This window comes from Urtica dioica, chromosome 8, assembly GCF_054948205.1.
Source record: "Urtica dioica subsp. dioica isolate 48M chromosome 8, U.dioica_male_clone48M_v1_H2, whole genome shotgun sequence".
NCBI classification, from domain to species: Eukaryota; Viridiplantae; Streptophyta; class Magnoliopsida; order Rosales; family Urticaceae; genus Urtica; species Urtica dioica.
In genome coordinates, this window is record NC_142763.1 from 32764198 (window position 1) to 32835590 (window position 71393).

General features: G+C 38.9%; 6 protein-coding genes across 6 annotated transcripts in view; 4 read left to right on the forward strand and 2 right to left on the reverse strand.

The window, feature by feature from the left end:
* Positions 1 to 12746: 12746 nt before the first annotated feature.
* On the reverse strand, positions 12747 to 19502 carry LOC149389303 (presequence protease 1, chloroplastic/mitochondrial-like). Its single transcript, XM_089622836.1, has 19 exons — positions 19140 to 19502; positions 18832 to 19015; positions 18379 to 18553; positions 18102 to 18234; positions 17859 to 17929; positions 17681 to 17764; positions 17329 to 17419; positions 16597 to 17114; positions 16327 to 16491; positions 16024 to 16242; positions 15805 to 15932; positions 15257 to 15446; positions 14577 to 14660; positions 14386 to 14483; positions 13886 to 14150; positions 13622 to 13784; positions 13344 to 13524; positions 13168 to 13239; positions 12747 to 13092 (listed from the first exon to the last, which is right to left on the reverse strand). Exons 1-19 carry the CDS (start codon positions 19441 to 19443, stop codon positions 12951 to 12953), a joined length of 3267 nt encoding a protein of 1088 aa, XP_089478962.1. The 5' UTR covers positions 19444 to 19502; the 3' UTR covers positions 12747 to 12950.
* Positions 19503 to 24935: 5433 nt separating this feature from the next.
* Positions 24936 to 26226, forward strand: LOC149389304 (uncharacterized). The gene is made up of 2 exons (XM_089624175.1): positions 24936 to 25346; positions 25625 to 26226. The coding sequence occupies exons 1-2, from the start codon at positions 25058 to 25060 to the stop codon at positions 25894 to 25896; spliced, it is 561 nt and encodes a 186-aa protein (XP_089480301.1). The 5' UTR covers positions 24936 to 25057; the 3' UTR covers positions 25897 to 26226.
* Positions 26227 to 27050: 824 nt separating this feature from the next.
* On the reverse strand, positions 27051 to 27520 carry LOC149389305 (uncharacterized). The gene is made up of 2 exons (XM_089622605.1): positions 27250 to 27520; positions 27051 to 27157 (listed from the first exon to the last, which is right to left on the reverse strand). The coding sequence occupies exons 1-2, from the start codon at positions 27518 to 27520 to the stop codon at positions 27051 to 27053; spliced, it is 378 nt and encodes a 125-aa protein (XP_089478731.1).
* A 14947-nt stretch (positions 27521 to 42467) lies between these two features.
* LOC149389306 (uncharacterized) lies at positions 42468 to 43658 on the forward strand. Its single transcript, XM_089624229.1, has 2 exons — positions 42468 to 42816; positions 43098 to 43658. Exons 1-2 carry the CDS (start codon positions 42528 to 42530, stop codon positions 43367 to 43369), a joined length of 561 nt encoding a protein of 186 aa, XP_089480355.1. The 5' UTR covers positions 42468 to 42527; the 3' UTR covers positions 43370 to 43658.
* Positions 43659 to 54272: 10614 nt separating this feature from the next.
* Positions 54273 to 55303, forward strand: LOC149389307 (uncharacterized). Its single transcript, XM_089624357.1, has 2 exons — positions 54273 to 54683; positions 54962 to 55303. Exons 1-2 carry the CDS (start codon positions 54395 to 54397, stop codon positions 55231 to 55233), a joined length of 561 nt encoding a protein of 186 aa, XP_089480483.1. The 5' UTR covers positions 54273 to 54394; the 3' UTR covers positions 55234 to 55303.
* A 15262-nt stretch (positions 55304 to 70565) lies between these two features.
* The window catches only part of LOC149389308 (uncharacterized), a 1518-nt gene continuing 690 nt past the window's right edge, over positions 70566 to 71393 (forward strand). The window contains exon 1 of the mRNA XM_089624119.1: positions 70566 to 70900. Coding sequence (XP_089480245.1) covers positions 70612 to 70900 — 289 coding nt within the window. The 5' untranslated portion in view covers positions 70566 to 70611. The remainder of the gene's footprint in view (positions 70901 to 71393) is intronic.

Below are 71393 nucleotides of genomic sequence, written 5' to 3' on the forward strand. Positions count from 1 at the left end.
TTATACCATTCGAGACATTAAAATACTCAAACATCCTCTTTCTGAGGAATAATCCATAAGAGAAATTAAATATCAGAAAATGTAATGACGACAAGAAAACGAGACCAGAAGAGCTAAACAATCTTTCTTATACACGGCAGGCTCATGACTTTTAAAAAGTAATTTTGAACTACAGGAATTGGATTTTTCATTCAGATATAAGGTATCCTTTTCCAGCATTGAATCCTGGAAGGAACGTCGAAGAGGCCGTACGTAATGACCACACCATAAAACTCGAGCATTCCATAATATCATATATAAAAAATAAAATGAAATAAAAGTGAGGATAAGTCTTTTAACGGGAAGAATTTCACAATGAAAGTAGTTTTTTTTTTTTTTTTGCTCGTTTTAGAGAGCCTACAAGATTGTTTATTTTAATATAATTCACAACTTTTGCCTTGCTTTATTTATTTATTTTTTCATAATTATTTCATCAAAGATAACTAAACAGTTTTAACTAATTATGTTATTTTGTCTTGACAGTTTCAGAAATTAGTGGACAAGGACAAAATAATGGAAAGTCCGAGATTCATTTGTTTTGGCCAATGGTCAAGATTTCCATCTTCTGTATGTGGTCCACGTGGATGGTAAATGGGCACCATACTTATTATCCTCTCCTCACTTCAGCATGGACATCTTTCAACTTGGTGAACCTTTTGTTTTTTTTTTTGGTTAACCTCATTACCTCGTAATATTTATTATTTAGTCAGAATTTGAGCAAACTGCTAATGACCAACAAAGTTTACAAGCCTGTAAGTTGGTTAAAGTAAAACAAAGCTAGTGCCATATATATAATATTACCCATCTGAATACGGAAAAGGTCAAATCATTACCTGGGATTCGTTGAGAAAAAAAAAGCAGCAGCTTTATGACTCGAGATAATAACAATAAATCAAGAATAAGCTTATGTCTAAAAGGTCAAAATTTTGAAAGCAATAATAAATAGTTGAATGTTGAAAAGTAATGTGCAAATAATCACTGATCAGAGAATGGGAATGGTGGCTCTGTTATTCAATTCAGTATCTATAGACTTGAATAAATAACTTTTTTTTTTCTTCATCTAAAGTGTAAGCAATAGTAGGGCATGTCCTACGGCAATGATAGAAAAATAGCGTGTTACCAAATATGCCACGCTTTAATCTGTAGCAGAACCTTTGGAATTTTTTAAAGCGCTTTATTTATTTGACAGAAATTAATTCGCTCTCCACCGACATGAACCACCATATCTGGAAAAAACGCACAACGAAGTTGGCAAACTCGGATATCAAGCAAAACGAGGCCATGCACAACTTCACGGGAAACACGCACGCCCTTTGGTATCTGTTTATATGATAGACTGTATGTATCTACCAGCTATATATGGCTATATATTGAACCATTCTTAATTCAAATTGGCACGCGCGCCTAATAAGGTGATTTGAGTATCAAGGATAAAAAAGTTCGTTACCAGAGGAAGAAGATGCTGCTTGAGACGAGCTCAATCATCTCAATTGCTCGTCGAATTCAGGCTTAAGAGGGTGTTGTATTGATGGAAAACTGTTGGAACGACTTGATAAGCTGCCATTTTTTTTTATATAGATTAAATTTCTCAAGGATGTATGATAGAAGAGAGAAGATTAGTTGGAATGGTTTGAATGTTGTACTTGGTAGAAGCTGTGTTGGTATCATATATAAATAGTTATCAGAGCGGAAGAATGAGACAAGAGAGATCTTAACCTCATTAACACACATGATCGATTACAAGGCTAACGTGATTGAGGTTTGAATCTGATCACCAAAGATGTTATTAAGCTTTGTCCCCCAACCACATTGCCTGGATCAAACTATCTGACATGCATACATGAATATTGCAATAATGTCATAAACATTTTATAATAACGTCAATATTAAGAATAATGCGGGATATATATCTGTAACTTTTTTTCTCTCTGTTTTAGAAACCCTAGTTTTTTTCTGAAAAATTTCAGCCGCCTCTCTTCTTCTCCCCCATGGGTCAAGTGCGACGGCGGCTCCTTGTCGCTGTCGTGAAAGGATGCGGCGATGTGGGTTAGATGATGGAAAAAGAAAGGATGTGAGGGTTGGTGGTTCACTTATTAGGGTTGTGGGCTTGCTCTCGTGGTGTGGAAAACTGGCCTGTTGGTTGCGTGTGCTTGGACTGCCTCACGCTCAGGTTTCTCGAATGAAGGATGCCTCTATTCTCTGGACAAGACCCATTTTATCTTTCGAAGGAAGAGAAGGCTTCCATTGCTCAGAGTTTGTGGCGGCTTCAATCGACGTAGACGGCGTTTCAGCGGCGGGGTTAGAGCCACTAAAGCAAGATTCGGGATTGGCGAAACACATTTTTTCAGCGGGTGGTGTGGCTATGGTTTCACGGCCCTTCACCACTTTTTTGGTGGTGGCTCTGGCGAAGTCTGCTCGTCTTTATCTGCAATTGCTCGTAGGAGACGATACTTTCGTTATTCACACTCTTCCAACTACCATTGTCGTCCATGGTCTACCTTCGTGTTAGCTTTTTATTTTTAAAATAATGTTTTCTTTGTTTTCTTTTTTCTTTTTCTCATTGTATTTTGTTTTGTATTGGAGGCAGAATTATTGTTGTCCACTTTCCCGTTATGGGACTACTGTTAGAGTGATCTCTATACAAATTGAAAACGTGTCTTCTTCATCGTCGACGGACCGCAGTTGAATGAGTCTCTCCATCGACCAATGAGGGTAACTTGAAAGTGCCAGATATGTGCTCGAGTTTTAGCGTGCCTTTGTTTCTTCCTCTTGTCGAAAGTGTGCACGATATGAGCGATTACTTGTACTTAGTGTTTGACAGTTCAACCTAGGTTTTTGTTGTGCCTTGTATTTAGATGCTCTTGGGAGATTTCTTCTGACTTTCTATTAGGATGCTTCGTGATATTAAAAAGAAAAGTTACCTCAAGTACTACCATTCGATAACATTTTTCTTATTTTCCAACAAAACCATAATTTAGACAAAAATACTAGTGAGTCCAATGCACAAATAATATTTTGCCCTCTCTCTATTTTTTTCTTTCTTTCTCTCTTTTTCCCTTTCTCTCATTCTCTTTGTTCTCTCGTTCTCTCTCCTCTTTTAGACTCTACTTTCTTTCTTATCCAAGAGGAAAAATAAACACCTAAAATCTACAACATTCGACGCCGAGGCGAAATCGGAGATCAATTGCGCTTGCCGGTCGTTCGAGTTGAAGGACGAGCTTTGTCAGCAAGCCGTGATTCTGGCGGAGGAAGGTTTTGCTTTCGTCGGAGAGCTACGAGGTTGCTATGCGTATCGTCAGGGAGGCGTTGAGGCGGTGCGGAGACGAGAAGAGCTTCCTCGTGGTGACCCGAGGCTCCACGACTCTGGCCTCAACCGCGAATTCTGCATCGGCGGCCACCTCGGATCACCATTCCACCGCGTCTTTGTCTCGTTGTACCTCCGCAGCGTCCAGACCATGATTGGGATCTCCAGCGACGATGCGATGATGGATTGTTCTCCGTCGGATTCATAGGGGTATGATTCTGGCGGTTGGAAAGCAATGAATTGTTCTTCTTCTTCGTTGAAGTGACTGTCCCTAACTGGAGAGCTCAATTACGACGGTGACAAAGACGAGGACGAGATTTTTGATGGCCTGGCCGAGAAATGGGTTGTTCTTTTGTTGAAGACAGAGAAATCAACTTCAGTCATTGCGCGAACTCAATCGTCTCAGCTCAAATATCTTCGAATTCAGGTACTTTTCTTTTGCTTCTCTGATTTCAATTTTCTGCTGTATTATTATCCGGATGAATTAGGAACTAGATGAACAAAATAATTTTTTTTTCTTTTTTGAGCGATAAATGTTTACCTATCATCATTTTGGAAATTTAATTAGACAAATGAATAAAAATGTTGAATAAGACAAATGAATTAAAATCCTCATTGCATTGTGTTTACCTATCATCATTTTGGCATGGTTTTTTTTTTAACATAAGGAGAAATGAGAAAGAGGACGATAACAATCCTGAACCCGAGCCAGAACCAGACGAGGGGTCGAGAGCCTCGTCTCCTCGGTAAGGTTTTGCGGAGACAAATGAGAACAAAAGAAAGAGGCTCTGGAAGAAGATGAAGTACTAGCTAGTGGAGTGTCAATATGTTGCTTAATGTTATTTGATTTTTGTTGCCTATTTCCGAATGTCTAGTGATTGATTGATTTGAGAGCAAATTTGTCCTTTTTTACATTCTAAAGAATTTGTATCTGTGTAATGGTGATTGAATTTGAAGAACATAAAGAAGAATAAATTCATATATCAGTGATGGTGATTGAATTGAAAGGACATAAAGAAAACACTAAAAAAAAGGTTAGATGATCCAAAGTCGTAATACAATGTCTCGTTTAGTGAGTTGCCTTTGTAAATAATCCACACTCAAGCTTATTATTCTATTAATGCTATTTATGTTTGAGAAAGAAAAAATGAGTTAGCATCTATTTTTGAAATGGGACAAGTTTCGGTGGTCGTATGTTAATGGGACAACCTTCAATAATTTTTATGAAGTAAGAATATTTCTCATTAACGATCAGTTGATGATTGTCAACAAATCATCGCAATTGTTGACATATATGTGTCAATTGTTGACATCTATGTCAATAAATTTAGTCAATTATTGACATTTATGTCAACAAATCAACTAATTTTTATGTGTTGTCAATTGTTGACACACACGCACATATATATATATATATATATATATATATATATATATATATATATATATATATATATATATATATATATATATATATCAACCAAAAGCTTATACAAGCGAATTTATAAGAGAGCGAATTTTCAAGAATTTTTCAGGCTTCCAAGAGAGCAAAATACGGGTCTGATCCATGAGATAATGGCTTTTAGTGCATCTTCAAGAAATGGGTACTTGAAAGAGAAACCCAACTCTTTGGCCTTGGCTGGAACCACCTTTTGTCCTTCAAGAATCTGATAAACCTTCAAAAAAATAGTAAAACCAGTTATTGTTCATTGGAATCTTACAATCAAGGTAAGAATAATATAAAGTATGGTAAAAAATTAGCAAAATAATAACCCCATATTCTAGTTGGTAATAGAGCATCTAAAAATATGGGAGGAAATCAAACAAACGAAAGAATATATTAATATTCTTACGATGGTTCGAGGCGGAGAGCGACAGTATAGAGAACACGAACTCCTCTCCGGCAGAAAGATCGACAACAACCTCGCAACACGTGGCGGCCAGAAAGAGGTCGGCTAGGGTTAGGGTTTCAGGTGTTTTTGAACGGAATCAGGGCTTCTTCGTCGTCGGAGTCGGAGGAATCAATGAGGCAGATCCGGAGATTGGTGATGGAGTCAAAGAGGAACACGGCGTAGCTTTCTCCGTCTTGTCATCCATTTTGTTGTCTTCTCCTTCGTCGCTGTCAGAAAGTTCGGCAGCATAGCTCTTCTCGTCGTTTCGCTAGAGCTCGGTGAGACAGTGGAGCTCAATTTTTGCCGGTTCCATTTGGGTTCACTTCACATACACACAGTAGCGAGGGATAGAAATGAGGTAAAGAGAGAAGAAAATAAAAAGAATGAGGGAAGGGAAGGAAAAGCAAGCTGAGAGAAAAAGAGAAGAAAAAAAACAAAAGTAAAGAAGAGGGTATTTTGGTTATTTGCACACTAGAGCTACTAGTATTTTTGCCAAAAGCAAGTTATGAGATGATAATAGCTTAGACAATTTCTCTACAAAAAAACTAACTAGGAATTACGTTGAGTGTTTTTTGTCACTTCTGGCATAAACGACGGCTAAAAGTTTTACATTAAATGTGAATAGTTGTCTTTAACTTATATATGCTAAACTCATAACTGTGCGTCGTTGTTGCAGACCATTGGACGGAAGCGATTCCGAATCCAATCTCGACGAAGACGAAGAATATCTCGCTACGCTCCAGAGTTCAGCCACCTTTTCCATCGTCACCATCTCGTTCGCCGGTCATCGCGTTCGCTGCCATTTCAATCTGCTCGCGGTCGGAGGAGAAGAACAGCTTTGCTTGGAGGATCCATAGCTCCGGATTATCACCGTTGAAAGATGGAATCTCAGTCGGCATGGACTTACAAAGATAGTACGACACTGATACCAGTTAATTAATACGTGCCTAAAGGCTAGAGGCTGTGAGTTCCCAGGACCCGGGCGACTCAGACCCTTCGTTGGCGAACCAGGTCGATTCTTCGCCGTCAAGCTGGGCTCAGATTATCGGCGAAGACAATGTTGAGTCCGGTTCGATTCCTTGTTGTCGCATTCGTCTCGAAATCGACGCCGAGCAAGGTGATCGTGACTCAATTGGAGGCGAGCGAGGTGATTGTTACTTTGCAGAAATTCAATTTGGTTTTGCATCGTTTTTGTTGCTGTTATTGGAAAGCGTGTTTGACCTGTGACTCTTCTTGTTTGTGATCTACAGAGGACGAATTGATGTAATTCTGATTTTCGAAACACGTTGAATTTTATTAGGATATAAAATGTACAGTCAACATAGTTAATTATATTATTGGTTAGTCTGTTAACCAAAGTCTGTTAACCAATCAGTTAGAGTCCCTCATGTAATAACTGATTGGCTAATCTCTCTTGTAATATATATGCGTTCAAAACGCTCGGTCAATAATCAAGTCAAGTTCATCCAAACAGAATTCCCTTTTCTTGATTTGGTATCAGAGCTCAGTTTCTCTTTTTCATACCCATTTTTTTTCTTCGCTCTCAAGATCGAAGCCCTATCAATGGCGTCTTCTCTACCAGCTGGTTTCTCCTCATCTCCGATCTCTGCTCCCACCTCCGTCTTCATCTCCGCTTCTTAGTCTCAACAGTACCAGCAAGTCACACTTCACATCAATCCACTGCAGCTCAAACTCGATCGGAATAATTTTCAATTCTGGACGACACAAGTCCTCTCCACAGCGAGAGCTCACGAACTCGATGGCTTTCTTCTCGGAAATGTCTCGTGTCCAGAGTCAACAATGGCGTCAATTGGAAGCAACGGCGAAGTAATTCAGATTCCGAATCCGGAGTTCATTCTCTGGATGCGATTGGATCAATTCCTGCTTTCGTGGTTATTCTCCTCAATCTCTGAAGCCATGCTAGGTCATGTTAATCGATGCACAAGCTCCGCAGCTGTCTGGTCAACTCTTCAAGCTGCGTTTCAGACGAATTCAAGAGCTAGAGTCATGTAATTGAGGTTCTCACTTCAGACACAGAAGAAAGGAAATCTCTCGATTGACGAGTACGTTCTCAAAATGAAGAACATCGGTGATAATCTCAACTCCGTCGGCTCTGTCATCTCCGACGATGAGTTAATCCTCTATATTCTTGGTGGTCTAGGCCACGAATATGAGTCTTTCGTAGTCAATTTGATGACTGGTCTGACAAAGTCTCATTCAAGAAGTTCAATTCGCGTTACAGTCTCAAGAAATGAGGATCGAGTCACAATCGTTGACGTTCAACTCCGATCCGTTGACGACTCCAATGGCGAATGCAGCGTACCGTCGTGGCGGTCACAACAACTCTTCTCAAAACACAAGTGGTGTTGGATCTGGCTCAAATGGAGGTCGACGTGGTCGCGGCCGCGGCGTACGGTACTCCGATCGAGGAAACAGACCTCAATGTCAGCTCTGTGGTCGCATTGGTCACGTTGCTGTCAAATGTTTTCACCGGTTCGATGTTACCTTCCAGGGAGCTCAAGCCAGTCAACGCTCTCCTCAGCCAAACAACAACAACAATCCTCAAGCCTACACATGAGAGGTCAACGAGTCCAATGGCGGTCAAGAATGGTATCTCGACAGCGGTGCGACAAATCACATCACGTCTGAGATCAACAACCTGTCCGTGAGCAATGACTACACTGGTAAGGAAAAACTGGTTGTAGGTAATGGTTCCAAATTGTCTACTTCACGTATTGGCAACACTACCTTTAATCTTGACAATCACACTGAAAACCTCAAACTCAAAAATGTTCTACATGTCCCTCAAATCACCAAAAACCTCTTAAGTATTTCACAATTCACTTGTGACAATAAAATACTAATCGAGTTCTTTGATGATAAATGTCTTATCAAGGACAAGGCAACTTAGAAGGTGCTTCTGGAAGCCATCCTTAAAGACGGTTTGTATCATCTCGATTTGAACAGTTTGTCAACTCATCTCAATGGTTTGAAGCCTCAAATTCATGCTTTTGTGTCAAGTCTACAAAATCCCCTGTTTTCTGTCTATTGAAGTGTAATTTTTGTTGTTCGAGTCAAAAGTCTTGTACATGTAATCAGTCTAGTATTGAGTGTCTAGTTTGTACCACAGCTAGCAATTTGTCCTCTACAACAGATGTAAATCTTTGGCATAACAGACTAGGACATCCCTCAAAAGCTTTTCTGAATCATGTACTCAAGTCTGTAAACAGCAATCTTTCAATAAATAAACTCAATTTTTGTTCTGCTTGTGTCTCTGGCAAATTACATCAATTCCATTTCTCTCCAACTGATTTGAAAACCACATCACCTTTTCATGTTGTTCATTCAGACTTATGGGGACCATCCCTTGAACTTTCCAAGTGATGGTTTCAAATACTATGTTCACTTTGTTGATGACTTTACCCGATATACTTGGGTTTTTCCTTTAAAACTAAAATCAGGCACTTGTAAAACCTTTCTTAGATTTTTTAACTTTGTCCAAACATAGTTCAACACCAAAATCATGTGCCTTCAGTCAGATTGGGGTGGAGAATTCAGACCTCTAACTCCTATTCTCAACAAACTAGGTGTGCAATTCAGGCATCCTTGTCCAAAAAATCACCAACAAAATGGTAAGGCAGAAAGAAAGCATCAACATATTATTGATCTTGCCTTAACTTTACTTGCCCAAGCCAACTTACCTTTGAAATTCTGGTGGGATTCTGTAGTATCATCTGTCTTTCTTATAAACAGAACTCCAACCACATGTCTCAATCTCAAATCCCCTTTTGAAGTTCTTTTCACAAGAAAACCAGATTACAAGTTTATGAAAGTTTTTGGTTGTTCATGTTTTCCCTTCCTACGTCCATATCAGAGTCATAAATTCAGCTTCAGGTCCTCTAAATGTGTGTTTTTGGGATATAGTCCATCTCATCTTGGGTACAAGTGTTTACACAATTCTGGTAGAGTTTACATTGCCAGAACAGTTGTCTTTGATGAGTACTCTTTTCCTTATGATGAACTGTTCAAACCAAAAGAAACAAGTAATGTACAATCAGCATCTCTACCCATCCCTTTTCCTTTTACCCAACAAATTACTCACTTGCCTCCACAATCACACATCCTTAGACCACATACACCTTCAAGTGACCAACAGCCTGACACACAACCTGTCTCATCATCATCACTTCCCACAACCACAAATTCCTCTCAGCAAAATAACTCACAAATGTCCATTGTACCTTATCAAGATCCAAACCCTGAATCAACTTTAACCCTCAGCAGACCACAAAATGCCCATCTCATGATCACTAGAGAAAAATTAGGTATCCACAAACCTAAAGCTTTATTGGTAGAGGCTGCTTTGTGTGATTTAGAACAGGAACCAGGTACAGCCAGGGAAGCACTGCTTGATCCAGCGTGGAAAGAAGCCATGGACTTGGAGTACAAAGCGCTGCTCATGAACAATACGTGGGAACTGGTGCCTTATGATGACAGCATGAACATTGTGACAAATCGGTGGGTTTTTCGAGTTAAGCACAATGTTGATGGATCAGTAGAGAGATTTAAAGCACGACTCGTGGCTCGAGGGTTTCAACAAAACACAGGCATAGATTACTTTGAGACTTTCAGTCCTGTAGTTAAGTCATCTACAATCAAAGTTGTGTTCACGTTAACCATCACCTTTGGTTGGGACATCCAGAAAATCAACATAAATAATGCCTTTCTCAACGGAGAACTGAAAGAGAAAGTCTTTATGAGCCAGCCGGAAGGATATGTTGATAGTCAAAAACCTGGCTTTGTGTGCAAATTGAATAAAGCGCTCTATGGGCTTCGTCAAGCACCACGTGCCTGGTACGATCAGCTACACTAAGCTCTTGTCAAGTATGGCTTGAAAAGTTCCACCGTAGACACATCTCTCTTCATCTATCATCGAAACTCCATCACCATCTATCTTCTAGTGTACGTCGATGACATACTTGTCACTGGCAACAACTCCAAGTTCATTTCCCAAGTCATCATAGACCTTGACAAATCGTTTACATTAAAGAGTCTTGGTCAAGTAAGATTTTTTCTGGGGTTTGAAGTTACGCGTGATAGTTCGTGCATCTGTGTGACTCATCAAAAGTTCGTCCGCGACCTGCTGAAGAAAGCTAACATGGCCGATGTCAAGCCATGTCCAACACCAATGTGCACTGGCGTTAAGCGCAGTAAGCACGACCCAGAACTCTTTGATCAACCCACAACGTATCAAAGTATTGTTGGGTCTTTGCAATACTTGACCATGACCTGGCCTGACATAGCTTTTGCTGTAAATAAGCTAAGTCAATATCTTTAAGAACCAGCAATGCTCATTGGAATGCTTGTAAAAGAGTTCTTCGTTACTTAGTTGGTACCTCGACACAAGGACTGAAGTTTAATGCTGCTCCGAGACTCAAGCTGGTTGCCTACACTGATGCTGATTATGCCAGAAGTGTTGATGATCGCCGGTCAACAACTGGTTACTGTGTGTATCTAGGTACAAGCCTCATCAGCTGGTCCTCCAAGAAGCAGGACGTGGTCTCCAGAAGTAGTACAGAGTCCGAGTATCGTGCTTTGTCTTCCACAGCCTCAAAGGTCATTTGGCTCCAATCGTTATTCAAAGAACTTGGTGTTGCTCTTGACTCCGATCCCTCAATAGTTTGGTGCGATAACATGGGTGCGAGTGCTCTGGCGTCAAACTTAGTGTTTCATGCTCGAACCAAACATATAGAGGTTGATGTTCACTTTATCCTTGAGAAGATAGCTGCCAAGCTTATTGAAGTTAGACATGTGCCCACAGAGGAACAAATTGCTGATTTGTTTACAAAACCCCTGACCATACCTCGCTTCGTTTATCTGTGTTCCAAGCTCAACCTGGCTCAGCCGGTTTAGCTTGTAGAGGGCTATTAGGATATAAAATGTACAGTTAGCATAGTTAGTTATATTATTGGTTAGTCTGTTAACCAATCAGTTAGAGTCCTTCATGTAATAACTGATTGGCTAATCTCTCTTGTAATATATATGCGTTGAAAACGCTCAGTCAATAATCAATTCAAGTTCATCCAAACAGAATTCCCTTTTCTTGATTAATTTAATGGCTTTTTTTGTAGGAAGGGTTTGCTTCTCTCATTACACAACTTGTGAAGCTCAGTTTCTCTGTTTTCGAGTAAGAAGTATTTTGTTAAGAACGTGGAACTATTTGGAGGTTCAAATGACTGAAGAATGTAACGTTTTACGACTCTTATATTGAGGATGGAATTTTCTAATAGGAAAACATACTGTCTTGTGAGGGGTTCTCTATAAAATATATTTTTCAATCTTCATGATGTTCAACCTTCAAAGTGTACCCAAAAAAAAAAAAAAAATAGAAGTAACCCACAATTGGAACAAAATGTACATCATCAATAATTTTTTTTTTTTCAATTAATGTTATTTGCTTTGTAGCAAAGTATCATTGGAACCTGATGGTTGGGCAATCGCGTACGGGAATCAGAGAGCTTCATTTATACCATCGAGACATTATAATACTCAAACATCCTCTATGTCTGAGGAATAATCCATAAGAGAAATTAAATATCAGAAAATGTAATGACGACAAGAAAACAAGACCAGAACAGCTAAACAATCTTTCTTAAACACTGCAAGCTCGTGACTTTTAAAAAGTAATTTTGAACTACACGAATTGGATTTTCATTCAGATATAAGGTATCCTTTTCCAGCATTGAATCCTGGAAGGAAGGTCGAAGAGGCCGAACGTAATGACCACACCATAAAACTCGAGCATTCCATAATCATATATAAAAAATAAAATGAAATAAAAGTGAGGATAAATCTTTTAACGGGAAGAATTTCACAATTAAAGTGGTTTTTTTTTTTTTTGGCTCGTTTTAGAGAGCCCAAAAGATTGTTTGTTTTAATATAATTCACAACTTTTGCCTTGCTTTATTTATTTCTTTATTTTTCATAATTATTTCATCAAAGATAACTAACAGTTTTAACTAATTATGTTATTTTGCCCTTACAGTTTCGGAAATTAGTGGACAAGGACAAAGTAATGGAAAGTCCGAGATTCATGTTTTGGCCAAAGGTCAAGATTTCCATTTTCTGTATGTGGTCCACGTGGATGGCAAATGAGCACCATACTTATTATCCTCTCCTCACTTCAGCATGGACGTCTTTTAACTTGGTGAACCTTTTTTTGTTAAACCTCATTAACTCGTAATATTTAGTCAGAACTTGAGCAAACTGCTAATGACCAAGACCAACAAAGTTTACAAGCCTGTAAGTTGGTAAATCAAAGCTAGTGCCATATACCCTGATAAAAAAAAAGCTAGTGCCATGTATATATATATATATATATTATTACCAATCTGAGTACGGAAAAGGTCAAATCATTACCTGGGATTCGTTGAGAAAAAAGCAGCAGCTTTATGACTCAAGATAATAAAAATAAATCAAGAATAAGCCCATGTATAAATAGTTGAATATGGAAAAGTAAGGTGCAAATAATCATTGGTCAGAGAATGGGAATGGTGGCTCTGTTATTCAATTCAGTATCTATAAACTAAAATAAATAACTTTTTTTTTTCTTCATCTAAAGAGTAAGCAATAGTAGGGCATGTCCAACGGCAATGATAGAAAATAGTGTTACCAAAAATGCCTCGCTTTAATCTCTAGCAGAATATTTGGAATTTTTAAAGCGCCTTCTTTATTTGAAAGAAATTATTGCATTGCTTATTTGCCGCTTCAACATCGTCCGGTGATGCCACAGCGACCACGACCCCTTTTTCCTTCACCGACTCGAGTGCCTCTGCAAACTCCTTGAAGTTCTTCAAGCTGTGCCCAAAAAAAAAAACATGAATGTTACATGGGAACGGAGGAGCGTTGAGGATTTCATTTGAATTTATTTACCTAGTTGATAATATTTCTTCGCGTCTCATTTGCCTTTCCTCGTCTGTGACTCCCAATAAATGTCGCAATAAACTACGTGGGGGAAAAGTTAAATGCGTTATCATATGACGATTTAGTTCCTAGAACTTACCGATCAAGGAACGGTGGTGGAGAAGAAAATCTGCCATTTTTCTTACCTACTGTAACCTTTGGCATCTGGAAGCTGGTATGAATCAACATCCCCGATGGTGCCGATAATAGCTTTTGTAAGGGTATCATTGTCCATTTCCATTTGACGTAGAAAATCCGCAGTTCCATCGTACACGTCAAGCGTCTTCAATAAATTTGGATCGCGGTAAGACAAGAATGAAAACACGCCTAGAGTAAAAAAAAAAGGTGAAATTATGTCAAGACTCAAACATATCAAGCAGCTTATGATATTTTCATTTATTATTTAATACCCATTATGTGTCACCTGAGTGAGTGTCGAAATCACAGAAACCACCATAAGCTCCACCACTAACTCGAACACGATCCCACAACCATGTGTTGCTGATGTGTTTCGAAATAACATATGCACTTCCATTCAGCTGATATCCGGTGTCGTAGATATTAGCTGCTTTTCCAACATAGTTGACCTGTAGAAGCAAATTTCCCAAAAGAGAAAACGGACAAGTACAAATTAGTAACAGGAAGCAGAGGAGATTTACTGGTGCAGTGAGAATGATAGTAAATCCACCTGGGTCGGTATCACAATTGCTTCGTTTTCGGAGGAAAGCTTAGCGTTCCAAGTTGTTGCTCCATAAGGTGATCTGGTCGGAAGCAAATCGAGAAATTTGCTGACATGCTTTTCTGCGCTGGTCAGATTATTCCCTTCTGCGGTCATGTTTACCAGACATCCATTCTTAGCCAATAAGCTTTTGCGTATCTCTTCGAGGGACGACGAAATCCCCTCCCAGTCTTGATCAACTTTCTCTTCGAGAGTTTGAAGGAATTCCAAGTAGCTGCAAGAAGATGAACTTAATGACTATCCATGTCTACTTGAAAATCCGACCTCAGAAATCGATTGAGATAAAATGGAAACTGAAACTTTAACCAAGCACATATAACTTATCTTGTCAAAATGAAGAAACCAGACTTGCTTAATTTTGTCATAGAGATGGAGTAAACATGATACATGAATGTCCCTCTGGGCATATCAGCCAAAGAATATGGTAAATATGGAAATCTAAGCCTAACCTGACACCACCCATTTGTTCGGAAACCCATCCTGCAATATTCAACTTTGCATCCATCCTCGCAGCTGCGATCCCATGGCCACTGCCTCTTAAACGGTTCTGGATGGGGAAAAGCCGAAGGAATTATTTGCTGAGATTAAGTAATGAAAAGCCCAGGTTAAGAAGATTTTCAAATACAAGTCAAATTCATACCTCCATTCTTGCTTTGCTTTGTGAAACAAATTGCTTAAACCGTTGCTGGTCCGTAAACTGAACCTCTTGAAGGACACAGTTAACCTGCAATATCATTACATAATTGCATAAATCCTTGGATTCAATCCATAAGAAACACCTACTAATCAGAATAGAAAGGAAAGAAAAAAGAAAAAGGAAACAAAATAACGAATAAAAGGGTGAAGTAGAAAGGTCTCGACTAGGATTTCAAAATGCATCACCTTCTCACATTTGAGTAACAAAGAAAAATAAAATCCTTCGAAGAGATATGGAATCAGAGGAATGCATCTGAATGATAACACTACTTGCAGTTACTGCCATTCTTAGCAATGATGGTTTAAACTAATTATGGTTCAACAAAAAAAGCATCATCCACAAGAAGCACAAATGCATACCACCTTTTTAAACTAATTATGGATTTAACACCAAAATGAGCAGAAATAAACACTCAGGCAAAGATTCAAGTGATAAAATAAAGCAGAAGTATCATCCAAACTTTCTTATGTGTGGAACCCTCTTAAATTATTCAAATAAGATGTAAAACAGAATTTAAAACACAAAATGGCCTACAGCTCAAAAGATGAGCAGTACTTGAATAATTCAGCTCAACCGACATAGCAAAGCATCAAAAGTAATTTCCCAAGTTTGAAGCTAAATACCAGGTGAAATAGATCTTCAGCACGCCCTGCCATGGCTTTGCCTCTGACTATTATATGTCTACATGGTTCTTCCTTGCCCCGAACGGCAGATGTTAATGGATAAACTGAGATTCCACCAGTTTTCCTCCCAATCAGCTGGTTCAGTTGCACAAAGGACAAATCTTTTGTACCCATCTCCAGCAGCGATTGACTGTGAAGTAAATTATATGATTTTTATCAATAGCTCAAGCATTCTATTTTTTTTTTTTAATCAAGTATTAACTTTCTTCAATTTGCAGTGTAATTGTTCTTGCTTTAGTTCCTGGAGACAAGCGTCACATTGGATGAAATCACTATCATTTTTTATCCGTCACATTAGACATTCAATACCCTTCACTCACATTTAGAAATTTAAGATGCCATTCGATAAATCTTCCAAGAGGATAATTTATTTCTTGACATCAATTTAATTTTGGTTGACCTATTGATTCAATCGCTACTTATGATTCCCATGAGAAACAGAACGATTTTTTTTTTTATCAGGGTGAGCACAAGGAGATGAATCATACCAAAAAAGAGGAACTAGGGGCAGGAGTTCTTGCTTCAGCGAGCTCAAGCTGAAAACAATTTCTGTATATAGCACATCATTGGTGAAAAGATCATGCTTCAAAACCTTGACCCCATTTAAATCTCCAATCTGCATCGATCGATTATGCTTCAGCATGTAATCCAAAAGTAAACAAGTATGAATAAGACATCAGAATAAAATGGTTTTGGTTGACATTAACCTCTATGGGAACGTGTATAGGTTCCTTTGGAATGTCCTGTAGGGACAAGCTTGGAACAACTTTTAAAGCTTCTGGTGGATCAGGTGTTTCTTGTTTAAGTCGTAGTTCTTGTGTAGCACGTGTTAGCTCAGCAAGATCTTCTTGAGTCATCTTTGCTTTAAGTTTCTCCAAGTCTTCTTTCTCAGCCGCTTCTTCTCGAGAAGCTTTCTCTGGATCAGGCTGACGTATATACTTGCTTAGTTAATATCCAAAACTGCTTTGTTTCTCAGAATCCATTAGCTAGAAACATGAAGAGATAAATACCTGCATTTCTATCGTGACAAGATGAGGATTTTTCAAAATATATTTCTCTATCAGAGGAGAAAACACTGCTTTAGAACCTTCCTCTGCAATCCTGGCTTTGAGGGCCAATAAGGGTTTCTCATACTTCAACGGTTCAAATGGATCCATGTCATATATCCACTTTCCCTATAAAAGAAAGGCAACCAAAACATGTAACAATACTATTTGATGGGGTAATAATGTAACCCAAGAAAACTAAGGAAATTTATACTCACTAAACAAATCACTTACGATGGATCTTAACATCAGGGACAAGCCACGAGGAAATGATCCAGTGTTGTTTTCCCGGAGAGAGAACTCAATAGTATTCATAGATGCCTCCACAGCCTCTGTTTCAAATCCTTCCTCAGCTAGCTTTTTGAGTGTGCTCATTACTAACTCTTCAACCTTTGGAATGTCCTCTTCTGATACACCTTTTAACCCAATGCTAAATTGAGGCTGAAGTAGCTCATCTTCTATACCACCACCAACAATGGCTTCTCCCAGCCCACTCTCTAGCAAGATTTTCCTCAGTGGAGAAGCAGGGGTCCCCAACATAAGATGATCCATAAATCCAAGGGCAAGCTCTGTTTCCAAGTCCAATGGCTTCTCTGAGAGCAACCAATTAAGGCATACCATGTGCTTCTTCTTCAAATCCCCTTCAGCAGCAGGATATTTCTCAACAATCCTCAGAGGCTCTGAAAATAGCTTTTGCCGTTGAATCCCCGATTCATTACGGGCCGAGTTAGCTTCAAACAGATCCAGATATTCTGACCGGAGAGCAAAAGAAACAGGAGGTAAGTTGCCATCCTCTTTGATTATCAGTCATAACCATAAATTTCCATAACATAAAAGCTACAAAATCATTATGCGCTACATAAAAAAAATTGAAATATGCTATAGATTTGTTAAAAAAAATATATATTTAAACTATCAAGTATTTTTAGCCACACAGCATATGGAGGTAAGAAGTTCATGCATTACCACTCAAGATGCGCAGGCGCTCAGTTGAATCGTCATCACCATAAAACCATATTCTTGCATTGCTGGGGTGGTAATACTTACGATGGAACTCCTGTATTTTTATATTATAAAGGGATTAAAAAACAGGTACAACTTCTGTTGGAAGCAATGAGTACATTCATTGATGGACTGTCTTTTCATTCTGAAGTTAAATTTCTGTCAGTTCTGTCTGAAAATTGAAATTACAAAGATATAATTCCAAAAAGGAAAAGAAACAAAAAATGCAAAGACATTTTAGCCCAAACTGGGGAAATCAAAAGTATACAATATCTAGCCCAATAGAATAAGGATTTTCCACAAGATTTCCACAAACCTTAAATTCTTCAAATGTCAGTTTAGGAATATCTTTTGGATCGCCTCCACTATCAACGCCATAGGTGGTATCCGGAAAGAGAGCCTATTACAGAAATGAAAAATAGGGAACAAAGAAAGACTCAATAAATACACCACCTGACACTCATAGAAGCTATTGTAGATGTAATAAAGATTACCTGTTGCGAAGCACGTCCCAATATATTATCTGGCTGGGAGTACACTCCCTTCATCTCATTGAAAACAACCCCTAAAATTAAACAAAACATTTTTCACCCACGTATACAAACAATTCCATTATCTATAAAACCAGAAATTACACTTGGAAGTACTATTTTCTCTCTTTTATTTTAACAAGCTTCAAGTTAAACCTGAACTCTGAACAAAGCAAGCATGTAAATGTTAGACATCTACAAAGATACCTTTATAAGAAATCTCCTCAGAAGGATCATTGAGTTCGTAATGCCAACCCTCTTGTTGGAATGTCTGCAAATCCTCCACGCATTTAGGGAAGAAAACAGCATCCAGATATACATCAACGAGATTGTAGAAATCCTGTAACGAAACAACCCCACCATTTTAATAAATTTCTTTGATAGACTTTTCATGACTCGGGCCCACGAACATTGTTCGATATTATAGTATGAAATAACAAAATTTTGAAGTTTGAACACCAACCGATAACCTAACTGGTCTTACCTTTGTATTGGTCGACGCAACCGGGTAACATGTCCTATCAGGATATGTGAATGCATTCAGAAACGTATGCAAACTGCCCTTCAATAGTTCAACGAATGGCTCCTTCAAAGGATACTTTCTTGACCCACACAACACACTGTGTTCCAATATGTGAGGAATACCAGTTGAATCTTTCCTGATATTATATGAACATCACAAACAAGAGCTCTGATCAACAATCAGTTAAAACAATGTACACTACCCCTGAAAAAATGCATCGCGCAGCTGTTATTCATTGCAAATCAACAATAAGAACACACTGAAAATGTAAAGCATACAACTCAGATTTCACCCATCGTTCATTTCAATCTGTAATACACATGAAAAGGCGCGACTTGAATTGATTACTCCACTGACATTATCTGTAGAAATCGCAAGTAACAATGGTTTTAAAAGTTCGGCAAGGTTACTCACGGCGGTGTCCGAAAAACAATCCCGAAAACCTTGTTCTCATCGTCATTTGACACCGACATGACTTCAGCTCCGGTCTTTTTGTGTCTCAAAAGCACAGCTCTTGACTTGCACTCTCCGATGAACTCTTCCGAGACTTTCTCGAATCCGAGCTTCTCCGCGACCTCGTCACTAACTCCAACGAACTCTATACACACAGAAAGATAATACATTAATATATCATAAAAACAATTTATATCCTGAATCAAGAAACTTCTTCAACTTTAAAATAACAACCCTAGGGTTTCTCGAGAATCGGAGAGTGCGCGAACCTGAGGAAGACTGAGCCGGAGTCGCGACGGCGCGCGCAGAGAGCGAGGAGAGTCGCCGGTGAGAAGAAGACGAGAACGAAGGAGTTGGCGGAATCAATTTCTGGCTCTTTCCAATCAGAGACCGTCCAGCGAAGCCTGGAATCAACCGGTGAGGTCTCGTTCTCGGAGCGGAAGAAGAGCCACAGCCATGGCCGCGGCCAGAGCGAGAGAGAGAAGAGAAAGCGTGCCTGGTTGTGGCTGAAGAGCGCAGCGCGAAGAGCCTGTTGCAAGCGAGGGAAGAGCGAAGCAGAGTCGCTCTCTCCATTGTCGCAGCTTCGAAGCTTTTCAGAGGCGAAGAAGAAGAAGGGTTGGAAATGAAAATCGTGGCGAGTTTATCATTCTATTCATATAATTTTTTTGGGACGGAAATAAAAACAAATAAATAAATATCCTAGGAAACGTGGCACGGTTAGAAACTTCAGATATCAAAATATTTAGTGTCCGAAATTAAATTTGAGTTTTAGTTACAAATATAAAAAGGGCGAGGTATATATATATATATATTCAACAAGGTTTTGGAGGATTCCTTCAAAAAAATAAAAAATAAAAAAAAAGGGTTTTGGTGGTCTAAATGCCTGAGGTGAGAAAATTATACGGAAAATTGAAAGAAAAAAAAAATACTAAACAAAATAATTAGAAAGATATCTATCCACTAGTTTTAAATTTTCTAAAAATACGTCTCTCTAAAAGGAAGACGTATACAAGATTGTCCTTCAAATAAAAGTGTAAATGTGTACACAAATTGAAAAATTTGAGCGTAATAAGAGAAGAAAGAAAAACATGAAGACACAAAAAATATAACAAACATTAGCACCAAAAAGAGGTTTTGGTTCGAGGGTGTATTTGACTAGAGGCAATAATTTTTAATAACTACGTAAAAGAAAAAGAATAGAGCGGATAAATTTGTGGAAGAATATTTGAAAATGAATATTATCCATAAAAAAATACTAAAAATAAAAACTTTGTAATTATACAGACTTGTAAAAACTAGTATTTACTGAAAAAATCAGAATGGACCATTATTTACACCATATACTCTTGTTTTATCTCAAAATAATAGTCTTTTTGTAAGGTTCTAAATATCGTCCAATGAAAAATTGTTGTTGGGACACTTGCATTCAACAAAAGACATATTTTTCATTTAATTGTAATTCTTCTCTGATTTTCATCGACTTTTCCAATTTTCGTCATTTTTTCTTTCAAAATTAGTGCAAAAATTGTGTTTCATGGAATTCGATGAGAATATGTCAATTATTTCCCCTAATGTGTACGCTCATATATTTGAGCTCTACCAATTGTCCTCTCTCTTCTATGTATTGAGTATCGTGGGATTTCATCTGAAAATCAATTATAAATAAATAAATAAAGTAACACATTGTTAAATTCTATCTTAAAACCAGTTTATGTCAAGTGTATAGGTCCAATCGATATATAAACACATATTTATTCACATACACAATCCATGTTAAATTTCTTCTTTAAATCGATTGGTGTCAAGTGGAAAAGTCCAACTCATATATAAACACATGTTCATTCATACATACAATAAATGTGTGACTATCTCACGTTAATACACACGACATCATAAACACTCAAAATCAATCAACCTGAGATTCCTAACAATTTCCTCTTTATATTTTTTTAACTTGCTCTTGTGTATGCTTTGAATCATATATTTTCGGTTTAAACCCTCTGGAAAATCAAGCAATTGCTTATGAATCCCAAAAATTAATATATGGGCGCTTTAGGTATTTAGCCTAAATTAGGCCCCTCTTGTAAAATTGTAGGCCAACTATTAGTTTATTTAACCAAATAGCCAATTTGATCATGTATTATTTCATTATTCCTATTAAGCCCTTAGCCAAGCAGAATACCAAACGATTCTCAAATCCCTTCTCATTTCTACCATTTTTGCCATACCAAACTCTAAACAAACACTGACTTCGCTTTTGAGTTCAGCGAGGCGTGGTAAGTGTTAGCACTACTACAAATACTGTTTTCCGGTGCGGAAGACATTCGGGTGCGACTTTTCGCACCCAAAATTCGCACCAAATAAGGCTTTCAGGTGCGATTTTTCGCACCCAAAACTCAAACAAGCATATGAAAATTTTCGCTGATTTTTTTAACTTTGGGTGCGACTTTTCGCACCCAAAAGTCTATCAAAACTATTAGGTGCGACATAGTCGCACCCATAGACTGAAAACATTTTAGCGGCCAACTTTCCCCTCTTTTTGGTTAAAATATCATTGGGTGCGGAAATCCGCACTCAAAGGTGTCATTGGGTGCGACTATTCGCACCCAAAAGTGTCATTGGGTGCGACAAAGTCGCACCTAAATGTCCAAATTTTTTCGCGGTCAAATTTTCCCCCTCTTTTTACAAAAATCATTGGGTGCGACAAAGTCGCACCCAAAAGTACTGACACAGGTCTTTGGGTGCGACAAAGTCGCACCCAAAAGTGTCATTGGGTGCGACAAAGTCGCACCCAAATTCAAAGTTTTATATAAATCAAATTTTTGCTCGGTTTTCATTCTATCCGAGCCAAAACATTTCATTTCGCCTCTCTCTCTCTCTGATTTCTCTCCTACAAATTCTCCGACCACCACCACACTCCGAGCTCCGTCGCCGCCACCACTCCGAGCTCCGTCGTCGTGATCTCTCTCCGGCTAGGTAATCCCTCCCTGTCACTCTTAGATTCTCATCCTCACTTTGTCTCCCCCCCCCCCTTCTCTCTAACACACACTCTCTCTCTCTCAGCCTCCGACCAGCCCCTCCGACCAACCCCTCCGCTGCAGCCCCTCCGACCAGCCCCTCCGCTGCAGCCCCTCCGACCAGTCCCGAGCCTCCGACCATTTGCGGGTTTCGACCAGTCCCGAGCCTCCGACCAGTCCCTCTCTCTCTCTGTGTGTGTATATGTGTGTGTGCGACTTTCAGGTTTGTTCTTATCTGCGGCGAGGAGCGGCGACGGAGATAAGAACAAACCTGAAAGCCGCCATTTTTTTTTTAATTTTTGGTGACTTTTTAGGTGCGACTTTAGGTGCGGAAAGTCGCACCTAAATGTCGCACCCGAAAGTCAAGAGTTTTGGGTGCGACTTTTCGCACCTAAGACTTTTAGGTGCGGACTTTCGGGTGCGGAAAAGTCGCACCTAAAGATATCTTTGGGTGCGAAAATTGACTTTTGGGTGCGAAAAAAGTCGTACCCAAAAGTCTTTTTTGTACTAGTGTAGGAATTCTTGCCCACGAGAAGATGCTTATGTAAATTCTTGTTAAAATTATTAATAAAATAAATTTTGTCATTTATAATTTATTCGAATCGAATGCGTTATTTCTTATACATTAAGATTTATCAAACATTCATCAATTCATAGTCTCCGTATCAACTGAGTCACGTGCTCGGCATCTAAACTTGGGCGGTGAACCAAAACTGGTCGATGATTGATTCATGCTTGGATAGCTGAATCTGAAATCATATATGTGGAAGCATTCTACGCTTGTGGTAAGTGTACGACCCGGACAGATCTTGGTTGTAGATGTGTCGTTTAAAGACCGTTACGACACAGTAATCGAGATCGTTAATGATGGTCACAGTGAGACTTGATCTAAATCATGAAGTGATCATGGACATTGGATCATGTTACCGCGCTCTTTGACTCACTCGCTAAAAAGACCACTATCATGCTAATCACAGCTTATGTCTTGGGAGTTTCGGAACAATGTTCGAGTGGGAATTGATTTACAGATATGGAATCCAGCCTTCTTGAAAAAAGGTAAATGTTCTCTCACCTAAGGGTTGATTCTGTAGCTGAGCCAAATTATGTGAGTCTATCTGAATCTTTAAACTATACTTGTTGGTTGCTTGATATTTCTTTCCTGAATAATTAATAAGTAAATCTAGATCTTGTTAGATAACCTTAATATTAATTAGTTCTTATTCGTGTAATTAATTAATTCCGCAACTAATATGGTTATTAAGGTGCTATAATCATCAACAGTAAGGCCGTTGGAAGCACTCGAGCGTGGACGGTCGCCGAATCTGCCTCCGACGCGGTTGGATGATGGCCGTCAAGGTCGATGTCGTCGCCGGATCTACGAAGAGATCACGCTCTTCGTCAAATAAGTGGAGGCTATGGGACTTTCTGCTGTTCCAGAGCGGGTCTAAGAAACGCGCCACCGTTAATCTGATTAACTATAACAAGTAATCATATTAATTGTCACAATCAAACTGGACTCGCGGAAGAGAGCGAGTCAGGGAAGTCAACTTTGATAGACTCTCTTAGCGGGGCGGATCGAGTAGTGAAGCCTCAGAGGCACAGTGGCTCTCAATGGAGCCTCAGAGCCACGATGACTCTGGTGACGGCGATAGTGGAAGGCGTAGTGTTCGAAGTATGATAGGGACTGCTCGAGAGGGATCGGCCTAGGGTTTACAATTGGCAGAGTTATTTGGAGATCGTCGCGCTAGCGAGGAGGTTTGGATTGAAGGTTCTTGCGATCATGGCGTTTCATTAGAAGACCAAAGTGAAGGTTCGTGCATTTTTTGGCGTTAAATTTGTGCGTTTGTAAATCAACCTGGTTCGTCTTCTCTGATGACGAATCGGGGAGGTCAGCATGACTAATGCACATTTCCGAGATCATATATTCAAAATCTGAGATCAGACTCACAGCCGAAGGTGACGAACATGGAGGCGACTCATTCAGACTCAGTTCAGTTGGTGATTTGTTGACGGCGACTCAGAGCAGAACTAAGGCTTTTTCTTTCTCAGAAGCAGAGCTGGGGTTGAGTTTTGGGGCTAAAGAAAATGAAGGTGTGCGACTGATATTTGATCGGGAGGGTAATTTTAAAACCTAAATTTTTAAAACAAAAAAAATGATAATTTGGATTTTATTTTAATTGCCCCATGTTAAGTGGTTATTTATATGATTACAAATGTTTTAAGTTTATAAAATGTAAAATATATGAAGTGATGAACCTAAAACCTAACGTGAGGGATATTTCATGAATGCGACCAATTTCATGATCACATGAGTGCAAAGGCGGAGCCAGGTGGGGGCCAGGGTGGGCCAATGCCCCCCCTCAATTTTTGAAAATTATTTTTTAGACCCAAATTTTTATATTTTTTTATAATTTTACCCCTAAATTTTATTAATAATTATGTTTTTGACCCAAATTTGTAAGTTTTTTTTCAATAATGCCCCTCCTCAAAAATATTTATCAAATTTGCCCCCCCTTAATTGAAATCCTGGCTCCGCCACTGCATGAGTGTCCATTTTAGCTACTTGTAAATCTATAAGTTCATAACGCTTAGCGTCCCTAAACTAAGGTACAGTTAAATATTAGTGAATGGGGAAGAAAAATAAAGAAGAAACGTCATCTTTGCATAATAAGGACGTGAAATTTACTTTGTTAAAACTTCTGCCATTATATAAGTGGAATAAATTGAATATTATTATCTTCTGCTATTAAACGTCATCTTTGCAGAAAAAACACGTGTATGATATACAATATTATTACCTTCGCATTCATAAGTGTAGACACAAAAAAATACGAGGAAGCTTTGACTTTATAGTTGGAGAGAATCACAAATAAAAAATAGTCAACAAAATGTTGTTTTATATTCACCCACACGCTGACCAACCCAATTTTGAGAGCGTCAATGTTGGCTTTTTTGCACTGACAAGCGTAGAACTAAACTCAACACAATATATTAGGTCTTCATTACGACACCAACCCAATACAAACATTTTCAGAAGTTTTGGTCATTTTGCACTAATAAAAACCTTGCCTATATAAAGAACTTATTTACTCTCATTTCAACTCAACACCAACACTAATAAGTTTCACAGTAAATATCCAGTCTCAAATCAGGCAATTGAGTGAGTAATCATGGCACGTAGTTCAACTGCCACTTCTTTGGCCGTTTTGCTATTGGCTTCGATGGCCGTAAGCTGTGTGGCGAACCGGGATTGGCGGTTCGGGTTCAATTACACGGAGTGGCGTACGAGGCACCGCGGTTGGACATGGTGGTCCCGTCACCACCACTTGAACAACACCACCCAAACTCCTCAAAATCTCAACAAAATCGTCGTTGGCGATTCCGAACACTGGCGCTTCAACTTTAGCTACGCTAATTGGGCTTATAATCACGGCCCGTTTTACCTCAACGACATCCTAGGTAAGAAAAACCAACATAATTATCATTATCGGAAGTTTATTTAGTATCCATGTTCATATTCAGGTAGTTACACACTTTCATCCATATATTTCTTAATTTTAGCAATCCATATTCAAGTTGTTTATGAATTTTTTGGCTCTGTTCGGAAAGGACTAATTATATTTTCTTTTACTTAATTGTAGATTCATAAGGTTCATTGCTTTCAAAACTAATTGAAAATGCTGATCAGTTCTATAACATGCCTTTTTTTAATATATTTTTAATTGAATTTGGTGTAGTATTCAAATACGATCCGCCGGTCGGGAAAGACTCGCACCCCCACAGTGTGTACCAGCTTCCTGATTACAAAAGTTTTGTGAATTGCGATATGAAAAAGGGCGTGAGATTGGCCAACGCGACTCAAGGAGTGGGTGAGGGTTTCGAGTTTGTGCTCGATAAATGGCAGCCTTACTACTTTGCTTGCGGCGAAAGCAACGGCTTCCACTGCAAAGTTGGACTCATGAAATTCTCCGTCATGCCACTGATTCGTCCTTGGCGTACACATAATTGAGCAGCTAATTCAAAAGAAAAAATAAATTACATGAATTTGCAGGAGGGGTGTTTTAATGAAGACAGTGCAATATTTCCATTAATTATCAGTACTAAAATAGTTATGCTTTGATTTCTTGTATGTACCTTTTTTTTTTTTTTAATTTTTATGATCGTTCGTTTGGTTTAGGAGTTGAAATATGTAAGTCAATAAGGTGATATCTTTCGGGCTGGAGACTAGCTCTATTAGCTAATTAAGATGTACGCCGTGATATTCAAACATTCAGGAGTACATTTTCATTATTTCAGACTTGTGTAGAGATTAATGAATAATTATGAGATTGTTACAAATTTAAAGGACGTTAATATTAAAGCATAAGCTACTTCTATATCTCTTGTCTCTTCTATCACCAGGCTAGGTTGAAATATTAAAAGTAAATTTATAATTGATATTATGGGGAATTAAGCCTGGTTTGGAACTATAAAAATGAAAATTCACTTCAACTAATTTGGATTTAAGAAAAGGTGGGAAATAAAGATATATGTGGAGAATGTGGATAATAATAATAATAATAATAATAATAATAATAATAATAATAATAATAATAATAATAATAATATGAGATTTGTAAGTATGTAGCCATTTTATAAGAGAGTGAATAAAGTCTCAAATCACAAAGTAGGAATGAATCGTGTCGAAATCGGGTGAAAACGAGGTTGAGAATTGAAATTTTGAGAAAAAGGGGATTAGGGTTCGTGCACAAAGTGAGAGAGAATGAAAGAGTTTGAAAAAATGAAAAAAAAAAACGAGTTTGTCTTTTAAATCCGCGCAGATTTTTCAAAAATTTCGAAACATCACGGCGCGCAGATCTTTATCGCGCCGCGATGTCATTTTGTCGCGCCGCCACAGTGAACGCTTAGTAGCGTTATCTGTTTCTGGTTTTTATTTTTCGGCGCCATGATTTTCATAGCGCCGCGACGATGGCGCTTTTTTTTTTTAACATGAAAACCAAGAAGAAAAGAAAAGAAAAAAAAATTCAAGACGTACACACACGAATTCAAATAAAAAAAAGACCTAAAAAAAGAAAATTGAAAAGAATAAATGCGAAAGAAAACGTGGGTTGCCTCCCACGGAGCGCTTTAGTTAACGTCAATAGTTTGACGGGGTACCACGTTTTATTCGGTGCTGTTCCGGTACGCCACGACTTTCTCGTTTTCAAATACTCCTCCATAGTACGGCTTCACTCGTTGTCCGTTCACCATGAATTTCCCGCCGTTGATGCCTTCGAGCTCGAACATTCCCGATGAGAATTCTTATATGACTGTGAATGGTCCGGACCACCTTGACTTGAGCTTTCCGGGGAAGAGTCTCAACCGGGAGTTGTAAAGAAGGACTTGTTGTCCCAGGTTGATCTCTTTTGGTACGATATGTTTGTCGTGCCATGCTTTTGTCTTTTCCTTGTATATATCCCCGCGTTCTCGAATGCGTCTAAGCGGAACTCGTCGATTTCGTTGAGTTGGAGGAGTCTCTGTTTTCCAGATACCTTGTGGTCGAAGTTGAGGAATTTCATTGCCCATAATGCTCTATGCTCGAGTTCCACGGGGAGATGGCACGCCTTGCCATAGACGAGCTTGTATGGCGACATTCCCAACGGGGTCTTGAAGGCTGTCCGGTATGCCCAAAATGCATCGTCGAGTTTGTGCGCTCAGTCCTTCAATGAGCTTCCCACCGTCTTCTCCAAAATTTTCTTTATCTCTCGGTTGGAGACTTCAGCTTGGCCGTTGGACTGCGGGTGGTAGGCCAGAGCTTTCCGGTGGGTAACAGTGTACTTCGCAAGGAGCGCAGAGAATTGGCGGTTGCAGAAGTGAGAGCCTCTGTCGCTCACGATCGCTCGTGGTGTGCCGTGCATTGTGAAGATGTTATGCTTAAGGAAGTTTGGCACCACATTCCCGTCGTTTGTTAGAGAAGCCTTAGCTTCGACCCACTTTGATACATAGTCGACCGCGAAGAGGATATTTTTGTTGCCGTATGAGGATGGAAATGGTCCCATGAAGTCGATTCCCCACACATCGAACGGTTCTATTTCCAGAACATTTTTCAATGGCATCTCGTTCCTGTTGGAGATATTCCCCATTCTTTGGCAACGATCACATGTCTCCACAAAACGTCGGCAGTCTCTGAAAAAGGTTGGCCAGAAGAAGCCACTCTGAAGCAGCTTTGCTGCCGTGCGGTTGTGCCCGAAATGTCCTCCGCACTCTAGAGAATGGCAGTGTCTGAGAATAGAAGGAATCTCATCGTCGGGAACACACCTTCGGATTATCGAATCTGCGCATTGTCGATAGAGAATCAGCTCTTCCCAATAATATCGGCGCGCGTCGGAGAGAAATCTTTTCTTTTGGTGGTGATTATAGTCTGGTGGCATCTCATTGCTCACCAAGAAGTTGATGATGTCGGCATACCATGGCGTTGCTCTTGCTTCAATCACCATTACTTTCTTGTCCCCGAAAAAGTCGTCGATGGGCGTGCTTCGATCGGGTACGTGCGTGAAGTCTTCAAGACGCGAGAGATGGTCGACGACGTTGTTCTCTATTCCTTTTTTGTCTTTTATCTCCACATCGAACTCTTGAAGAAGGAGAACCCACCGAATGAGCCTTGGCTTTGCATCTTTCTTCTCTATTAAGTACCGGATTGCCGCATGGTCAGTGTAGACGATGATCTTATTGCCGATGACATGGGACCGGAATTTTTCAAAGGCGAAAACCACGGCGAGGAGCTCTTTCTATGTGGTGGTGTAGTTGATCTGAGCTTCGTTGAGGGTTCGGCTGGTGTAGTATATCGTGTGGAACGCCTTTCCTCTTCGTTGCCCAAGGACTGCTCCAACGGCGAAATCGCTGGCGTCAGTCATGATCTCGAATGGCTCACCCCACTCAGGGGCGACTATTACCGGGGCCGTGCTCAACTTCTCCTTGAGTGTGTTGAACGCCTCCATGCACTCGTTGGTGAAGATGAATTTTGCGTCTTTCTCGAGGAGGCCGCATAGAGGCTTTGTGATCTTCGAGAAGTCTTTAATGAATCTCCAATAAAACCCCCCATGCCCCAGAAAACTCCGCACGCCTTTGACTGAGATAGGTGGGGGTAACTTCTCAATCGTTGCAATCTTCGCTCGATCAACTTCCAGCCCTTGTGATGATATGCGGTGGCCTAGAACGATCCCCTCCTTAACCATAAAATGACACTTCTCCCAATTGAGGACGAGATTTATCTCTACGCATCGATCTAAAACCTTGGACAAGTTCTCGAGACACACATCGTAAGTGGAACCAAAGACAGAGAAGTCGTCCATAAATACCTCGATCGTGCGCTCGATCATGTCCAAGAAAATGGTCATCATGCATCTCTGGAATGTCGCTGGTGCATTATACAAGCCGAAGGGCATTCGTCGAAAAGCGAAGGTGTCGTACAGACATGTGAATGTCGTCTTCTCGTGGTCCTCGGGCGCTATAGCGATCTGGTTGTATCCGGAGTAGCCATCGAGAAAGCAGTAATACTCGTGGCCGGCGAGCCGATCGAGCATTTGATCGATGAAGGGGAGATTGAAGTGATCTTTCCGGGTAGCGGCATTGAGTTTCCGGTAATCCATGCAAATTCTAAAACCGGTGACAGTTCTCGTCAGGATGAGCTCGTTGTTGTTGTTCCGTATCACCTTTATTCCGCCTTTCTTCGGGACACACTGGACCGGGCTGACCCAAGAACTGTCAGAGATGGGGTAGATCACTCCGGCGTCAAGCCACTTCAGAATTTATTTGTGCACCACTTCTTTCATTACCAGATTGAGCTTTCGTTGATGCTCTACGAAGGGCCGGACATTGTCTTCCATAAGGATGCGATGCATGCAATAGGATGGACTTATTCCTTTGATGTCGGAAAGAGTCCATCCAATCGCATGCATATGGGCCCGCAACACTCGCAACAATATGTCCTCTTGCTCGGTGTTAAGGTGATCAGAGATGATGATACGTAGCATTTTCTTCTCTCCAAGAAACGCGTAGCGAAGGTGACTAGGCAGCTCCTTTAGCTCGAGCTCTGGGGGTTCCTCTATGGATGGCTTGACCAGTTTTGAACTTGCCCCTAATTCCTCGAAATATCTCCTCTTGTTGGCTTCGAACCCGTCCATGTACATCGCGTACTCTAGAGCTGCACATGTAACAATATTATCAGCAAATTCACTTGAGTTCAGAATGCATACCTCAAGGGGTTCTTCAGGGCGGCAGGAATGATCGTATCACAAACGTCTACTCAGAAAATCATCGTTCACCTTTGGGTACTTCATGGTATCGAAGACGTTGAAGACGAATTCTTCGTCTTGCACTTGTAGCTTGAGCTCTCCCTTCTGAACATCGACCAGTGCACCTTCTGTGGCTAGGAATGGTCTTCCTAGGATGATGGGAATATTCCTATCTTCATCCATGTCGAGTACCACGAAATCCATGGGGAAGATGAACTTGTCCACCTTGACGAGGACATCTTCGATTATCCCTCGGGGGTGCTTGATGGATCTGCCCGCCATTTGGAGCGTGACCCGTGTAGGTTTTACCTCGCCAATGCCAAGTTTTTGGAATACGGAAAACGGTATGAGATTAATGCTTGCTCCCAGGTCGCATAGGGCTTTCTCGAAATGTAGATCTCCGATGGCACATGACACCGTGAAAACTCCCCGGATCTTTCAGCTTCGGAGGGAGCTTTCTCTGGATTATCGCACTACACTCTTCAGAGAGAGAGATAGTGCTACAATCGTCGATCCTACACCTTTTGAAAAAGATGTCCTTCAAGAACTTTGCATAGCTCGGCATTTGCTCGACGGCGTCGGCGAATGAGATGTTGATTTGGAGTTGCTTGAGCATCTCCAAGAATTTCCCGAATTGCTTGTCGAGCTTTGCATTCTTGAGTCGATGAGGAAATGGCACGGGAATAGGCGCGGGCATTGGTGGTGGTGGTGCAATCTTTGATGATGGAATTGTTGATGATGCTACTTCACCTTCGGCTTTAGTTTTCCCTTTGTTGGAGTTGTCGATCACCAACCCGCTGCGAAGAGTGATCGCATTACAATGGTCCTTCGGATTGACATTGGTGTTGCTCGGAAGGGTGCCCTGCGGTCGCACGTTGAGAGCTTGTGCTACCCCATTTGCGTCTCAAGGTTTCGGATCTACGTTGATTGATTCTGGATCTGCGTTTGAGACGTGGCGATGAACGATGTGAGCAACTCCTCCAGCTTATCCTTAGGGGCGGGTTGTTTTGTTGATGTGAGGTTGGAACTCGTGTTGGTGATGCCTTTGTTGCTGATTTTGAAACACAGAAGGAGGTCGGTTCTGAAGGAAGCCTTCTTGTTATTGTTGATGAGGTGCTCTCCATCCTTGGTTGTATTGATTGTTCCGGGCTCCATTGTTGTAGTTGTTGGCATTCTGAAATGAGGGCCGGTTGTTATAATTTCCCACGTAATTGGCGTTCTCGGGATGAACATCGTTTGCATGAGGGCAATCGTCGGTATAGTGCGGCCCGGTACACCAAAAACACTGCTCAGGTATGGTTTGTGCGACGTTGGCAGTAGCTCTCATCTCTTGAAACTGCTTCTTCAGATCCGCCATTTGAGTCAGCACTTCTTTCAATACTCCTGCTTCGCTGTCAGTCGTAGCCGCTTGTGCTGTCGCGGAACCGGCTTTCATGAGTCTCCTCTCCACCGGGCATTGCTCATTGGAGCGTGCTAGTTCTTCAAGAAGGGCATGGAACTCCGATGGAGTTTTGATTAGTACTGTGCCTCATGCGGCGGTGTTAACCAATGTTTTTGTCGATGTAAGGAGTCCGTAATAGAATGTCTGGAGCTGGACCGGTAAAGTGATCCCATGGTGGGGACATATCCTCAACATCACTTTGAATCTCGCCCAGGCTTCGGGAAGCGATTCTCCATCCCATTGCCCGAAACTGTGGATCTCGTTTCTCAGGCGAGCAGTCTTCTCAAAGGGAAAGAACTTTGCTAGGAAGGTGTTGCACAGACCGTCCCATGCGTTGATAGAATCGGCGGGCAGGGAATTCAGCCATGCTTTCGCTCGGTCGCGAAGCGAAAATGGGAACAAACGAAGACGGGTAGCGTTGGCGGCAACGTTATGGATCTGGAACGTGCTGCATAATTCGTTGAAGTTCGCGATGTGTTCATTCGGGTCTTAGCTTGGGGCTCCTGAGAACTGATTTTGTTGAATCATATTAATCGTTCCTATCTTGATCTCAAAACCCCGGTTCCCATCAATGGCTGGATTGACTATGGTTGAGCGATACCCATGAGTGGTGGGTAGAACGTAGTCAAGGAGCGGTTTCTCTTCTTCAGCCATGATCAATTATTCGATGTATTGCTTCTTCTCTTTTCTGTTTTGCTTGCACGCTTTCTCTATCTCAAGATTGATTGGAAGAAGACTTGATTCACCGTCCTTTCGCATGTACCTTCACAAGTAAACACGAAAATAGACGAGAAACAAAATTAAAATAAAGTTCAAATTGAAACTAGTGAATTGAATCTCAATTGATGACTTAGTCCCTGGCAACGGCGCCAAAATCTTGTTACGTAATTCTCGCACACGCAAGTGTACGTGGTCGCAAAATTAGTAATTCGCAAGAGCGAGTCGATCCCACGAGGACTAAGCTAAATTAAAGATTCAAATATCACTAGCACGAAGAGAACTTAGGAAAATGTTGTTGAATGGAAAAAAAAAATTTATAGACAAGCAAGTAAATAAATAAACAGAGAGAAACGGGTTGTACGGATACAGAGAAGTAAAGATCATGGAAATTACGCACGACTATTATCATTCACACTTTGCTAATCACAGTAATCACGTTGATCGTATCATTAAACCTCTCTCAAGCATCTAGCGACCTAAGCCTATGCCAAAGTTTTATCTCTCGATCTTAACTCCTAAAAATAAGGCAAGCAATGAACACAGAAGCATACACACGATTCTATAACAACCTATCTATATCTAGCTAAGAATGTATTATAGTAATTCAAATCACGCCCACTAACAACCTAATATTTTCCAAGCATTAAATTGAAGTACGAATCATGCACAAGGTAGCTACTCTTATACAAGCATTAAATATAGACTTGAATTAAACAAAGTGGCAAGAACGATAACAATTCTACACTATTATAATATGGAATCTATAACCGTTTTATAACCTCGCTACGCCATAGCCCTTAGATGGTTTAGTTCACGATGATGAGAAGAATAGAGATAGACGAAGCAGATGAACAACTCAAAAACAAATAAACAAAAGACATGATTTTCATTACTAAAAACTGGAGTTCAAAAGATTAAAGGAAGAAGAATGAAACTGTGAAATAATGATGAACGGAATTGATGAAGACGGCGCTTTAATCTCTGTCTCTCCAAAAAGCTCTCTGGTAGCCAAACAACCTCAGAAAAATACTAATAAAGCAAAAGATATCTTTCTATGTTACAAAGGTAGGATTTATATGTTTCTAGACTAATTTCGGAGTCATCTGGGCCACTTAGTGAGATCTAATGGCCCAGATTTAATAAAAAAACGCGTGATCAGCGTCCCAAATCGGCTCCATCGCGGCGCCACGGTCAAGTGTCGCGGTACGTCGCGCCGCGCTACGTAACCGTCGCGCCGCTCTGCTGAACATGAATGACCGTCATCTGTGACGGGTTTTTTTGGTGCCGCGCTGATGTCTCATGGCGCCGCTCTGATTAATACCGCGCCGCGATTGGTCAATATCCAGCGTTGACTTTCTTCATAAACCTCAATTTTTCTTCGTTTCGACTCCCGTTTGCTCTGAAAATGACTTCTTAAGCTTCTCTGCTCCTTTGTACCTGTAAATCATCAAAAACATACTAAAAACTATCAAAGACACTTGAGAACTCGCTCATTTTAAGCTGATGAGTAGGAGTTTTTTGCGTGATTAACGCACCTATCAGTTTCCCAAAATGCCATTTTTTCCAATTCAGCTATCTCTTATCTGCACAAATGGTGGATGAAGTATCACCGACGGGTTTGAATTGGACTCTCTCCAATTTTTCATCGTTCTTGCAAACTACCCTCTGTAATCTTGTTGTTCTTTTCCTCTTTTTCGTATTCCTTTAGATGGACGCTCGTCTGTCAGAGATTTCGCTCAGCTCTCTTCGGCACGGTGGCGCCACCATTATCGCCAGAAAATCAGATGGTCATGGTCCGGCGAGCTTCCAAAACCAAAGTTTCGGTCGATCTGCACGTCTTGGAGCGCGAGCCTGGAGTCCTTCTCTGACAAGGAATTCACCAAGAAGATTCAAGAAATCACATTGAAATTTCAGCTCGACGAAGACGACGAAGATCCTGTCTCGGGGGAGGAATCGGAATCCAATTCCGATGAGGTGGAGGAAAGACCAGAGCTTCTCTTGGAGGTGCCAATTTCATAGTCTATTCCTTAGGTCATAGCCCCGTCTTCGCCGTCACCGCAATCTGATTCCGACCGCGATCGTCACCGATTTCCGGGAGGAAACCAGGTTTGACTCCTCCGCAATGAAGACCTAAGCTCCGGCGAGAAGAAGATGTCGTCGATCGGCGGCGGCGTCGGCGACGGAGGCTCTGGTAGTGAACCTTCTTCGTCTGGGTCTTAGGGGGAGTTCGGAACATATTTCATTGATTTTCAAGATTTTTTAGGTACAATTTTTTATTCTTATTTTCAGCTTCTCAAATTTTAATCTATTATATTAATTGGTTATGTTAGCCGATTGGTTTTAGGATTGACTTTTTGCAGTTTCACTTGAGAAATAAGGAGTTGAGCCCTAGAACTTGTTGCCATAGATAAAGCAAGGATTCATTGTAGAACTTTTTTTTTTATTGAAAGATACGTAGTGTTTCATTTGTTGTAAATTTCGTGGGGCATGTATGTGTGTCATACACTTAGTTACAAGGGTGCAGAGTTTGAAGTTATTGAAGAAGCCGAAATTATGGTAATGTCTCTAATTTGTATGGTTTCAAATTTGCGGGTCGTGAAAGTTTTTTTGGGCTGTGATAAATGTGTAACATTGAGAAGATTAAAATGAATATCGTTAATAAGTTAATAAAATTCGTTAATAAGTTAATGAATATCGTGGATAAGGGTACGATAAATAAGATTTAATGTCGTTCTTGTTATGGTTAATAAGATTTAATGTCGTTCTTGTTATAGTTAATAAGATTTACTGTTGTTCTTGTTACGGTAAATAAGATTTACAATTGTTCTTATTACGGTAAGTAAGATTTACTATTGTTGTTGTTACGGTAAATAAGATTTACTTTTGTTCTTATTACGGTAAATAAGATTTACTGTTGTTCTTGTTACGGAAAATAAGATTTAGTGTTTTGTTGTTACGGTAAATAAGATTTACTATTATTCTTATTACGGTAAATAAGATTTACTGTTATTCTTGTTACGACAAATAAGATTTACTATAGTTTTTGTTATTGTTAATTAGATTTTACTAATTTTTTTGTTATGGATGATATAATTTACTATGATAATTAATAATATTAACCTCATGGTATTATTGGAATATTGGAATGTTGTCATGATAAATTGGCTATTTTCCTAAATATGTTAATAGTTGTGATATAATTTTAAAGTAGGGGTGTTGTTTTGGCTAATTGTTTAACCGGCCCTAATAATATTAATGCGACTTTCATGCAAGATTATACAGTAATCCAGCTTCCGGGACATTTTCAATTAGCTGCATATTTTATGCTAGAGCAAGGTACAAAATCTAACTACTAAAATAAAAATTTGATATTCACCCATTAATATTTTTGGGGTGCGACACGTTGTTAATAGTTTTGATGCGGCTCCTTTTAGAGCAACGTCTTTGAGTGTGTGTGTGTGTGTGTTTTTTTTTTTTTTTTAACTCACCAAAACTATTTTCAACACAATAATTTCTCCACAAAAAAAAACACTTAAACTTTGTCAAACAATACAACAAATATTGCTAACTATAGATCCAATTCCAAACACTAATATGGTACAAACAATGCTACGATTACTACTTAAACATTGTCAAACATACAGATTTAGAAAAATCATATACATTATTTGAAAAGAAAAACCTAAAAATAGCATAATAAACAAAAAATCCGCCATTACACCTCCTTTCTTGAAGATTTTGTTGCGAGATTTTTTATACATAACTCAAATTAAAAATTAAAAATTAAAAAAAAAATGCAGAAACACAAATCTTACGATAAAATTATACAATAAACAAACCAAGGATTTCTTTTTAAAAACAAATGCGTATCACATAATAACAATAATAATAACAAAAACTAAAGCAAACCTTAATGTAATATTTTATTACCATATAATAACAAAAACGCTTACCTTGATTTTCATATCAAATCCAAGACGGTGCGGGCGTCCATTCCTAGGAGGATGAGCTTTTGTGAGCTTTTGCAAAACACCTTCCTCTTGGAGTAGACCGTCTTCGGTTGGTAGATTTAAGGGTTCGACAATAGGATATAGATTGTCAACGAAAACCATATGATCGGTGCAATTAATTCGGAGGTGTCATTGCAGTTTTCTAACATTGTTTCAAGAATCTCTAAGTAAAGTTGTCGATCATGCCGTGTTAGATGGGTGTCAACACCCTCGTTTTGGTTTGCGTTCTTACGGCGGATAATGTTTCGTTGCATACCCTATATTAAAAGGCCTTCGTTTCATTTTTATTTCTTTTAATTATTTTTCTTCTTGTTTGTTTGTTTGTTTGTGTTGCGTCAATTCCCGGATTCGAGCTCTCTAAACTGAGATACCTCAAACACTGGAAAAACCAGGAACTTGCTCGTCGACGTCGTCAGAAGAAATAAGAGAAGAAGAACCAAAGTTTTTACCCTAGTTCGGTCACTAACGACCTAGTCCAGCTTCCGATCACTACTAACAATGGCAATACAGATTACAACTGAGAAATTGAAAAACGAGCAAAGAAACCCTAGAATTATCCCCAAATCGAGTTTCTGAGATCAACTCGATTTGCACTCTAATTCTCTCTTTCTCTCTCTAATTCAGACTCAGTAGAAGATATTCTGACTGAAACCCAGACCATTCAAACGCTATAAATAGACGTTTGGAGAAAGCTTAGTAACCAAGTCACCGTTGGATATGATCCAACGGTCATCTGCGATAAAAACTGTTAAACTAGTTTTGTATCTGCTAAGCTTACACGTGTCCAAAACAATGCTGAGTTCAATTACAACAATTCTCCACCTTGAACACAGCATCTTCATATCATCTAATAGTGACCAGACTCAAACCCCTAAGGTTCTACTTCCTGGAACCCCTTGACGTGCAACAGCTTCAAACAATGCTCAAACTTGACTCCAGGTAGAGCCTTTGTAAGCATGTCAGCAGGGTTCTCTTCAGTTGAAACCTTGACCACCTTCACCTTCCCTGAGTTGACCACATCTCTGACGAAGTGAAGCTTGACGTCTATGTGCTTTGACCTCTCATGGAAGACTTGATGCTTGGCTAGGTGCAGGGCACTCTGACTGTCACTGTGAATGACAACCTGGTCTTGTTTGAAGCCAAGCTCACTAACAAGACCTTTCATCCATAGTGCTTCCTTCACGGCTTCAGTAAGAGCCATGTACTCAGCCTCCGTGGTTGATAAGGCAACAACTGATTGCAGACAAGCTTTCCAGCTAACCACTCCACCACAGACCTTGAACACATAGCCTGTGATTGATTTTCTTGTATCAATACTACCTGCATAGTCAGAATCAACAAAACCTTCAACCTGCACAGTGTTAGTATTACAAGACCCATAAATGATGCCATAATCAATAGACCCCTTCAAATATCTGAGAATCCATTTCACTACATTCCAGTGTTCCTTTCCATGATTAGCCATAAACCTTGAAACCAAACTGATAGCATAAGCTAGATCAGGTCTTGAGCAGATCATGGAGAACATTAAACTTCCCACAGCACTTGCATATGGCACCTTGGTCATGTAATTCTTATCCTCCATAGTAACTGGTTGCTGAGATGTTGAGAGTTTGTAGTGTTGAGGAATGGGAGTGGCAACTTGCTTTGAGTGTGTCATCTCAAATCTTTCAAGGACTTTGGACAGGTAACTTTTCTGGAAAAGACACAATTTCTTGTCCTTCCTGTTTCTGACAATCTCCATCCCTAAGATCCTTCTTGCAGGTCCTAGGTCTTTCATTTGAAATCTTTTCCTCAGCTGTTCCTTCAACCTGTTAACTTCATGTTTATCTTGGCTTACAATTAGCATGTCATCCACATATAAAAGCAGATAAATCATTATAGACTTGTTCAGACACTTGAAGTAAACACACCAATCATACTCACTCCTATTAAAACTGTGATCAATCATAAATTTGTCAAATTTTAGATACCACTGCCTAGGAGATTGCTTTAGTCCATACAAGGACTTATGAAGCAAGCAAACCTTGTTTTGTTTGTCACCAACTTCAAACCCCTCAGGTTGTTGTATGTAGATGACCTCATCAAGATCTCCATAGAGGAAAGCTGTTTTTACATCCATCTGTTCTAGTTCAAGATCAAAGTTAGCAACCAAAGACAAAATAGTTCGAATGGACCTGTGTTTGACTACAGGAGAGTAAATCTCATTGTAGTCAATGCCTTCAGTTTGTGAGAACCCTTTGGCAACCAGTCTGGCTTTGAATCTTGGAGCTTCAATTCCTGGAATGCCTTCCTTGACTTTGAAGATCCATCTCGAGCCTATAATCTTCTTGTCCTTGGGCTTGTCCACCATAGTCCATGTCTCATTTTCCTTTAAGGATTTCAGCTCTTCTAACATGGAACCCTTCCAGGATTCCTTGTGCTTGCTGTTAACAGCTTCCTTGTAGTGCCTAGGCTCCTCCTCAAGAAGTTCTGAAGCTATCATGAAAGCATAAGCAGTAAGATCATACCCAAACCTTTGTGTTGGCTTAGGCACCCTTTTTTCTCTATCTCTGACTAGGTTGTAGTCAGTGATATCCTGTTCCTCTTCTTCAGGATTTTCTTCATCATCATGAGTTTCATGCTCAGGATGATCAGGAGTCTCAGGTTGTGCTGGGAGATGTTGTTGAAGCTCCACCTGTGGCTGAGGTTGTGCATATTCTTGAGTGTGATCCTCCACCTCAATCTCTGCAGCTTGTACTTCTTCTTGCTCCTCAAGAGGCTTGTCAGTCTCATCAGCTTTCCTACCCTGAAAATCATGTTCATTGAAGATAACATCCCTGCTTATAATACATTTCTTGTGGCCATGTTCAAGGCACCACAGCTTGTATCCTTTCACTCCCTCAGGGTATCCAATGAAGATACACTTTAGAGCTCTAGGATCAAGCTTTCCCTGCTTCACATGTGCATAGGCAGTACACCCAAACACCTTCAGATTTGAGTAGTCTGTCTTGTGATCAGACCACATCTCCATGGGAGTCTTGAGCTGCAAGGCACTTGAAGGACACCTATTTATCAGATAACAGGCAGTTTTGACTGCCTCACCCCAGAATGTGTGAGGGAGTCTTGCATGTTGTAACATGCATCTAACTCTCTCCATTATGCTTCTGTTGAATCTTTCAGCAAGACCATTTTGCTGTGGTGTGTGAACCACAGTGTAGTGCCTTTGAATTCCTTCATTCCTGCAAAACTCAGTGAAAACATCAACACAGAATTCAAGTCCATTGTCAGTTCTCAGGGTTTTAACCTTCTTCCCAGTTTGATTTTCAGTGATAGCTTTCCAGTTTTTGAAACTATCAAATGCTTCACTCTTGTGCTTCAGGATGTAGACCCAAGCCCTCCTGGAATAATCATCAATGATGGACATGTAATATCTGTTCCCTCCGTGTGAGTTAACCCTTGATGGACCCCACACATCTGAGTGTATATAATCCAATATTCCTTCAGTTCTGTGAACACCCTTTGAGAACTTGTTCCTGATGGATTTACCATAGACATAGTCCTCACAGAACACCAATTTTCCCAGCTTTGACTCTCCAAAGCACCCTTTCTTGTTGAGTTCCATCAGACCTTTTTCACTGACATGGCCAAGTCTCAAATGCCAAAGACTTGCCATTTTATCCATGTCAATGACATTTACAGCACCAACAAGAGTAGTGGCATTCAAGAACTACAAGCCATTATGCCTATCACCCTCAAGAATCACCTTAGATCCCTTAGAAACAATTAAAACACCATTTTCATATTTGAAAGTATAACCTTGAGACTCAAGGGTTCCAAGAGATATAAGATTTCTTTTTAGTTCAGGGATATATCTAAAATTAGTGATGGTTCTAATAGAGCCATTCTGAAGTTTGATACGAATGTTACCTATCCCTTTCACCTTGCAAGAATCATCATTGCCGAGAAGAACTGACCCCCCAACTTGAGTCTGAAGATTTTGAAATCATTCCTTGTTTAGTGACATGTGGTAGGTGCAGCCACTGTCAAGAACCCAAACATCTTTATCACCTCCTTCAGATATGGTGAGGGCTTCTGCACTATCATATCCTTGCTCAGCAACTGTCACATTTCCTTTCTTGTTGAAGGTCTTGTCACGATCCGGGCAATCCTTCTTCATGTGTCCCTGCTTGTGGCAGTGGTAGCACTTGTATTGGAAAGGTTCTGCAGTATCTCCCTTTGGCTTTGCCTTGTCTTTGTTCTTAGACTTGGAGGACTTCTTGGATTTGCCTTGCACATTGAGACCTTCAGCGGTCTGTTTCCTGTCAGGCTTGGACTCCAATTCCTTGGCCTTCAAGGCAACCTGAACGTCTTCAAGAGAAAGAGTTTCTCTTCCATATTTCAGAGCATCAACCAAAGAGGAGTAAGATTTTGGAAGAGCATTCAGAATCATGACTGCCTGATCTTGATCCTTGATAACTTCTTCAAGATTTGCCAGATCAAGAATGATCTTGTTGAAGTCATCAAGACTTTCTGAGATGGGCTTGTCTTCTTGAATCTTGAAGGAATGAAGCTTCCCCTTCAGGTAGATGATATTGGAGAGAGACTTTGTCATGTACAAAGACTCGAGCTTTGACCAGATTCCTGAAGCAGACTTCTCCGACGAGACTTCTCGCAAGACTTTGCCTCCGAGATGGAGAATTAGCGTGCTGAACGCCATGTCGAGGATGTCTTGCTTCTCAGGAGCGGATAACGAGTCTGGTAGCCTCTTTTCTCCTTGCAGCGCCTTGGCGATCTTCATCTGAACCATCAGTGCCTTCATTCGAGTACGCCATAGCGAGAAATCGCCTTTTCCGTCGAAATGATCCAATTCGATACGCCTTAGACTCATCTTCTTTGATGTCGATTGTTGAGATGGCTCTGATACCAATTGTTGCGTCAATTCCCGGATTCGAGCTCTCTAAACTGAGATACCTCAAACACCGAAAAAACCAGGAACTTGCTCGTCGACGTCGTCAGAAGAAATAAGAGAAGAAGACACAAAGTTTTTACCCTGGTTCGGTCACTAACGACCTAGTCCAGCTTCCGATCACTACTATCAATGGCAATACAAATTACAACTGAGAAATTGAAAAACGAGCAAAGAAACCCTAGAATTATCCCCAAATCGAGTTTCTGAGATCAACTCGATTTGCACTCTAATTCTCTCTTTCTCTTTCTAATTCAGACTCAGTAGAAGATATTCTGACTGAAACCCAGACCATTCAAACGCTATAAATAGACGTTTGGAGAAAGCTTAGTAACCAAGTCACCGTTGGATATGATCCAACGGTCACCTGCGATAAAAACTGTTAAACCAGTTTTGTATCTGCTAAGCTTATTACACGTGTCCAAAACAATGCTGAGTTCAATTACAACAGTTTGGTTTCTATTTTAATTGACTCCGTGTCAAGCGACTACTTATTAATAAATCTCTTAAAATATAGACTCAACAATTCATAGTGATTACAAATGTTTTAAGTTTATAAAATGTAAAATATATGAAGTGATGAACCTAAAACCTAACGTAATTTCATGAATGCGACCAATTTCATGATCACATGTCATATTAGCTACTTGTAAATCTATAAGTTCATGTGTGTCCCTAAATTAAGTTACAGTTAAATATTAGTGAATGGGGAAGAAAATAAAGAAGAAACGTCATCTTTGCATAATAAGGACGTGAACTTTACTTTGTTAAAATTTCTGCCATTATATAAGTGGAATGAATTGAATATTATTACCTTCTGCCATTAAACGTCATCTTTGCAGAAAAACACGTCTATGATATGCAATATTATTACCTTCGCATGCATAAGTGTAGACACAAAACAATATGAGGAAGCTTTGACTTTATAGTTGGAGAAAATCACAAATAAAAAGTGGTCAACAATATGTTGTTTTATATTCACCCACACGCTGACCAACCCAATTCTGAGAGCGTCAATTTTGGCCTTTTTGCACTGACAAGCGTAGAACTTAACTCAACACAATATACATTAGGTCTTTATTACGACACCAACCCAATACAAACATTTTCAGAAGTTTTGGTCATTTTGCACTAATAAAAACCTTGCCTATATAAAGAACTTATTTACTCTCATTTCATCTCAACACCAACACTAATAAGTTTCACAGTAAATATCCAGTCTCAAATCAGGCAATTGAGTGAGTAATCATGGCACGTAATTCAACTGCCACTTCTTTGGCCGTTCTGCTATTGGCTTCGATGGCCGTAAGCTGTGTGGCGAACCGGGATTGGCGGTTCGGGTTTAATTACACGGAGTGGCGTACGAGGCACCGCGGTTGGACATGGTGGTCCCGTCACCACCACTTGAACAACACCACCCAAACTCCTCAAAATCTCAACAAAATCATCGTTGGCGATTCCGAACACTGGCGCTTCAACTTTAGCTACGCTAATTGGGCTTATAATCACGGCCCGTTTTACCTCAACGACATCCTAGGTAAGAAAAACCAACATAATTATCATTATCGGAAGTTTATTTAGTATCCATGTTCACATTCAGGTAGTTACACACTTTCATCCATATATTTCTTAATTTTAGCAATCCATATTCAAGTTGTAATTTATGAATTTTTTTGGCTCTGTTCGGAAAGGACTAATTATATTTTCTTTTACTTAATTGTAGATTCATAAGGTTCATTGCTTTCAAAACTAATTGAAAATGCTGATCAGTTCTATAACATGCCTTTTTTAATATATTTTTAATTGAATTTGGTGTAGTATTCAAATACGATCCGCCGGTCGGGAAAGATTCGCACCCCCACAGTGTGTACCAGCTTCCCGATTACAAAAGTTTTGTGAATTGCGATCTGAAAAAGGGCGTGAGATTGGCCAACGCGACTCAAGGAGTGGGTGAGGGTTTCGAGTTTGTGCTCGATAAATGGCAGCCTTACTACTTTGTTTGCGGCGAAAGCAACGGCTTCCACTGCAAAGTTGGACTCATGAAGTTCTCCGTCATGCCACTGATTCGTCCTTGGCGTACACATAATTGAACAGTTAATTCAAAAGAAAAAATAAATTACATGAATTTGCAGGAGGGGTGTTTTAATGAAGACCGTGCATTAATTTCCATTAATTATCAGTACTAAAATAGTTATGTTTTGATTTCTCGTATGCACCTTTTTGTTTTTTTAATTTTTATGATCGTTCGTTTGGTTTAGGAGCTGAAATATGTAAGTCAATAAGGTGATATCTTTCGGGCTGAAGACTAGCTCTATTAGCTAATTAAGATGTACGCCGTGATATTCAAACATTCATGAGTACATTTTCATTATTTCAGACTTGTGTAGAGATTAATGAATAATTATGAGATTGTTACAAATTTAAAGGACGTTAATATTAAAGCAAAGTAAATTTATAATTAATATTATGGGGGATTAAGCCTGATTTGGAACTATAAAAATGAAAATTCACTTCAACTAATTTGGATTTAAGAAAAGGTGGGGAAATAAAGATATATGTGGAGAATATGTTGATGTCGATTTCAACAATCTCAAATTATAATATGATATATGTATTTAATTTATTTATATATGGGTTTTAGAAGACGTCGTATAAGAATCAAAAAGAAATTCGAGAAGCAATGAATGAAATTGAATATAAATATTTGATGCTTTTATTAATAATCAGAAGTATTATAATCAGGGGGACGAAGTGCCGAACTCAAACGAGTGAACTCAGAGAACAAGAAATAGAAGAAAGAATATCGAGAATCAATGTGTATGCCTGTGTGTGTGCGAAAATCGACATATCGGCTCCTATTTATAACGGGAGGAAATTCGTTGAAGAGGACACGTGTTGATCAGTTCGGCTCTACCACGTCGCTGGTCGAAGTTATCTCAGATCGGTCTTCGCGGCGAGGTCTTTTGTCTGACCAAGACCGATTCCTCCAACTGGGTCAGCACGGGCGACTCATCCTTCCTTTGGCGAACTAGGCTTCTGAATGGGCTTGGGCCGATCTTCGGGAGTCGAGCTATGCCCAGATACGTCTTTGAGAGTCGGACCGGGTCTGTTGTTGGGATTTGGTCGAACTAAAACCCAACTTAAATGGTTTTATTATTTTTTAGAAAATTGGATTTTGACCCTCACATAGTGTGACTTTCATGCAAGATTATACAGTAATAATCCAGCTTCTGGAACATTTTCAATTAGTTGTATATTTTATGCCCCAGCAAGGTACAAAAATCTAACTACTAAAATAAAATTTTGTTATTCACCCATTAATATTTTTGGGGTGCGACACGTTGTTAATAGTATTGATGCAGCTTCTTCTAGAGTAACGTCTTTGATTTTTTTTTAACTCACTAGAAACTCTTTTCAACACAACGATTTAAAAAAAATAGTCAATTTAAACATTTGATATTACGAAATAGCCACCATTTAGTAAATCTTAATTAAACAGCCATTTTTAAATATTAATATTATGTAAAATCATTTTGATATTTTAAACGTTGGCTATTTACATAAAATTTACATCTGAAAGTAGCTATTTTTCTAAGATTTATCAAACGTTGACTATTTAACAATGTCAAACATTAGTAACTATAGATCCATTTCCAACCACTATCATTGTACAAACAATGCTACGATTACTATTTAAACTTTGCCAAACAAATAGATTTAGAAAAATCATATACATAATTCGAAAAGAAAAACCTAAAACTAGCATAATAACACAAAAATCCGCCACTACACCTCATTTCTTGAAGATTTTGTTGCGATATTTTTTATACATAACTCAAACGAATAATTATAAAAAAAAAATGCAGAAACACAAATCTTACAATAAACAAACTAAGGATTTCTTTTTAAAAAAGAAATGCATATAACATAATAACAATATATAATACTAACAAAAACAAAAGCAAACCTTAATCTCATATTGTATTACCATAATCCAAGCCGGCGCGGGCGTCCATTCCTAGGAAGACAATCTTTTGCAAAACATCTTCCTCTTGGAGTAGTGGTATCTTAAGTTGTCACCAAGAACCATATGATCGGGTGCAATTCAGAGGTGCTGTTGCAGTTTTTTGACGTTGTTTAAAAAATCTCTAGAAGTTGTCAATCATGCCGTGTTAGTTAGATGAGTGTCAACACCCTCGGTTTGGTTTGTGTTCATACGGCGGATCACGTTTTGTTGCGCAAATCAAAAGGCCTTTTTCATTTTTATTTCTTTTAATTATTTTTCTTTTTTGTTTAATAATGTTATTTCATAGTTTTATTTTCCTTTTTTTGCGTTAAGTTGTTGGGTTATATTTCGGTTGTTAGAAATTTTTTCTCCACATGATGAGTGGCATTTCGTTTGGTCTTTTAATTTCTGTAGTTACACTGAGTTGACCGTTCTGGTTCAGGCAACTCTATTGTCTTTGATGTTGTTTCTAACATTGCTCTAAACACTTTTATTGATGTACGGTCAGGTTTTGATGTGCTCTTCCTGACAGTTTTTGTGTCTCTCATCGACCTGCTTTGTGCCATCTGTCCCGGTGTCCGATTACAGGACATTCTCTTTTGATGTGTCTTATAAAATGAGAATGTTTTTACCCTAGGTTGTGCATCTCACTTTACAGTCGAAAATCTCCAGAGTTCTCGATCTGCATTCTAGCGGCTTTTGAACCCACGTCATCCTCCCCAGCGTCGGCGAAGCCTTCCTCCGCCTGGGTCCTGGTCCCCTCCACCGTGGGACTCTCACGGCTCCCATTGGACATTTGAGCTCTCTTTTTCCAGGATGTTCGCTCCACAGACGGGGAGCCTGAGAGAAGGGCCACAAAATGGGGGCGGTCGCTTTTGGACTGCACATGACTTCCCCCGAGTGGCGCCTTCTTCTCGGTAGACCCATGATCATTCCTCACCCCCTCACCGACCGGAGCGTAAAGGTTGTCCTTCTTGTTCACTGACGCCTTGAGAGCGCCAAACACGAAAGTCTTCTCCCTACCATCCCTAGAGGCCGAACTCGCCTGCACCTCGCCGGACTGCACCACGCCCGCCGCCTGGGACCTGTTCCCCACCACTGTGGTGTTCACTTGACTGTCTCGTGGCCTCCCCCTTAGTCGAATTCGCAGAAGGGATTCTCAGGAGAAAGTTCTGATCGCGTGGAGCGAATAGGAGAGAAGATGGACTAGGGCTTGAAGTTGGATCATTCTTTTGCAGTGAGCCCAAGCCTAATACCGTGTTGGTAAATTACGTTGCTTCAGTTAATGTTTCCCTTGTTGCTATTTTGTTTTCATTTTGAATAATACACGAGGCCACGATATGTGTGTGTTCCGTGGTTTTAGGTAGTTAAGACTTTGTCAAGCACATCACCAGATCGTGCACAAAGTTAGGAACAGTTATATTTTTTTCTTTATTTATTTCAGAAGAAGAATAGAAAACGCTGCAACATTTTTCACAGCAAATATTCATTGTGCTCTTGTGTTGTGTTTATCCTGTGAGTTCGTAGTTAGAGTGAACAAGTGGTATCAGAGCCCTGTTCTTTTCTTTGGTATTTCGCAATGTCAGAATCAGAGGTTAAGGATGACGACGGTAACATATCACCGCGCGTATGGGTCCGCACCGATCCAGCGGCAAGCGGCACAGGACGTGAGCTTGCGCTACCGCGGGTGATGAAGGAGCCGGTCGGGTCGACAACCTATCCCATCCTGACGCGGTCGAACTACGGCGATTGGGTCCTCCTGATGAGGGTCATACTACAGGCGAGTGGCATGTGGCGTGCAGTCGACGTCGGCGAGGACGTCGAAGACGAAGTTGGTTTCCGCAACGATCGCATGGCGCTGGAAGCCATCCTCCGCGCTGTGCCGTCGGAGATGTTGGCGACTCTGGCAGTGAAACCCACCGCGAAGGACGCATGGGAAACCATCAAGACGTTGTGCATGGGGTTGGAGCGCGTCCGCGACGCGAAGGCTCAAACACTCAGGTCCGAGTTCGATGAACTCAAGCACAAGTCTGGTGAGTCGATTGACGATTTGTCTATGCGCTTGACCGGCATCGTGAGCAGGCTCTCCACACTCGGCGACGAGATCAAGGAGAAGCATGTCATGCAGAAGTTTCTCCGAGTCGTCCCCAAGCGTTTCTCACAGATGGTCATGTCTGTCGACAGCCTGCTCGACTTGAACACGTTCACGATGGAGGACTTGACCGGTCGATTCAAGGCGGTCGAGGAGCGATTCGAGGCGGAGGCAGCGAACGAAGGCGGCAGCAAGCTCCTATTCACGGAGGCGGAATGGCTCGCACATATGCGGCAGCGCGAGCAGGACGGCTTCTCCAGCAGCAGCTTCACTAAACGCCGTGGCAAGTCTCAAGACGTGTGCAGCAAGGACAATGCACGCGACGGGAGCGGCAAGACAGCGAGCACCGACCGCGACATCAAGAAGGACAAGTGCCGTTATTGTGATAAACTGGGGCACTGGGCTCAGGATTACAGGAAGAAGAAGAGGGACGAGGTGGTGAACCTCACCCAAGTTGAGGAAGACGAAGAGCCTGCTCTGCTCATGGCCACAATGACATCTTTGTGTCTGGTCACCGAGAAGGAGCAGGACACGCCGGTGCAGGCCAGCGAGCTCATCCATCTCAACAAGGAGCGCACCGAGGTCCACCTCGGAAACGAGGGAGACGTGAAGGACGACGTGTGGTACCTCGACACCGGTGCTTCGAACCACATGACCGGGCACAGCAAATTGTTCTCCGAGCTCAACACCAGCATCCACGGCACAGTCAAATTCGGCGACGACTCCGTCGTGGAGATTCACGGCCGTGGTACTGTCTTTTTTACCGCGCACGACGGGAGGCACCAAATCCTCTCAAACGTCTACCACATCCCCAAGCTACACAGCAACATCATTTCGCTCGGGCAGCTGGACGAGTCGGGATGCGAGGTGCTGATCCGCGGCGGCGTCATGCAACTGCGTGACCGTCAACGACGTCTTCTCGCAAAGGTGGCGCGGACGCGGAATCGGCTGTACACGCTGTCACTGAACATCACGCAGCATGTTTGCATGTCAACAACACTCAGCCACGACGAAGCCTGGCGGTGGCACGCTCGTTTCGGCCACTTGAACTTCGACTCACTGCACAGGATGGCGAGAATGGGCATGGTGCGCGGTCTTCCGCGCATCGAGCACCTTGACCAAGTCTGTGACGGCTGCCTCGTCGGGAAGCAGAGGCGCGCCCCGTTCCCGCAAACCGCGAAGTACCGCGCCGAGGATTGCCTCGACCTCGTGCACAGGGACTTGTGCGAACCCATCACACCGGCCACTCATGGCGGGAAGAAGTACTTCCTCTTGCTCGTCGACGACATGAGCTGTTATATGTGGGTGGTGCTGCTCTGTTCCAAAGATGAAGCGGCGGAGGCGATCAAGAAGTTTCAGCCCAGCGTGGAAGTGGAGACGGGTAGAAAGCTGCGCGCGCTCCATACCGATCGAGGAGGCGAGTTCACCTTTGTGGAGTTTGGTGAGTACTGTGCTAACCGCGGCGTGCAGCGACAACTCACGGCACCCTATTCGCCGCAGCAGAACGGCGTCATCGAGCGGCGTAATCAGACGATCGTGTCCATGGCACGGTGCCTGCTAAAGACGAAGAAGATGCCCGGTTCATTCCGGGGGGAGGCAGTGCGCACCGCGGTGTTCATCTTGAACTGTCCCTGACCCAGAGCTTGTCCAGCATGACACCGTATGAGGCTTGGCACGGGAAGAAGCCGACAGTGCACTTCTTCAAAACTTTCGGCTGCGTCGCGCACGTTAAGGTAACTCGGCCTAACCTTAATAAATTGGATGATCATAGTGTACCCATGGTGTTGATCGGCTACGATGTCGAGTCCAAGGCATATCGGGTGTATGACCCATCCAGCAAGCGCGTTTGCGTAACGCGCGACGCCGTGTTTGACGAAGCGGCATGCTGGGACTGGTGCGACTTCGATGCAGATCCATCCTCGTTCACAATGGAGTACCCACCGCCCATCGCAACGTTGTGCGGGGACAACACCATTCCTGTTGTCAATGGTGCCCACAAGAAGAGTTGTAGTGTGTATTTATGTACATTTGATGTCATATAGTCTTACGAAGACTCTTGCTTGTAACTGCTTATTTATTAATAAAAGTTGAAACGTTCATTCAATCTTCCGTGTCTGAAGCTTTATGATAAAACATTAGTTTTTAGTCCATAAACAAACTAAACAACTTATGAAGAGACAAATGTAGATTTGCATGAACAAACTCTTCGTAGTTTGCTTAAAACGATATATTCGCAATCTAAGAGTCAAAGGACTATTGACCTCAGTATGATTGTTAGAAGAATCTATGATGTCTGGTTATGAGGCATTGAGAGTTGGAGACTCTATAGTTCTTCTAGGTATCTTCCGAAGGTACTGAATTGACCAGTGCACTTCTAGAGACAAGATAAGAACAAACCATTTAACCTCTTATGTCTCGAAGTCACTACGTATGAATTGCATCGTGCTTACCTTAATCCTGAAATGAGACATGTTATTTCACACCTTAGTATTCTCATTTGAGAAAGTCAGAGTTCGGACTCACTATGTGATTCCGAACAAGGCCTATTGGTGAAGTACTAAGTTGTGAGAATGTCATGAGTAACTTTGTGAAGTTCTCATAGATATGGAATTCATGTACAAGATTGCTGAAATGCAATATATATCACATCATGCTTTGTTCCTTGGAGTGTGAATAAATGAACTGGCCAGTGTCCAAATTGAGTCTTGACTCTTTTGGATGAAACAATGTGACTTGTTAGCTCCTCGTCAATACATTGTTTCTAACTTATTCACAAGCGACAAAGGAGTTGAGGAAATAACAGCTAGAAGGGTAAAATGGTAATGTTGTAAATCCCGACTAGCTGATGATATTCATGAAGGGTAAACATGATAATATTCTGTGGATCCACTCATTACAATTAGGTTGAATTCTTGAGTAGAAAATAAATTCATTTGAACCGAGAGATTTTCAGTGTCAACTCTTTAGTGGAGTCAGTTGACATTAAGCTAAACTTGGAAAAGGTTTGTGAACTTTTGAGTCCAAGTATTTAGCTCAAGCTTTGTTCATTTGGATCCATGAGGTCACTGTCACAAATCACATCGAGTAGGAATAGTTAAACTGGAAGCTAAGTCAAAACAAGAACGAAAATTGTCAAAATGGTATTTTTGTCTTTTGAGACATAGGATGAAATGAATGTCAATAAATTTTTTGACATGGTCATTTGATGACATTCATCCACTCGGCCAAAATATTTTAATTAGGCCTTGTGGATTAATTTCATTTCATAAGAATTTTATTGAAAATTCTTAATGGGCTTTTCTTATGTTGTCATGAACAAATGAAGAAAAATCTAGAAGGCTTCTAGAAAGTCTTACACGCCCAAACCCAAGAGAAGAGAGACCAATTTTATGCATTAATGTATCAAGATACATGCCAAAAGAAAAAGAATAAACAAATTTCCTATGTTGGGTAAGAGGGAATTCAGCCAAGAGAGTAATAGGCAAGGCAAGGAACAAAAAAGGAAACAAATCCAAGCCTTCTAGAAGGCTGCCTTGACCGTGTGGAATAAGAGGGAAATGGGCAATATTTGCTCATGAATATGTGATATTCTATAGAAGAGGAAACTACCTTATTGAAGGTGAGACCTCTCCTATAAATAGGAGCCTCATTCCACACATTTTATTCATCCAAAGTTTTAGAGATTGAGAGCTTCTCTCTCTAGACTTGGCCGCCCCTCTCCTCTCTCTCTCTAGTCAATTTCGTTTTATTGTTTTGGCACCTAGGTCCTCATTTGACCTAGAGTTTAGCTCTGCGACTTCAAGACTCGTTCTTAAGTAGTAGTGTTTAAAAGTGCCCACTCACTAATTCATTTTATTTCGAGTGATTTAGTGATAGAAACTTTCGTGGTTGCTCGAGGTGCCGAGGAAAGAAAGAGAGAGACGTGCTGCGAGGGAGACGAGCATTGCGACTTTCCAAAAGCTTCTCAAAGTTCAAGCTTTAAGAAAGGTTAGTAAACTTCTATGCTCATAATAGTTTTTATTTACATGTGCTTGCACTTTGTCTAGGTTAGTAAAAACTGTTTTACTTGAAAAAGAAAATTTTTAAAATTCCGCCGCTTAACGAAGCGTTAAACTTTTTCTTAAACCCTAGATCAATTCCAACAATTCCGACACAAGGGGGAGCTACATCAACGCTCGAGTTCGAGCCGTCTACGCCACGTGCACGGACACCCGAGCCAACCACGCCCTAGCCGGTACGCGCTCCACTGACCCCTGAGCCAGACATCATGGATTTTGTGTCACCACCGCTCGATGCAACACCTGCCTCCGTGATCGGCGACGATGAGGCACCACGACGCTACTGCACCATCAACAACGTGTACGCCACAACCGACGAGCACGTGCTGGACCAAGAGGAGCTCTTGCTTGCGATCGGGGACGAGCCAGTGACGTACCAAGAGGCCGAGCCCCATGCATGCTGGCGGAGGGCGATGCTAGACGAGCTGAGCTCGATCGTCGAGAATCGCACTTGGACACTAACCAAGTTGCCTGCAGGAAGGAAGCCAATTGGGCTGAAATGGGTTTTCAAATTAAAGAAAAACAGCGCTTGCGAAGTGATCAAACACAAGGCCAGACTCATGGCGAAGGGTTATGTCCAGCGCGCGGGGATCGATTTTGATGAAGTATTTGCGCCGGTGGCTCGCTTGGACTCCGTTAGAGTGCTGCTAGCAGTCGCGGCGCACGCTGACTGGGAGGTGCACCACCTCGATGTCAAATCGGCATTTCTGAACGGTGACCTGGAAGAAGAAGTGTACGCGGTGCAGCCACCTGGTTTTGTGCATGACGGGCACGAACACAAGGTGTTACGCCTACACAAGGCATTGTACGGGCTTCGCCAAGCTCCTCGTGCGTGGAACGCCAAGCTTGATGACACTCTGTTATCGCTTGGGTTTTGCAAGAACGAGTCCGAACACGCGGTGTACACTCAGGGCACCGGCGACGAGCGGCTGCTACTCGGCGTGTACGTGGACGATCTCATCGTTACGGGTGCACATACACAAGTTATTGATCGGTTCAAGGAGGAGATGAAGGCTCAGTTCCAGATGAGCGACCTCGGCAAGCTGAGCTATTATCTCGGTATAGAGGTTCAGCAGAACGCCGACAAGATCACTTTGCCGCAGAGCGCGTACGCTGCCAAGTTGTTGGAAAAAGCCGGCATGATAGGTTGCAACCCAGTTCACGTACCGATGGAACCACGGCTGAAACTGAGCAAGGAGAGCTCAAATCCGCCGGTGGATACGACCCTATATCGCAGTATCGTCGGGAGTCTCCGCTACTTGGTGCACACGCGGCCAGACATCATGTTCGCTGTTGGTTATGTTAGCCGATTCATGGAGTCGCCCACCACCGAGCACTGGAGCGCCGTCAAACACATACTCAGGTATATTTCTGGCACATTGCGCTATGGATGTTGCTATGTCAAGGACGATGCAGAGGCTAAGCTCATCGGGTACAGTGACGCCGACATGGCCGGCGATATTGATGACAGGAAGAGCACCTCCGGCGTAGTGTTCCTTCTCGGTGGAAACACCGTGAGCTGGCAATCACAGAAGCAAAAGGTGGTTGCTTTATCGTCCTGTGAGGCGGAATACATCGCTGCGACCACAGCAGCGTGCCAAGGCGTTTGGCTCTCGCAGCTGCTCAGAGATTTGCTCGGTAAGGAAGTCGGCAATGCTACTCTTCTCGTGGACAACAAATCTGCTATACAGCTTTGCAAGAATCCGGTCTTCCACGATCGAAGTAAGCATATCGAGACTCGCTACCATTTCATCAGGCAGTGCGTCGATAGCGGCAAGATCGCCATCGACTACATCAACACTGACGAGCAGCTAGCAGACATATTGACAAAGGCACTCGGACGGGTTAAGTCCCAGGGCCTGCGCGCGAAGCTTGGTGTCGTCAACACCTGAAGCAACTAGATTAGGGGGAGTTCGTTTGTTAATTACGTTGCTTCAGTTAATGTTTTCCTTGTTGCTATTTTGTTTTCAGTTTGAATAATACACGAGGCCACGATCTGTGTGTGTTCCGTGGTTTTAGGTAGTTAAGACTTTGTCAAGCTTATCACCAGATCGTGCACAAAGTTAGGAACGGTTATATTTTTTTCTTTATTTATTTCAGAAGAAGAATAGAAAACGCTGCAACATTTTTCACAGCAAATATTCATTGTTCTCTTGTGTTGTGTTTATCCTGTGAGTTCGCAGTTAGAGTGAACATACCGAAGTAACTGGGCTCGACACCCCATGGGCCTCCGAAGTAAACAAGTCCATTTTCTTTTAGAAATGATATTTGATCATGGGCTTGAAGTGATGAACCTAAAACCTAACGTAATTTCATGAATGCGACCAATTTCATGATCACATGTCATATTAGCTACTTGTAAATCTAGAAGTTCATGTGTGTCCCTAAATTAAGTTACAGTTAAATATTAGTGAATGGGGAAGAAAATAAAGAAGAAACGTCATTACTTTGCATAATAAGGACGTGAACTTTACTTTGTTAAAATTTCTGCCATTATATAAGTGGAATGAATTGAATATTATTACCTTCTGCCATTAAACGTCATCTTTGCAGAAAAACACGTCTATGATATGCAATATTATTACCTTCGCATTCATAAGTGTAGACACAAAACAATATGAGGAAGCTTTGACTTTATAGTTGGAGAAAATCACAAATAAAAAGTGGTTAACAATATGTTGTTTTATATTCACCCACACGCTGACCAACCCAATTCTGAGAGCGTCAATTTTGGCCTTTTTGCACTGACAAGTGTAGAACTTAACTCAACACAATATACATTAGGTCTTCATTACGACACCAACCCAATACAAACATTTTAAGAAGTTTTGGTCATTTTGCACTAATAAAAACCTTGCCTATATAAAGAACTTATTTACTCTCATTTCATCTCAACACCAACACTAATAAGTTTCACAATAAATATCCAGTCTCAAATCAGGCAATTGAGTGAATAATCATGGCACGTAGTTCAACTGCCACTTCTTTGGCCGTTTTGCTATTGGCTTCGATGGCCGTAAGCTGTGTGGCGAACCGAGATTGGCGATTCGGGTTCAATTACACGGAGTGGCGTACGAGGCACCGCGGTTGGACATGGTGGTCCCGTCACCACCACTTGAACAACACCACCCAAACTCCTCAAAATCTCAACAAAATCATCGTTGGCGATTCAAAACACTGGCGCTTCAACTTTAGCTACGCTAATTGGGCATATAATCACGGCCCGTTTTACCTCAACGACATCCTAGGTAAGAAAAACCAACATAATTATCATTATCGGAAGTTTATTTAGTATCCATGTTCATATTCAGGTAGTTACACACTTTCATCCATATATTTCAAAATTTTGCAATCCATATTCAAGTTGTAATTTATGAATTTTTTTGGCTCTGTTCGGAAAGGACTAATTATATTTTCTTTTACTTAATTGTAGATTCATAAGGTTCATTGCTTTCAAAACTAATTGAAAATGCTGAGTTCTATAACATGCCTTTTTTTAATATATTTTTAATTGAATTTGGTGTAGTATTCAAATATGATCCGCCGGTCAGGAAAGACTCGCACCCCCACAGTGTGTACCAGCTTCCTGATTACAAAAGTTTTGTGAATTGCGATCTGAAAAAGGCCGTGAGATTGGCCAACGCGACTCAAGGAATGGGTGAGGGTTTCGAGTTTGTGCTCGATAAATGGCAGCCTTACTTCTTTGCTTGCGGCGAAAGCAACGGCTTCCACTGCAAAGTTGGACTCATGAAGTTCTCGGTCATGCCATTGATTCGCCCTTGGCGTACACATAATTGAGCAACTAATTGAAAATAAAAGATAAATTACATGAATTTGAAGGAGGGGCCTTAATGAAGACAGTGCATTAATTTCCATTAATTATCAGTACTAATTTCTTTATGTTTTGATTTCTCATATTTACCTTTTTTTTTTTTTTTTTTTTTTTTTATTTTTATGATTGTTCGTTTGGTTTAGGAGTTGAAATATGTAAGTCAATAAGGTGATATCTTTCGGGCTAAAGACTAGCTCTATTAGCTAATTAAGATGTACGCCGTGATATTCAAACATTCATGAGTATATTTTCGTTATTTCAGACTAGTGTAGAAATTAATGAATAATTATGAGATTGTTACAAATTTAAAGGACTGTAATTAATATCACCAGGCTATAGGTTGATATATTTTAGTAAATTTATAATTAATATCATGGGGGATTAAGCCTTGTTTGGAATTGGAACTATAAAAATGCAAATTCACTTCAACTAATTTTTAATGTACACAATAATAATAATAACGACTTTCATCCAAGATAATACAGTAATCCAGCTTCTGGAACATTTTCAATTAGCTGAATATTTTATGCTCGACCAAGGTACAAAAATCTAACTACTAAGATTAAAACTTTGTTATTCAATCATTATTATTTTTGTGGTGCGACACGTTGTTAATAGTTTTGATGCAGCTCCTTTTAGATCAACGTTTTTTTTAACTCACCAGAAATTCTTCAACTCAATACAACAAATATTACTAACTATAGATCCAATACCAAATGTTACAAGGTGCCCGTTGAGATATTTGTGTTTTGTTGAATATTTTTAAATCAGCCACGTGTCCAGCAGGTCAAGTGGTGATTTTATTTATTTATTTTTTTGCAGAGCCTACACCACTAGACTCCCCCTACTCTAGACATTCTCTCTCTCTCTCTCTCTCTCTCTCTCTCTCTCTCTCTTGGCAATACCGTAAAACAAGCTACACGTTGTGTGTCTCGGACTCTTTTAAAGATACTCTTAAAATTTAAATAACCCTTTTCCTCTCTCATTTCAAACCCCTTAATCTCTCTCTTTAACCCGCTCCACCGAGTTCCGACCATTTCCAACGTCTCCAAGTGATTCCAACGAGCTTCCACCGGCGTTCTAGTGATTCTGAGAAGTGTTCAAGCCCTTTGCATTTCCGTTGAAGGAGAGAACCCTGTCTCTTCTCTCTTGAATTTCTGCTTCTCTTTCTCTACCATTAATTGAGAATTTCACTCCACAAACTCTCTCTACAAACTTTTTGGGGCCACTAAATTAGAGCATCAAGATGACCAGGTACTTTCTTATTTTTAATCTTCTTTTCTTTGTTCTTCACCTTCCATTTACCCATTTTTTGTTTTGTTGAGTACGTCTAGTTTTAATTAATCATATAAAAATATTAGTGTATAACTAAATTACACTGTTGAATGTCCAAAATTTTACAAGTCAACTTGCAAATCTCCTGCAGTGATCAATCTTTTTATCCTTCAGTTGATCGCTATGCTATCATGGAAATAAAATAAAATCAAAATAATCTATAATAAAAGCTCCGGACACGAGATATTTGACACACTATTTCTCTCTCTCTCTCTCTCTCTCTCTCTCTCTCTCTCTCTCTTTCTCTCTCTCTCTCTCTCTTCATCTTTTTCACATAAAAAAACCAAAATTACATTAAATTTTGGTTACGACCTAAGTTTAATCAAATCAAAATAATCTATAATATTAATGAAGACAATGCATTAATTTCCATTTATTATCAGTACTAATTTCGTTATATTTTAATTTCTCATATGTACCTTTTTTGTTTTTGTTTTTTTTTTTTAATTTTTATGATCGTTCTTTTGGTTTAGGAGTTGAAATATGTAAGTCAATAAGGTGATATCTTTCGGGCTGAAGACTAGCTCTATTAGCTAATTAAGATGTACACCGTGATATATATTCAAACATTCATGAGTATATTTTCGTTATTTCAGACTAGTGTAGAAATTAATGAATAATTATGAGATTTTTACAAATTTAAAGGACGTTAATTAATATCACCATGCTATAGGTTGATATATTTTTAGTAAATTTATAATTAATATTATGGGGGATTAAGCCTTGTTTGGAATTGGAACTATAAAAATGCAAATTCACTTCAACTAATTTTTAATGTACACAATAATAATAATAACGACTTTCATCCAAGATAATACAGTAATCCAGCTTCTGGAACATTTTCAATTAGCTGAATATTTTATGCTCGACCAAGGTACAAAAATCTAACTACTAAAATTAAAATTTTGTTATTCAATCATTATTATTTTTGTGGTGAGACACGTTGTTAATAGTTTTGATGCAGCTCCTTTTAGAGCAACGTCTTTTTTTTTTAACTCACCAGAAACTCTTCAACTCAATACAACAAATATTACTAACTATAGATCCAATACCAAATGTTACAAGGTGCCCGTTGAGATATTTGTGTTTTGTTGAATATTTTTAAATCAGCCACGTGTCCAGTAGGTCAAGTGGTGGTTTTATTTATTTATTTTTTTGCAGAGCCTACACCACTAGACTCCCCCTACTCTAGGCGTTCTCACTCTCTCTCTCTCTCTCTCTCTCTCTCTCTCTCTCTCTCTCTCTCGGCAATACCGTAAAACAAGCTACACGTTGTGTGTCTCGGACTCTTTTAAAGATACCCTTAAAATTTAAATAACCCTTTTCCTCTCTCATTTCAAACCCATTCATCTCTCTCTTTAACCCACTCCACCGAGTTCCGACCATTTCCAACGTCTCCAAGTGATTCCAACGAGCTTCCACCGGCGTTCTAGTGATTCCGAAAAGTGTTCAAGCCCTTTGCATTTCCGTTGAAGGAGATAACCCTGTCTCTTCTCTCTTGAATTTCTGCTTCTCTTTCTCTACCATTAAATGAGAATTTCACTCTACAAACTTTTTGGGGCCACGGAGGAGCATCAAGATGACCAGGTACTCTCTTATTTTTAATCTTCTTTTCTTTGTTCTTCACCGTCCATTTACCCATTTTTTGTTTTGTTGAGAACCCACGTCTAGTTTTAATTAATCATATAAAAATATTAGTGTATAACTAAATTACACTGTTGAATGTCCAAAATTTTACAAGTCAACTTGCAAATCTCCTGCAGTGATCAATCTTTTTATCCTTCAGTTGATCGCTATGCTATCCTGGAAATAAAATAAAATCAAAATAATCTATAATAAAAGCTCCGGACACGAGATATTTGACACACTATTTCTCTCTCTCTCTCTCTCTCTCTCTCTCTCTCTCTCTTTCTCTCTCTCTCTCTCTCTCTTCATCTTTTTCACATAAAAAAACCAAAATTACATTAAATTTTGGTTACGACCTAAGTTTAATCAAATCAAAATAATCTATAATATTAATGAAGACAATGCATTAATTTCCATTTATTATCAGTACTAATTTCGTTATATTTTAATTTCTCATATGTACCTTTTTTGTTTTTGTTTTTTTTTTAATTTTTATGATCGTTCTTTTGGTTTAGGAGTTGAAATATGTAAGTCAATAAGGTGATATCTTTCGGGCTGAAGACTAGCTCTATTAGCTAATTAAGATGTACACCGTGATATATATTCAAACATTCATGAGTATATTTTCGTTATTTCAGACTAGTGTAGAAATTAATGAATAATTATGAGATTTTTACAAATTTAAAGGACGTTAATTAATATCACCATGCTATAGGTTGATATATTTTTAGTAAATTTATAATTAATATTATGGGGGATTAAGCCTTGTTTGGAATTGGAACTATAAAAATGCAAATTCACTTCAACTAATTTTTAATGTACACAATAATAATAATAACGACTTTCATCCAAGATAATACAGTAATCCAGCTTCTGGAACATTTTCAATTAGCTGAATATTTTATGCTCGACCAAGGTACAAAAATCTAACTACTAAAATTAAAATTTTGTTATTCAATCATTATTATTTTTGTGGTGAGACACGTTGTTAATAGTTTTGATGCAGCTCCTTTTAGAGCAACGTCTTTTTTTTTTAACTCACCAGAAACTCTTCAACTCAATACAACAAATATTACTAACTATAGATCCAATACCAAATGTTACAAGGTGCCCGTTGAGATATTTGTGTTTTGTTGAATATTTTTAAATCAGCCACGTGTCCAGTAGGTCAAGTGGTGGTTTTATTTATTTATTTTTTTGCAGAGCCTACACCACTAGACTCCCCCTACTCTAGGCGTTCTCACTCTCTCTCTCTCTCTCTCTCTCTCTCTCTCTCTCTCTCTCTCTCTCTCTCTCGGCAATACCGTAAAACAAGCTACACGTTGTGTGTCTCGGACTCTTTTAAAGATACCCTTAAAATTTAAATAACCCTTTTCCTCTCTCATTTCAAACCCATTCATCTCTCTCTTTAACCCACTCCACCGAGTTCCGACCATTTCCAACGTCTCCAAGTGATTCCAACGAGCTTCCACCGGCGTTCTAGTGATTCCGAAAAGTGTTCAAGCCCTTTGCATTTCCGTTGAAGGAGATAACCCTGTCTCTTCTCTCTTGAATTTCTGCTTCTCTTTCTCTACCATTAAATGAGAATTTCACTCTACAAACTTTTTGGGGCCACGGAGGAGCATCAAGATGACCAGGTACTCTCTTATTTTTAATCTTCTTTTCTTTGTTCTTCACCGTCCATTTACCCATTTTTTGTTTTGTTGAGAACCCACGTCTAGTTTTAATTAATCATATAAAAATATTAGTGTATAACTAAATTACACTGTTGAATGTCCAAAATTTTACAAGTCAACTTGCAAATCTCCTGCAGTGATCAATCTTTTTATCCTTCAGTTGATCGCTATGCTATCCTGGAAATAAAATAAAATCAAAATAATCTATAATAAAAGCTCCGGACACGAGATATTTGACACACTATTTCTCTCTCTCTCTCTCTCTCTCTCTCTCTCTCTCTCTTTCTCTCTCTCTCTCTCTCTCTCTTCATCTTTTTCACATAAAAAAACCAAAATTACATTAAATTTTGGTTACGACCTAAGTTTAATCAAATCAAAATAATCTATAATATTAATGAAGACAATGCATTAATTTCCATTTATTATCAGTACTAATTTCGTTATATTTTAATTTCTCATATGTACCTTTTTTGTTTTTGTTTTTTTTTTAATTTTTATGATCGTTCTTTTGGTTTAGGAGTTGAAATATGTAAGTCAATAAGGTGATATCTTTCGGGCTGAAGACTAGCTCTATTAGCTAATTAAGATGTACACCGTGATATATATTCAAACATTCATGAGTATATTTTCGTTATTTCAGACTAGTGTAGAAATTAATGAATAATTATGAGATTTTTACAAATTTAAAGGACGTTAATTAATATCACCATGCTATAGGTTGATATATTTTTAGTAAATTTATAATTAATATTATGGGGGATTAAGCCTTGTTTGGAATTGGAACTATAAAAATGCAAATTCACTTCAACTAATTTTTAATGTACACAATAATAATAATAACGACTTTCATCCAAGATAATACAGTAATCCAGCTTCTGGAACATTTTCAATTAGCTGAATATTTTATGCTCGACCAAGGTACAAAAATCTAACTACTAAAATTAAAATTTTGTTATTCAATCATTATTATTTTTGTGGTGAGACACGTTGTTAATAGTTTTGATGCAGCTCCTTTTAGAGCAACGTCTTTTTTTTTTAACTCACCAGAAACTCTTCAACTCAATACAACAAATATTACTAACTATAGATCCAATACCAAATGTTACAAGGTGCCCGTTGAGATATTTGTGTTTTGTTGAATATTTTTAAATCAGCCACGTGTCCAGTAGGTCAAGTGGTGGTTTTATTTATTTATTTTTTTGCAGAGCCTACACCACTAGACTCCCCCTACTCTAGGCGTTCTCACTCTCTCTCTCTCTCTCTCTCTCTCTCTCTCTCTCTCTCTCGGCAATACCGTAAAACAAGCTACACGTTGTGTGTCTCGGACTCTTTTAAAGATACCCTTAAAATTTAAATAACCCTTTTCCTCTCTCATTTCAAACCCATTCATCTCTCTCTTTAACCCACTCCACCGAGTTCCGACCATTTCCAACGTCTCCAAGTGATTCCAACGAGCTTCCACCGGCGTTCTAGTGATTCCGAAAAGTGTTCAAGCCCTTTGCATTTCCGTTGAAGGAGATAACCCTGTCTCTTCTCTCTTGAATTTCTGCTTCTCTTTCTCTACCATTAAATGAGAATTTCACTCTACAAACTTTTTGGGGCCACGGAGGAGCATCAAGATGACCAGGTACTCTCTTATTTTTAATCTTCTTTTCTTTGTTCTTCACCGTCCATTTACCCATTTTTTGTTTTGTTGAGAACCCACGTCTAGTTTTAATTAATCATATAAAAATATTAGTGTATAACTAAATTACACTGTTGAATGTCCAAAATTTTACAAGTCAACTTGCAAATCTCCCGCAGTGATCAATCTTTTTATCCTTCAGTTGATCGCTATGCTATCATGGAAATAAAATAAAATCAAAATAATCTATAATAAAAGCTCCGGACACGAGATATTTGACACATTATTTCTCTCTCTCTCTCTCTCTCTCTCTCTCTCTCTCTCTCTCTCTTCATCTTTTTCACATAAAAAAAAACCAAAATTACATTAAATTTTGGTTACGACCTAAGTTTAATCAAATCAAAATAATCTATAATATTAATGAAGACAATGCATTAATTTCCATTTATTATCAGTACTAATTTCGTTATATTTTGATTTCTCATATGTACCTTTTTTTTTAATTTTTATGATCGTTCGTTTGGTTTAGGAGTTGAAATATGTAAGTCAATAAGGTGATATCTTTCGGGCGCGCTGAAGACTAGCTCTATTAGCTAATTAAGATGTACACCATGATATATATTCAAACATTCATGAGTATATTTTCGTTATTTCAGACTAGTGTAGAAATTAATGAATAATTATGAGATTGTTACAAATTTAAAGGACGTTAATTAATATCACCAGGCTATAGGTTGATATATTTTAGTAAATTTATAATTAATATTATGTGGGATTAAGCCAGCTTGTTTGGAATTGGAACTATAAAAATGAAAATTCACTTCAACTAATTTTTAATGTACACAATAAAAATAATAATAACGACTTTCATGCAAGATAATAAAGTAATCCAGCTTCTGGAACATTTTCAATTAGCAGTATATTTTATGTGACGATCCGACTTTTCGGACCGTCTTACTTATCTTATTTTTTAAACTTTAGAAAATTCTTTAGAAAACTTGGAGGAATTTTTTTTATAAAACACATCGAATCAAGGCGAACTAAAATTTTGAAGATCTTAAAAAGAAACAAAAGCATTTAAGAAAAATATGAAGATTGCATATCGAACATTTCATTTGAAGTACTTAACCAAAATTGAAAATACGAATTTAAAACCAAACATAGCAGAAAAAAAAATACTAAAACAAAATCGATAATCTAAATCTTAACCAAAATATAAAACTCTTTGAAACTTCGACGTAAATGAACATAAAAACCTTTAAAAATTATTTCTTAAAAACTCGTAGCAGAAGACTTATTTCTTAATAACGAAAGCAAAACTTTAAACTTTATTTCTTAATAACTCGTAGCGGAAGACTTAATTCGTGAATGGAATCCATGACCCAACCTCTCGCTATCGACGCCGCTAGTCCGCCCTGCTCAGTTCCTTGTAAGATGTTTACCTACAACACAGACGTATATTTTTTTTTCGAAGAGATGATCTTACGTTCAGCGAGAATAATATAAAGCTAAAAAAAAGTAATGCAATGCATGAACTAGTTATTAGTATTTTAAAACTAATTGATGACTTGATCTTTCTTTACTTGATTCTAACAACTTTTAGTTCAGGGTGCCCCTAGGGTAGTCGTACCAACTTCAGTGTACACTTTAGATACGAAGAGATGGGGGTTATAAAGTCCCACACTTCGCTCTATCTTTTAAACTTATTAGGGCCTCGGCCCGAGAAATTTCCCCATTAGAGCCTCGGCCCGGGAAACTTCTCCTTAATACCTCTAGAGACAAATCTGAGGAGAGAGAGATGGACTTCGGCGTCGGCGGCGAAACGGCGGAGGACGGCAGCGGACGGCGCCGAGCTTTGGAGAGACAAATCTAAGGAGAGAGAGAGACGTGAGGAGAGAGAGACAAGAGGAGAGAGCCACTTACCGGAGCTTCGGGGACGGCGGACGATGGCGGACGACGGGGGAGGACGGAGGTTCGTCGGAGGAGAATCGGGTTTTTGGGAGAGATTGGAGAAATGAAGATTTTTAGGTCGGAGAAGAAAATGGGGGAAACTGATACGCGACCTGGTATTTAAAGACATTTACCGACGATTAAATTGTCGCTAAATGTTTAAAATTCGTAGCTAAATGAACTTAAATTTTCAGTTCGTAACCAGGAATTTAGCGACGATTTTATCGTCGCTAATAGTTTTTTACACATTTAGCGACGATAAAATCGTCGCTAAATCATTTCATTTAAATTATTTTGGGGGGATTTTTCCCTCTTTAAATTTCGTTAAAATTCGAAATTAATTCGATATTAATTCCAAACTATTAGCGACGATAATATCGTCGCTAATTGTTTTCCCGCGAACTTAGCGACGATTCGCGATAATTAGCGACGAAAATATCGTCGCTAATTATCTTTACCGCCAAACTTCAGAAGTTTTGGCACCAAATAATTAACGACGATAAATTCGTCGCTAAAAGGGTGATTAGCGACGATTAAGTTGTCGCTAATACTTCCGTAGCTAAATATCATATTTCTAGTAGTGTCTCGAGGCGATACGACTCCCTTGCTTATCTTTATCTTTTCACTTTTAAAAAATAACATTACATACTGATATGACATGTACATAAAAACTTTCAAACATATGCTCATACAATACATGAGTAAAAAAAAAAATATAAACCATGTACATTCTCAAATCTACTTTAACTTAACACTGCACCAAACATAAATCCACCTACTACAATCAATCACACAATCAAATAAAGAAAAACCTACTCAAACATATAAAGCTTTAAACAAACTATAACATGAAAACTATAACACAATCTATAACATATAAAGCTTTAAACAAACTACAATCAATCATCATATTTAATTTTGAACAAATCTGTGTTGTAGTGAGATTATTCTCACCTTCGCTTCAGAAATCACGACCGTTGGTCAAGGACGTTTCGGGAAAATTAAACGGGTCGGAAAAGCTACGCGGCTCGGAACATAATCGATGGGAAAATATTATTAAGCTACTGATGAAGAAGTTCTAAAGACAACTCAGGTTCTGGAAATTTTCAAAAACGACTTTCAAAGTGAAATTACCAAAATACCCTTGGCTATTAGGGTTTCGGTGAAAAACTAAAACTCTGAAAAAAAAAACTTCTGTAAAACTTTGAGTACGTATAAAACATAATTTTGATCACTTTTTGTAAAGGCACCACGGCCAAAATAATTTTTTAACTATTTATTAAAAATAAAAGAAGTGCTTAAATCTAATTTTAAAATTTTTGTCAAAAACTGTCTGCGCACCGTTTTGAAAATAATCAGAAAATATTATGTATTTGATAAAAATATTTTTCGATTAAAGGTTTAGATAGAAGACATTTAAACCTAACTTTTCCAAAAAGAATCAACGCAAAACCAAATTTGTTGAATCAACAGTAAGCGTTTAAAATCTGAAAACCGGGAAATAGGTCTCAGGTCTGTGCACTGATTTGAAAATAATCGGAAAATATTCTGTATTTTATAAACATATTTTTCGATTAAAGATTTAGATAGAAGAAACTTAAAACTAATGTTTCCAAAAAGAATCAACGCAAAAACATTCTTTTTGAATCCAAGGCAAGCGTTTTAAGAAACCGTTTTCAATGAATCTGAACCAGATAGAAAAGAAAGCATACCTAATAAGAGCTACGAATTTCCAAACAAAGAGAGAAATATGGGAGGGAGAGCAGAGAAGAAGCGTTAAAAGAAAATGATGGGATGCTTATATATGGTTTAATTAAACCCTAAAAGCCCAAATCATAATCCTACTTCTAAACTTAATATATTAAATATTACTTTTTATATATATATATATATATATATATATATATATATAAACCATATATAATATATAATCTATAACTTTTATATAATTTATACATAAATAACCTATATTATAAACATATTCCCAATATACCAACTCTTCACTAATTATATATTATATGTAACTATATAACAATTATATATACATATGATTACACAATATATCATATATACATATCACAAGCACATACTATATATATATATATATATATATGTATATATACTTATCACAAACACACTATCCTTATATATATATATATATATATATATATATATATATATATATAACACGTATATATTAAATCTACTAAAATACTAAAAAGAAGATTTCAACAATATTTAAAAAAAATTCCGGGGTTTCACATTTTATGCTCGACCAAGGTACAAAAATCTAACTACTAAAACTAAAATTTTGTTATTCAATCATTATAATTTTTTTGGTGCGACACATTGTTAATAGTTTTGATGCAGCTCCTTTTAGAGCAACGTCTTTGAGTTTTTTCTTTTTTTCTTTTTTAAACTCATCAGAAACTCTTCAACACAATACAACAAATTTCTCAAAAAAAAAAAAACACAATACAACAAATATTACTAACTATAGATCCAATACCAAGCACTAATATGGTACAAACAATGCTACGATCACTATTTAACTTTGTCAAATATACAGATTTAGAAAAATCATATACATTATTCGAAAAGAAAAACCTAAAAATAGCATAATAAACAAAAAAAAATCCGCCATTACACCTCCTTTCTTGAAGATTTTGTTGCGAGATTTTTTTATACATAACTTAAATGAATAATTAAAAAAAAAATGCAGAAACACAAATCCTACAACAAAATTATACAATAAACAAACCAAGGATTTCTTTTTAAAACAAATGCATATCACATAATAACAATAATAATAACAAAAACAAAAGAAAGCCTTAATCTCATATATTTTATTACCATATAATAAAAAAAGAAGCTTACCTTGATTTTCATATCAAATCCAAGCCGGCGCGGGCGTCCATTCCTAGGAGAACGAGCTTTTACAAAACACCTTCCTCTTGGAGTAGACTGTCTTCAGTTGGTAGATTTAAGGGTTCGACAATAGGATATAGATTGTCATCGAAAACCATATGATCGGGTGAAATTAATTCAGAGGTGTCGTTACGTTGCAGTTTTCTGACGTTGTTTCAAGAAACTCTAAGTAAAGTTGTCGATCATGCCGTGTTAGATGGGTGTCAACAGCCTCGTTTTGGTTTGCGTTCTTATGGTGGATCATGTTTCGTTGCACACTTCAAAAGGCCTTTGTTTCATTTTTAATTTCTTTTAATTATTTTTCTTCTTGTTTGTTTAATAATGTTATTTCGTATTTTATTTTCCTTTTTTTTTTGCGTTAAGCTGTTGGGTTGTATTTCTATTGTTAGAAATTTTTTCTTCACATGATGAGTGGCATTTCGTTTGGTCTTTCAACTTCCATCAACCAACAAAGATAATTCTTTTTTTATTTTTAATTTTTTTTTAGGAAACAATAAAGATAATTCGAAAGAGCCAAATATGTATTCAAAATTAAAGTATGCATCTGTCTCCCTAAAGTTGAGGCACAGTTATTCTTCATTTGGTCTTAGATTTATTTGAGAATTATTTATTCTTTATTAAAAGTTGTTTTATGCATGTAATTTTTTTTTTTTCTGTTGTCTAATAATGGAAGCTCCGTTGTTTTAATAAAAATTGTTAGCAATAGTAGAATAAAATTGTAAGTAATGGCAATTTGATCCGTTACCCGCGTTCTGGTCCGTTACCCGATTTATTCGAGTCGGGTAATACCCGTTCTTTTTGGGTAAACGGGTAATACCCGTTAAGGTTTTAACGGATCCGGGTACGGGTAACGGAATAGCCATCCCGTATCCGGTTACCCGGGACCCGACCCGTTAACTTTTAAATATTTAAAAATATAATAAATCATATGTTTACCTAATTAGATGATATATTTTAAACATTGTTTTTATACATAAGAATAATGAAAAGTTGGTTCTTTCATATATGTTACAACCAATTTTTTTTTTTTTTTTTAAATAACTTATTCCAATGTGATAGCGTTGCAATGAAAATGACCAAATTTACAATGAAGATGATCCAATTTGCAATGAAGACTTATTTTGTATTTTTTATTTATTTATTTTGAATTTTAATGTCCTTTATATTGTAATGGCACTTAAATATTTTTCACCTAAAATTTATTATTTTTAAACTTTATGTTGTTGAGAGATTTTTATTTTATAAACGGGTAAGCGGGTCTACCCGACCCGCTTCCCTTTTTTTAAACCGGGTAAACGGATAACGGGTCCAATATTTTTAACCCGCTTACCCGACAGGTATCTCCGTTACCAGGTCCATCTCAAAATCCGGGTAAACGGGTACGGGTAACGGAGTAGGTGTACCCGGCCTTACCCGTACCCATTGCCATCCCTAGCAAAGACAGATTTAATAAAAATTCGAAAACTAATAAAATCAATTTTAGAAAATAAAATGGAAAACAAATAGACAAAAGAAATAAAAATACAAAATCAGGTAAACTTTAACCAGTATGAACACAAGAAGTAGTGATGTAAAAACGTCGAGGTCCGTTGGATGGTTTCCATTAAGCTTTTTAACGCCCTCCCATGGGTGCCGGATTATTTGAGCGAAAACCTCCCATGATACAACGACGGAACAAGGCAAGCTTTGCACCACAATGCTTGACTTCGGTGAACTAGAACCACAGTCTAAAAACTACCACCGGACTATAAAGAAAACAAGCAATTTCAGAGAGGGAGAGAGGAAGCTAAGAAAAACTTGCTTTCGGTGTTGATTTGTTCGAATGAGAAGCAAATGTCTCTTTTATAGGAGAGCCAAACAATTCGGTTACAAATATTTTAGTCAACGTTTATAGTCATTAAGGCTCCTTAATTCCCGTCCATAATAGCACGTTTAGCCTTCATTGCATTGTTACAACCATTCAAACCGTTGCAATTAGTGCACGGTATTAAGACCAAAACGTTCACATGCACGCTAATGTTTCATTCAAACCGTAGTAAAATTGTTTAATACCAAAAAAAATTATTGTATTAGAATAAAAAATAATATCGAAAGAAAAAAGTTTAGGAATTAGGCACAACCCGACCGGACAGCGGCGCGTGTGTGGTGGATTTGGGTTTCCCTAAGTCCTTGTCCCTCTACAAAACTAGGTCACGTGCACCCTTGGGAACTCGAATTGTTTTGACCAAATTTGGTACATAAGCTCATACTAAGTCCATATATCTCTTCCATGTGAGACTCTTGTAAGAGCACTCTCAACCACAACAATTTTTATATTTCCTTCACAATCATTGGTATTTTCCAATAGACTTTGAGCATCAATTTCTCATTCAATATAACATTAATTTTGGCAAATAAATCTTATATCGTTGCAACGAGGAATAAAAATACGCAAGAATTAATCAATTCCGATGAGTAGCCCCCACTCAAATCTAATCCACAAATCAACCACTCACAAAGTATTAAATGCAATTTAATACTTTTATTCCAACAAAAATCATAGATGAGAAAAATATTAATATATTAGACATAAAAAAAAGCAGTAGTTTATGAAAATTGCTTACGAGATGACTATTATCAGGATAGTCCCACATCGACTGGGTATTACGATCCTGGGCTCTTTCTAAGGCTTGTGGGTTACTTCTCTAATTACCAAGCTGGGATTTAGATAGAACCCCAAACCTTTAAGATGGTATCAGAGCGGGGCTCATTCTCGGTTGTGGGCTATCTGATCGGGCCTATACTTCACGCTTCCAGTGCATGTGCCAATGTGTGCCTGTGTCTGTGCCCGTGAGGGGGTGTATCAGGATAGTCTCACATCGACTGGATATTACGATCCTGGGCTCTTTATAAGACTTATGGGTTACTTCTCTAATTACCAAGCTTGATTTTAGATGGAACCCACACTTTTAATAACTATAAATTTGAGTGTCTAAAATTCAGGTATTCTCCATCTATATGTCTATACTCCGATCTCATACTTTCCTCTACCTTTCAGGTAATAAATTGGTATCATGCTTAATAAACAAAAATGATTAAAAGGGAGATATAATGAAAACAAAATATTTTTATAAAGCGGACGTCAATACCACCGTAAGCTATAGGTAACGAATGAGGCATGTGAGAACACACCTCGTGTATGCTTTTTTAATTTCCCACTAACTTTTTAGGGTCATTCCCAATTCAGTTACTAACACACATTTTTTTATGGCAATGGCTCATGTTTAAATTAGTACTTTTTACGCGTTTTCAAATTGTTCTTTTGATATTTTCTACGAAAGTGTACAACTTTCGAAGTTAAAAAAATGTTAATCTGGCTTTTCATGAAAATTTAGTCTATGCAAATGCAATATGGTTCTTGTTTTCCCAAGGGTCCCTTCTATATTTAATAAATGTATACATATGTTTTACTATTATATTAACGTTGAATTGATATTATATAATTTCTTCTGAGCTAATAAAACCCCTAATAGTGATATTAATGGCATAATATGTGTTACAAGGGCTTTTATGTATTATTGCGCCTTATTACACATCCTTCAGTATATTTGAGTGCCAGAAATTCATGGTGTGAAATATGATTATACCTTCCATTCAAATTATAATCTAGTTATATATTTAACATGCATATAACAGAGCTCATGTAGGTGTTTAGACACATGCGTTCTGTTATTAGTTTGAATTATAATTTGGTTAGAATTTTAAAATAAAAGGTTTGAATAAATTATACAGATAACTTATCAAAGATTTTCTATACGATACAGTCTTATTTTCTATCACGTCTAATAACACGTAGCAAATGATTAAGAGGCGCTGCTCAAATATTAGATCAAGATCTCAAACAATTAAACAAGAAAATAACTTCAACAGTATGTGCAATAATACTAAACTAGCCTGGTTGACTCTTGAAGGAGATTTATATATAGTCTTTTACATTAGGTTAGATTAAAATTCAACAACATATATTCGGTCTCTTTACTCACACTGCTACACCATTCCAATCCAGACCAAATAGTCAAAAATTTGGCCATTTGCACTAATAATTTACATATTCAACTTCCAAACTGCCTATATAAGAGCCCATTTTCTTTAATTCTCTCTCAACACCAACATTTCTGCTACGAACCATAAACCTTATATATTGTCAATCAATTGAGTGAGTAATCATGGCACGTAGTTCAATGGCCGCTTCTTTGGCCGTGTTGCTTTTGGCTACCATGATCGTGAGCTCTATGGCGAATCGAGATTGGCGGTTCGGGTTTAATTACACGGACTGGCGTACAAAGCACCGTGGTTGGACTTGGTGGTCCCATCACCACCATTTGAACAACACCACCCAAACTCCTCAAAATCTCAACAAAATCGTTGTTGGCGATTCAGAACATTGGCGCTTCAACTTTAGCTACGCTAATTGGACTTACAACCATGGCCCGTTTTACCTTAATGACATCCTAGGTAAGATGCATTATTATTATTATTATTATTATTATTATTATTATATCTTCATATCGAGTAGTGACACATTTGATTCCATATCTTCCTTTTTTTATTTTGGTTCATTAATTAGGCATATAGTCATATTTACAATTTAAAATTACTATTTAACCAACTTTTAGTAAATATTTGATAAATAACCACGTCCACGTATTTATACTTGTAAATAATTAAAATACGTCATTTTATTTTCTGCACAGCTAGTGTCATTATACATGGAATGTTTTAGTCATATATATTATAGATGTAAATACATGGACGTGGTTATTTGCTAAATATTTATTAAAAGTTGACTAAATACCAATTTAAAAGTGTAAATATGACTAGTTTGCTAATTATTTGTTTTATTTTTTCCTTTTTTTTTTGCCAATTTCGTTTTATCTAATTCTTGTATGTTTAAGTAAAATTTTATCGTATATATTTTAATTTTTGTTTTACGAATTCAGTCATCTCT

What these genes read in the sequence shown, in the direction of transcription:
- LOC149389303 (XM_089622836.1), bottom strand. Translation starts at nt 19,443, where the DNA reads ATGGAGAGAGCGACTCTGCTTCGCTCTTCCCTCGCTTGCAACAGGCTC. An exon ending in TGATTTCGACACTCACTCAG is followed by an intron (nt 13,525 to 13,621) that starts GTGACACATAAT and finishes TTTTTACTCTAG; the next exon opens with GCGTGTTTTCATTCTTGTCT. An exon ending in GATGCCAAAGGTTACAGTAG is followed by an intron (nt 13,240 to 13,343) that starts GTAAGAAAAATG and finishes TCCCCCACGTAG; the next exon opens with TTTATTGCGACATTTATTGG.
- LOC149389304 (XM_089624175.1), top strand. Translation starts at nt 25,058, where the DNA reads ATGGCACGTAGTTCAACTGCCACTTCTTTGGCCGTTTTGCTATTGGCT. An exon ending in TTACCTCAACGACATCCTAG is followed by an intron (nt 25,347 to 25,624) that starts GTAAGAAAAACC and finishes AATTTGGTGTAG; the next exon opens with TATTCAAATACGATCCGCCG.
- LOC149389305 (XM_089622605.1), bottom strand. Translation starts at nt 27,520, where the DNA reads ATGTCGCCATACAAGCTCGTCTATGGCAAGGCGTGCCATCTCCCCGTG. An exon ending in GTCCTTCTTTACAACTCCCG is followed by an intron (nt 27,158 to 27,249) that starts GTTGAGACTCTT and finishes TCGAGCTCGAAG; the next exon opens with GCATCAACGGCGGGAAATTC.
- LOC149389306 (XM_089624229.1), top strand. Translation starts at nt 42,528, where the DNA reads ATGGCACGTAATTCAACTGCCACTTCTTTGGCCGTTCTGCTATTGGCT. An exon ending in TTACCTCAACGACATCCTAG is followed by an intron (nt 42,817 to 43,097) that starts GTAAGAAAAACC and finishes AATTTGGTGTAG; the next exon opens with TATTCAAATACGATCCGCCG.
- LOC149389307 (XM_089624357.1), top strand. Translation starts at nt 54,395, where the DNA reads ATGGCACGTAGTTCAACTGCCACTTCTTTGGCCGTTTTGCTATTGGCT. An exon ending in TTACCTCAACGACATCCTAG is followed by an intron (nt 54,684 to 54,961) that starts GTAAGAAAAACC and finishes AATTTGGTGTAG; the next exon opens with TATTCAAATATGATCCGCCG.